General features: G+C 37.1%; 1 protein-coding gene, 1 long non-coding RNA gene and 1 other non-coding gene across 6 annotated transcripts; 2 read left to right on the forward strand and 1 right to left on the reverse strand.

Annotated features, from left to right (window-relative positions):
- The first annotated feature begins 5,203 nt into the window (after window positions 1-5,203).
- On the forward strand, window positions 5,204-9,528 carry LOC101788790 (uncharacterized). The gene is made up of 3 exons (XR_216475.4): window positions 5,204-6,132; window positions 6,942-6,989; window positions 7,261-9,528. It is a non-coding gene; the product is annotated as an uncharacterized LOC101788790 (long non-coding RNA).
- A 13,726-nt stretch (window positions 9,529-23,254) lies between these two features.
- Window positions 23,255-23,390, forward strand: LOC111754503 (small nucleolar RNA SNORA2/SNORA34 family). The gene has a single exon (XR_002789184.1). It is a non-coding gene; the product is annotated as a small nucleolar RNA SNORA2/SNORA34 family (small nucleolar RNA).
- Window positions 23,391-26,028: 2,638 nt separating this feature from the next.
- Ccnj (cyclin J) lies at window positions 26,029-47,532 on the reverse strand. 4 transcript variants are annotated; one of them, XM_063245160.1, is made up of 6 exons: window positions 47,514-47,532; window positions 46,385-46,494; window positions 35,489-35,699; window positions 29,714-30,013; window positions 29,467-29,626; window positions 26,029-28,967 (listed from the first exon to the last, which is right to left on the reverse strand). In XM_063245160.1, the coding sequence occupies exons 2-6, from the start codon at window positions 46,451-46,453 to the stop codon at window positions 28,556-28,558; spliced, it is 1,152 nt and encodes a 383-aa protein (XP_063101230.1). In that variant the 5' UTR covers window positions 46,454-46,494; window positions 47,514-47,532; the 3' UTR covers window positions 26,029-28,555. The 4 variants fall into 4 exon arrangements, with proteins under 4 accessions (XP_063101230.1, XP_063101231.1, XP_063101229.1 ...); XM_063245161.1 differs by lacking the exon at window positions 47,514-47,532 and adding an exon at window positions 47,075-47,284 and having other exon boundaries at window positions 29,467-29,590; XM_063245159.1 differs by lacking the exon at window positions 47,514-47,532 and adding an exon at window positions 47,075-47,277.
- Window positions 47,533-56,689: the final 9,157 nt, after the last annotated feature.

Raw genomic sequence — 56,689 nt, forward strand, 5'->3', positions numbered from 1 at the left:
GAGGTTGCTAAAAATATTTATAAAGATAGAAACTTCAAAACAACTTGAAAGAGATTATGAACCCTAATAACACCTGGGTGATATCAATGTGAAAGGTGTAGTAAGGACTTGAAAGCTCTTCCTCTATAAAGTGGGGGGGGGTAAAGCTGCAAAAATCCTCAGAAGTCTCTGAACTGTGGATATTAATCAAATATCTGTAAGGATTTGGAGAGAATTTGTACAGGAGAAATGGCTGAACACTGATAAGAACACTGAAATTGATTCCATTTTAACTTGCCCTACTTTCATTTCCCTCCGGTTCTGTTCTGCTTTGTACTATTCTGTTCTGTTCAGTTTGGCTTGGTTCAGTTCTGTTCTGTTTCATACTAACCATGAAAATTAACAGCCCCACAATGATGGCAAAAACCAGGAACTGAGTGTACACCTGCACTAGCACTCCAGTGTACTCCAGCACTGGTGTGGGGCTGGGGCTCCTCCAAAGATCCGTGCTAAAAAATGTTTCACATTTCGTCCATCTGACAGTTTCCTATTAAATACAACCATTTATCTTTTCTTTTGAAACTGACAAAATTATATACTTATTGCACCAAAAAAAGAGGATTGTATATTATATAACTACACTTATATGAAAAGTTCAGAATAGGCGAATCTATAGAGATGGCAAGATTGATGGCTGGCCAGCTAGGGAGGAGATAGGCGATTGGGGAGCTAACTAAACAATGTGAGGTTGAAGACAGACAACAAAAATGTTTTAGAATTGGTTGTCATGATAAAAATTCTGTGAATACTAAAAGCCACTGTACACTTTACATAGGCAGAGTGTATGCCCTGTGAATTATGTTAACAAAGTCTCTTAAAGGAACACACAGAATCAGACAACAGGTAAAACGAGCATAGCCACGTTCAAATAAAATTCTACTTATAAAACCAGGCAGGTGACCAATGAACCACAGTTTGCTGACTACTGAATAATAATAATAATAAAACCTCTCAACCTCTCTCTTTGCACCCCCATCTCTACTTCACCCTTCACTCCCTCCCTGAGCCATGCATGGGCTCACTAGAAAAAAAATAAAATATTATCTTTTCAACTTGTCTTGCAGATGTTTGTGTACAGCTTTTGGATTTTGTCTTTAAACGGAAAAGATGTGATTTTATTTGAATTCTTTAGTCCTTCCTGTTCCCTGGAAGTAGCCATTCTGGGTCATGAAGTGACTTTAGAAAACAGAAGGAACATAAAATAGGACAAGTTATCAAGAGCCTGTAATCCTCACAACACAAATCACTACATCAAACCTAAACTGACTTCATCTAGACTTCTTAAAAAAATAAATTTATGTGTGGAAAAGCACATACATGTTTAATATTTTTTGAGATTTCTGTAACTCCATGCTCACAACTGAAGCTAATTCCAACTAAGATAGGACTCAAAGAATAAAACAGGTTTGCTTTCTGGAAGAGTCAGTGGATGGTATAGAAGGTACATGTCTATGTTTTTTTTTTTAAATAGCATTTTATCCTTAAATAGCATTATGTCCTGGTTTTTTAAACTTGGTATCTTTCAACTATTTTATTTTTTAAGAATATATAGTCTATGATTCACCAACACTGTAATATCTTTAAAAATTCAGATTTCATAAATATAAGCTACAACACATTTCTTAATCAGAATAGTACTGTCCTTTGGTAAATTCCTATAACTGCAAATTTTAGGGCCTCGTTGAAGTCCTGATGACCAAATATGAAGAATCTGTGTGGTTTTCCTGCTGAACCAGTGGTATGTTGCCTTGTAACTTCACTGTGCAGGACAGAAAAAACAGGTCTTTACATTTCCAACTGGCCTTCACAATACTAAAATAGCAGGTGAAAGGCTCTAAATGATTCACAAACTATCCCCAGACATCACAATATTTACTTGCACCCACAAAATTAAGGTTTCTGTCATTACTGATGTTAACTTTTAAAAAGGAAAGGCTTATTTTGTCTCACAGTTTTGCAGGTTTCAATCCATGGCCCATTGGCCCACTGATTTTAGCTCTGTGACACAGTAGTACATTATGGCAACAGTATGTACAGAGCAAAGCTATTCACCTCATCCAAGAATTTGAAAAAGAAAGGAAGACATGAACAGGGTTCCCCAGTGCCTTTCAAGGGCATGTCCTCAAGTTACCTAACTTCCTCTCATAAGCTCCACCTCTTAAAGGTCCCTCCTTCTACCAGTGCTGCCAAAGGCTGGCAAACCAACCATTCATATATGAGCAGCCAGTGATGAACAGTTAAAGCACAAACTGTAGCAGGCTGCAAAGTCATATCTCCTCCTTAAAGGTGTTTTAGAATCACTGTCTTCTTGTGCAAAGAACTCTCCACGCATTTGTTAAAATGCCAAACCCCCAGTGTGGCTATACTTAGAGATGGGTCCTCTGCAGGAGTAATTACCATTGAGGTCATGACAGTGAGTTTCTGATTGGACAGGATTATAAGATAAAAATATCAAAAAACATTCATTCATCTTGCTCCCTCCACTCCTCCCTTCCTGTCTCTTGCCCTGTCTTTAAGCAGGTACAGAGAAATGGTCATGTGAAAAAAAAGAAAAGACAGCCATCTGCAAGACAGTAAGATGGCCTCTCATCAGAAACAAATTGGTCAGAACCTTAACCTTGGACTTTGGCCTCCAGAATTACAAGGGGAAAATTCTGTTGTGTAAGCCACCTATTCTGTGGTAATTTGGCAACCTAGCAAATCCATGCTCCAAAAGGATAGTATAAATTACCTTGCTTCATCATTTTCCAGGTACTTTCCAATAAAAATCTACTTTAACAATGGCACGGTCATAAACTGCCCCTATGTACACTGAATCTGTGTGAAACTTCGTGACTCTTACTCTTATGGGTGATTTTCTGGATTGTGGAAGGATCCCTTCAAGAGTGTCTCTTAGTGTGACAGAACTGAGGGCTTCTTGGGACTTTCAGCAGTAAAGAAGGAAAAGTCACAGGAAAATTATGACAAGTAGCTCACCTTAGATAAGAAATGAATTCTATTTCCCCAGTTACTTTTCTATCTATAGCTCTGTATTATCTAATAACTCTCTTGAAATCTCATCTTCTTTCTAGGCAGTCCTCACAAAGGTCCAGGCACCCAACTCTTTCTCTTATGAAGCCCACATCTGATTCACAAGAAATATTCGAGTATCATGTGCCCTGATAAACTATGGCAGTGACAGCTGACTCCAATGTACTCTCCCTCACTCCTCTACCAAATCTCACTAATCCATCTCCCTTTCTCTTGGAATTTCCCAGACATGAGACTGAATAATATTGCACCTTTCAAAAGAAGGGGACACTTACCAAGTTCTCTGATATGAAACCCGTCTTGTTAGACTTAAAGGAGATTTGGGAAACACAACAATGTCTCCTAAACATATTGTCTGTTTCAAACAATGTCTTTCAAGACTTGAAACTAATGAAAATTTTCAATAATTGCAAAACCAGCTCTTGGATTTTGGTTGCCAAATTCAAGAAGAAAAATTGATCAAGACCCCAGGTGTAACATTAGGAAACCCTTTGCCGCTTTTGTACCCATGTGTTTAATATAGCCACAGATGGACACAGTATTAATAATAAGGCAGGCTGACCCTTGAGAGCACTACTCTGACAGGTGACTTAAAGGATCCACAATGATCTTGCTGATATTCCTTAAGACTGTTTAGTAGCCTAAAACACCAATCTTCTTGCCCTCTCTCCACTCAGTTTCAGACTGTGTGATGACTGTTAGACCATTCTCTGGCTCTCTCTCATTCTCAACTCATAAACGTTTTTCTAATACAATTCCTTAACATTTAATTTCATTCTAACACTTTCTCAGAGGACTCAAGACTAACATAAAGATATTTCTTTTGAAAACATGCATTTTTGTCTGCACCTACTGTTGCCATGATGTACTGTGTCACAGAGCCAAAATCAGTGGGCCAATGGATTAAAACCTGCAAAACTGTAAGACAAAATAAGCCTTTTCTTTTAATAAGTTAACTATAATAATGACAGAAAGCTTACTTTTGTGGGTGCAAGTAAATGTTGTGATGTCTGGAGACAGTTTGTGAATGTTTTAGAGCCTTTCACCTGCTATTTTAGTATTGTGAAGGCCAGTTGGAAATGTAAAGACCTGTTTTTTTCTGTCCTGCACAGTGGAGAAAGTTACAAGACAACATACTACTGGTTCAAGAGTTCAATATCCAGTTACGTTAACCATGGTATGAATGACGATATAAGAGGGAATACCTGGCAGAATATGGAATTTTACTTTACACTTCTTGTTCACCTATACCAAATTTTTGTTAAAATATGAACACGAAGGTGACTTGGGGGGAAGTTATTATTGTGGGTGCAGAATCTGTGAGCAGGAAAGTTGTACAGTACTTGTGAATCTACCCTTCAGTAAGCAGCCAGGCTGTCCCAGAACTGTGATAAGGAGGCTACATAATACCTTGGAATTCCAAAGTAAACACAACCCCCAAATTAGCATCCCCCAAATTAGGTCCTTCCTTTCAGCAGGACCTTTTGCTGACCCGGTCTCGTTTTTTCTCATCTATCTTCCCACTGCATTTCTTCTGTGCCATTGTTTAAGAGGGCACTAATAAGAAATAGTGGGAAGTGGAGCATGAGAAATACAGGATGCAGCTTTGAATTTGAAACACATTGCTTAAAACCATACCCCAGCACAAGGACCTAGATTGGATTCCCAACACCAAAGAAGACCGAATAAACAGCTGTCCTTTCACAATATCACAGTAGCTGGAAGTTGGACTTGACACTTCTTGGGCAACAGGATGCTGAGCTACACTTGCAGAAGTGACATAACAGGACACTCACTCCAGGGACTCGCTCTTCTCCAAATGAAGTCGCTATAGCAGACGGTGTCTGGGTTAGACCACCTTCAAGTACTTGCCCTCTTTAAGAGTGCCTTAGTTTCTCCATATATAAAATAGATATGATAATAGCTTCTGCAGTTACTGAAGGGGTAAAATAGCACAACAACCTGCCGTTCAACACAATGCTTGAAACGCAGAAACGTACGGCTTGGCGTTAAGACTGCAATACGCCACCCGCCCTCCCCCAACGGGTTCCACCGTACCCGCTTCCGGAAGCCCCTTCACCTCTGTCTGCCCCGGCCCAGCGCGGATCCTTCCGCGCTGCGTCATTTCCGGGGAACAAAGGACGTGGAATACCCGGATGCAAGTGTCATGGCTGCCGCCAGTGAGGCCCCGCGAGGGAGTGGAGTCTAGAGTTTCCTAGATAGCGCACCGAGACTGGGCTTCAAGAAGGAATGAGACTTCCGGGCGACAGGGTTCTAGGAACTTTACCCGCTTCCTAGTAACTTGCTAAGTTTTTCTGGAGAAGACGCCTCTTGTGGCAGAATGGGACTTCCCACCCAGCCCACCTTTGTGCAAAGATTTTGTTCTCCTCACACAGCGCTGGGCTGGCAGCGCGACATTATTCTGGGAGGAAGGGGCGGGCCGGAGGCCTGAATCGGGAGAAATGAGGCCCGCTGTTGTCTCCCGGGCAGCAGACGCTAGGGTACTTCTCTAATAAAACCGGCAGCTGACTGCCCCATTGACTAACCTAGTCTTTATCATTTCAGCCGAGATATTCGGAGTTGATCGTAAGAAAGACTCTTTATAGCTGATGCAACTACATGCAATCAGCCTGACATTTTAGATAAACTTTAATCCTGGAAAATATCAAGGATGGATATAGAGCAGGGTAGTTAAATTCAAGCAAGTAATGCTGCGTTTTACGTTTCAGAATTAATAGACAAAGTTCACATGTTGAGCTATGTGATAGTTTAAGGTTTAAATTGGGATGTGTTGGTGCTTGCGAGAATTTAACAAAATCATTCTTATAAAGTAACTAATGAGAATAGATTAATATTGAAAATATTCAGAAAATTCTTGAACTTTGCTGATGTGTAGTTGTAAGAGGATGACGTCAGATTTTTTCATAATAAGACTAATTTCCAGAAGCTTCTGAAAATACATTAGTTTTGGGTATATTAGTTTGTTTCTCCAGAAGTTCACCTTCAGGTTTTATCATCAAATGAAACAAGAACAAGTGTGAGTTGATTCATTAACTCTTCCTAGTAAGTAAAATTACTTTTTTAAGCACTTAACTATGTGGGATTCAGTCTCAGTTGAAACTTCTTTATTTGCCTGCGATACATAATCAATTGATTTGAGAAATACAGTTACTATTTATAGAAACAAAATATATAAACTAATATTTAAAGCAAGTTAACTCTATATCATAGTGTTTTGTAATTTAGATTTTCACATAAGCTCCCCAAAGTGAAGAGCTGATATAGAAAGGCTTAAGGCAGGGGTAGGAGGGAGGAATGTAGACCTTTGCCTATTTTCTGAACATCTCATTATTTCGACAGAAAGTAACAGCTATTAGAAAGCACTTTGATTTTCTTTTTATAACTATATACCAAATGCAAAGCACTAAGTTGGTAATGGATGAGAAATCACCTTAATATATATAAGTACTATAAGGATGAGTTATTATCTCATCTTCTGAACAAATTGTCTTCCCATGGTACATTTTAACTTCTAGAACTTGTGTTTCTTGTACATGTGTATGTATTATACAAGGAGTGATGAAAATACATAGTAGTTAAATTTTAACACACTTATTACAGTAAAAAATGTTGCTGTTTAATCCCCCTTAAAATAACCTACCTTCCACTTCAAACACACCTATCCCTGTTTTTGCCACTTTCCAAAGCAGTTCTGGAAGTCCTTTTTCTTGAGCGTCTTTACAAGCTGTGATCAAATCTGTGGTAAATGTTGAGTTGATCCAAATTGTGCTTATAAATGTATTTATAGACATTAAAGGGTTTAATGGTCAGATGGCTTGGATTCTTAACTTTTTTTGTATGCTTTCTTGCAGGTAAGTCTAATAATTTCCGGTACACTACCAGGACAAACCACTGTTAAGGTGGAAATTTTTATTATATTAATTAGTTTAAACATTTTAGCAGTCTGTTCAATTTTCTAGTATTTCTAGATTTCCTATACCTAGATGTGGGCCTCATTTAGTTGTGGGGTAATTGAAGATAACTTTAAATTATGTTCTACTGAATATAAAATTTGATCTCAAGCAGGTGGCATTTATGGAGCACTCAGCATTTGCCAATCTCTGCAGTAAGTCCTATACATACATTTTCTTAGTACCTAGAGTAACACTGTGAGACTTACTTTTTTAACAGATGGAGTAACCAAGGCAAAGAAGGAGTGAATTCCTTGCTCATGGTCATAGAAATACAGCGATATTCTTATCTACTTATATGACATCTCTGTCTCACCGTAACACTTGGTAGAAGAATGAAAATGGAACACAGACCTGGACTCTGTCTAGCTTGCTTTGGGACATGTGACTTAAGCTCTCTGAATTTTATTTCCTCACATGTAATAAAAATACTTTGAACTATTGTATTTTATTGAATGCTGAGTCATCAAGAACTCACAGTGGTAAAAGCACCCTTCTTCCAAGCTTTTCATACTCATTTGTCACATCTCAGGAAATGACAGCTTCATCTTTGTGGTTACTGATCTGACCACATTGTAAGATATGACTGATTTTAGAGATGTCAAAATGTAAAATGATACACATCTTGGGATTGGTGCTCCTTTTCAACCCGGATTCTAGGATATCCACACCTTGAAAACGTTTTATTGCTGTTTTATGTGTTTTCTAATGTAAATAAGATAAAACATATGCTTTATGGAGGTGGAAAAGTAGGAAACATTTTTACAGTTTTCATATGTGAATCCTCAATGCCCCAAACAACACTTGGCATGTAATCAGTGCTCATTAGAGTTGCTAAAAGCAAATCTTCATACTAAAATAATAATTTTTTTAAAAAATCATTTACAGTTTGACCTGTAATATTATCAATAGTGCAAAAATATTTTGCCACCATTTTTTAAATTCAAAAGAGCAGTTATAAAATGAATAGTATCTTTTTCCCCAAATATCATTTTCTGATGCTAATAGTAATCAAGTATGGGTGCTTTTTGTTCCTTAAATGGCATTATAAAATTGAAATTTGATATATGTGGACTCTTAAACAAGGAGCCTCATTTTACTTTAAACTGGACAACATATTAACATTATTTATATAGATCTTCATTTTAAGAAAGGTTGAAAACACGATTTGATAGCTTTTAAAGTTTTTATACTATGGAAAGATGAGTTAAGAATTTTAAAAACTGTAATGGAAATATATTTTGAAATTGTTTGAATATGCAGAAAAACATTCCAGTTTTGAGGTGGGCAGGTATGAGAATGTAAAGAAATTATTCATGGGATATTTATAGTCTGTCTAATGAGGTCTGATAACTCGCAGTTAGAGCCAGGAAGGAGGCACCGGAATTACAAATTGTAGGCTGGTCTCTTTAGATAATTAGTTGAATGTGCTGTGGTGGCTAGAAAAAGTCAGCAACGCATGAAATATCATCAGGAAGGGGTTTGGGAAAAAGTTTTTTACCTTCAAATAACAGTTTATTTCAACATGAAATATAGAAAGTTACAATAGTGATGGATAGATGTAGAATGTTCAAAATGAAGTCAATTGTTAAATATAATTATAGGTATAATGTTCCTTGCAGAATTCAATAAACTATGTATGTCTGTAAAACCTTTTTTAAAAAGACTACAGGAGAAAAATCATTTGTGTAACCACCATAATTTCTGCCACTAAAATAATTACAAAATGAACATTAATCACTAATGTCTGTGGATTTCCATAATCAATTTTCTCAGAGTCTCTCTCCACAAAACATAATTCTTATTCTTTCATGAGTTGCTGCCTGTTCATAAAGGGAAGTAGCATTCATTTCTATTTGTAATTTCCTTGCAGAATGTAAAAATGTGTACTTTTTTGGATTCTCCAAACCCAGAGAAAATTAGGCCAGCAATCCATCAGAAACTATTTTTATGAGTTCAAATAAAGTAATTCAGACTATGAAGTTTCCACAAAAGTTAATGTTTATTAGTCAAAGGCCTATCAGCCTATAACATTGGAGAATTGAAGAAGTGGTATTTATCAAGAAGTTTGTAGCAAGCAATTTTAGAGAACTAGAATATGTTTTGAGTACCTAAAGATTGTTTTGTGAATATTTTTAAAAATTTGAATAATTTCACACCTTTTTTCTTCACCTTTATTTCTCTTTAAGTGAATCACTGTACCCACCACCTGTACCCCATGTGAATTCACCTGGTCTCTTGTCCTAGAATTTCTCGTAGTAGGTCTTTATGAAGGGAATAGATAAAGAGACAAGTATCAATGATTAGATAATTAATACCTCCAGCTGCTTCTGCAAATCTGTACATAGGAGGGGAAAAATGAAAACAATATGGATTGGTTTGGAGATTAAGCATAATCTGTCATCTCTGCCTAATGATTTTAGAGCCTGGACTTGGCTTAATTTGTAAGGTAATAAAGGAGAGAATGCTCTATCTGTTTTGAAAACAATCATTCTAAAGAGTTTTTCCTCTGAATTTCTCTCTTTCATGTCCCTTTTTCTGTTCTGGATTTTTTTTTTTTTTTTTTTTTTTTTTTTTTTTTTTTTGCACATTCCCCAAAGTGACGGGATAATGCACTTGGGAGCTCATGTTCCAGTTAATAGGCTACCACAAGGGGTCTGTAAGTATGGATTTTAGGTTTTGCCTTTGATAATCATTATGGTTTCCCTGTACCAAAAAGCAAGCTAGCAAACAAAAAGTTTCCCACTGCCATTCTCAGGCATTTTAAAAAAATAAACATATCTTCTGTATATTTTGAATCATACCAATAACTTCTTACCTTTAGTCTTGGATTTACTATAATTTCTACATGTAATAGTCACATAAATGATATTTCCACCACAAATTTTGAACCTGAGTTTAAGATACACATTTTCAACGGAGAAGTGAGTTAAAGGCATTTTTAGAACCACTTTTCTCTTTAAGAGTTCCTAGAGAAAACTTACTACTGGAAAAAATTAGTGCCATTACAAGTTCATGTTCCCAGCTTTGCCTGGCAGTTCCCTGCAGCCCGCCGTCTGTGGGGGGGTCGCCTTGGCCCCGCCCCGCCCGCCCCACCCTTTGCCCGCCCGCCTGACCAACTCTCCCCTCCCTCCCTTTCCTTTCTTCACTTCTTTATTTTGGTGAACCTTGGTCTTGCTACATTGGCTTAGCCTCCAATTTCTGAGTTTAGGTGATTTTCCTGCCTCGTCCTTCCAACTAGCCGTGTCACTACTCTCAGCTGCAGGAGCTCTTAAAACATCTTTCACCTGCTGACCAACTTCCCCACCTTTTCATTCTCAGCAGATAGATATTCTGTCTCCTATTTTCTCAGAGAAAAGAAACCATAAAATGGAAACTTGCTCAGATTATTTCCACCAGGTCTCCAAATTTACTTCATTTATACCCATTCATTTCCTTCACTTTTTTTTTTTTCAATAGAAAAGATGATTATCATCTTGTCCCAAGTTCTGGATATCCCATTCCTGCTGTTTAGGACTTTCACTTTTATTTGTGGCTTTTCCACGTTGACTTTTAGGCATTTTCTAGTCTTTTATATATTAAAAGAAAAGAAATAAAACTTGCAGCAAGTTGTTCCTCATTCTGTTTCTTGCTTCCCTTTAGCAGACAATGACCGATGAAAAGATTTTCTCTCAGTTTCTTTGAGTTCCTGTTTATGTTTCAAGCAACTGGAATATTTTATCATAACTAAAAATACCAGTTTTTAAAGTCATCAACCTCCAGTTATTTCTCAGTCTGCTGAGTACTTCACAGGCATTATCTGACTTGATCTTTGTTCAACAGATGGTAGTTTAATAATTCTCTTTGGGCAAATTTCTTTTCTTTGGATTTGATGGATATCACTGTTTCTTGGTGGCTCTTCTCTGACCATTCTGCCTCAGTTTCTTAGAGACTCCTTATTAATTTGAAGAAAACATACAAGTAGGCAATAAATATATGAAAAAAATGTTCAACATCGTGAACCATTAGACAAATGCAAAGTGAAACAACACTGATATTTCATTTTACTCCAGAAAGAAAATGTATCATCAAAAAATCAAATAACAAATGCTGGTGAGGCTGCAGTGGAAAAAGAAGCCTCCCACAATGTTTGTAGTACAGCCATTGCAGAAATTAGTATGCAGATTTCTCAAAAAACAAACTATAAATTCCATTTGACCCAGCTGTTCTCTTTCAAGGTACCCTCCCAAAGAAGTGAAAGACATCATATTACAGCAACACATGCATACCAATGTGTACAGTGGCACAATTCATACCTAAATCTTGGAAGCAGCCTATATGTCCAACAATAGAGAATGGATAAGGAAAATGTAGCATCTATACATAATGGAACACTTTTCTACTATACAGAAGAATAAATTTGAGTCATTTGTAGGAAAAAGGATGTACCGTGAAAACATGTTAAGTGAAAAAAAAAAGAATCTGCCATACAAGCTTAATATCATGGTTTGTCTCACAAGAAAAATCCAAAGTAAAAATACAGAGCAAAGCATAAGACTGATAAAAGGAAACAGGGAGCCAGGGGTTTAGCTCAGCGGCATTGTAAGTGCCTACTTGGCAAACGTAAAGTCTTGAGTTCCAGCCCCAGTACCAAAAAAAAAAAAAAAAAGGAAGATAGATGTTTTGCAAATGGAAAGGGGACCAAGATAGAAGGTGGAGATGGAAAAGGATTATAAAACATTTAAAATGTGTCATTTACATGTTTTAACTACCCACAATGAGTTTACATCACTGTCTCACAAACATGAACTAAAAAAAGAAGGAAAAGCAAAATGGGAGTCTGGTCCGATGGCAGTGGGTTATCAGAACTCACTAACATTAGTGTCACTAACGTTGGTTTACCACCCCCCCACACACACTGCTAAATTTGACTGGCTTAAAAAATTTTTTTTAAAAAAAGGGAGAATGGAATCTAGAGATGCAAGGAGGGAGAGGAGAGGAAGGGGAATAAAAAGAATGAAGATATGTACATGTTTCCACTCCCTAAGATAAATAAAATTTACAAATCACATTTATAAAGTATCCATGATGTACATACAAGGCAGTAAATTAGAGACTGAAGACAGTTTGATGCAACATCTTCTCCCAAATAACACACTCCCAAGCATCCACTCGATGTTTAGCATACATTATCAAGCATCACAGAATATCCAATATTTGATAACTACTCAATTAAATTTTGCTTCAAAACAGGCATGTTCACAAATACCTACAATCACAGCACTGTGAAGCAGGAAGGCTGCAAGTTTGAGCCAGACTGGGTTATGCTGAGTTCAAGGCCAGCCTCAATTGCCTAGCAAGACATTGTCTCAGAAAGCCAAAAGAAACTGCTTTAAGGCCTCCAAACTATTTTGTTAGATTTTATAGAAACACTGAAAAAAAAATAATAATACATCACCTCAAAGAGCATCAATATAAAGAAGAAAATCCATAGAAAGTGAAAATGAAGACTTTTTCCTAGAAGAGATTTGGCAAACATTGGAGATTTTTCTTCCAGAGACTAAAGACTGGGCTAGTGTGTAGCTCAGTGGAAGGGCAATTACCCAGTGTGTGTTAAGCACTGAGTTTGACCTCCAGGACCACTCACTAAATAGTAAAAAAAAATTAAAATTGAAACTACTAACCCAGTTCTCAAGGTAACTTTTCAGGAAAGAGAATTAGTCTACCACTAAAAGGCTGAACATATAATTGATGAATAAAAATAAATAAAACTCCTGCTTATAAAGCTTATGGCTCAGTGTAATTGAATCACCAGTAACCAGATAATCACAAACAATAAAAATGCAAATGTAAAGGGGATTATATATAAAAGAATTAGGTTCTATGAACATCTATAGCAAGAGAATTTTATTATGTTAGGGAGCCCAGGAAGTCTTAAAAATGATGATTTACCTCTGAACTATCTTCCTATCCCTCTGTCATATTTTGTGTTACAGTTGTGGGGCAGGTGAAGTATGTAATTATGACGTGAACATAAAGCTATAACAACATGGCTAAGGCCGATCCAGGCATCCCACCCAGAGCAGGCAACATTTGATCTATTGTTAGAAAACTCCAAGGAACCTCTTATGATCAAATTCTGATCATGTGTACATTTCCAAACAAAGGAGTGTGTAGCTTCCTCCCTTTCCGAACTTTAGATTGGCAGAAGCGGTACGTCTGGTTTGGTTCATGCAGATAAATACACTACGGTAGGACTATCCCAGGGGAGAAGGCCACGGTATCCTACTCATCCTGTTTTGTTGAGAATACTAAACTCTGTTGTAAAATATTTATTAGAATTCCTACTGAGGTAACAAATTAAAGGCATGTCATTTGAGCCTGGCTATCAGCTCTGGTTCTAAGCTAATATTGTGTGATTCATATATCTGTGAAGCTGTTCTGATGTCCTCATATTTTGGGAGAAGAATGATTTTTATTGTTCTATTAAAATGTAGACTAGAATCACAATTGAATTACTCTATGTGCTAAAGCACACATGAGATGTGAGTTGAAATGGATGAATGACTGGGAAATACAACTAAAGATGAGCAATTCTAACTTCCAACAGAAATTATGTTTTAGTAGGCACTGAAATTTGAGTGTCTTTTTGCAGGTAATCTACAAATGCTGTCTGTATCTTATTTTATAATTAGTGGGGTAAAGAACATAATTATAACATTATGAGTCTGAATTCATTTGTTGACAAAAGTAAATGTACCAGTTGTGTGATAATTTTAGAGATCTTATTAGGGGAAACGAAAAGTTGCATCCATCTAGTAGAAAGCTTTCTCCCATCCTATCTTTATTGCTTACATGGCCGTATCTGTGCCAGAATCATTTTAAGATTCTACGCAGTCATCATTCTTCAAAGCCAGCATGCACTTCTTTCAGCTTTCTTGTTATCAGAACCTTAGTTTTGTTTGCAGTGATAGTGTGTCACCCTTGAGCCATGAGTTATGATTGATGTGTGTCAAGCATGACACCTTATTTCTCTTTGTGAGACCCTCATGAGCTTCCTTGAAACCATGGATGTCACATGTCACATGTCACATTTCTAGCTAATAGGAGGAGATCTTCTGCAGACTTTTGGAAAGATGTGACCGATGTAGCGGGAGCAACACTCTCCCCTTTTTCAATATATACTTATCTTTGAGCTCCTCCTGCCTTAACATGGACGTGTTATCTTGGCTGTGGCAGCTGTCTTAGTCACTTTCTTTGCCATTAAAGGAAGAAATGTCTCATTAAGCTCATATTTTAGTTCGTGATTGACTGGCTGCAGAGAAGAAATAGCATGGGCATAGCAGGCAAAAGTACCTCTCTAATCGTCTTATTAGGGGTAAAGAAAAATTGTACCCATCTACTTGAGTGCTTTTTCCCTTCCTATCTATTGTGGTCCTTTTCCGGTCCCTGTTGTGATCCAGGAAGCTTGTATATGTAATCTCATGGAAACATTATTAGAATCCTGGTGAACTGATTTTAATTTACCACCTCCAGTGCAACTCACAGTGAAAAAAAGACACTAAGATATATTTACAGTTACAGGCAGCCTAGGCATCCTGAGTCCAGTCCAGATGAGGGTTCACGGAACGAAGGCCTTAACCCAGGGCCTAACCCAGAATTTATTAATTTGTGAAGAAGAGAGTGGCTAGAGGATGAGTGACTGTGAAAATGGCAGGAATTACCTGAGTACTGTGAACTGGGCTAGCTAGGAGGCCAAAAAGACTCCTGCAATGAAAAGGATTTGCAGAAAGACCAATCTGCCTAACACAATTGAGGTAGCATTTAATATTTAGGGGCCTGGTACATTGGTTGAGATATATAAACTTTTTCTGTCCTGGGAAGTCATAGCCTCTTATCTTGAGGCTCAAACTTAGTTGATGGTCCTGGAGCCATGGCTCTGCCATGCCATTGTACTCAACTATTTAGCAGGAGACACTGATGTGAGGAAATAGGGCTATCACTTGTCTTTGAAGATTCCACATCAATACCTCCACTACCCCTATTTACATTGCTTAGAGCTAGTTGAAAAGGAAATAGCTTAGCCAGCTCTGTACATATCAGTACATGGAGTTAGGACCAGGTTTAGCTACAGTGGAGGTAATTGTTCTGTGTTCCAGGAGAGCTGTCCATATCACTTATTTTCTAGCCACTCCCTTCTTCACAAATTAATAAATTCTGGGTTAGGCCTAGATTAAGGTCTTTGTTCTCCACCTACTTTTCATTCCTGAAGGCTAGGAAGCAGAGAATGAAAGAAGGGCCCAGGGAGGGAGACATGGCCTTTCAGGTCATACCCCCAGTGGCTCACTTCTAACCAGTCCCATCTCCTAACAGCAAGTCAGCTGTAGCTGGCCTATAATGCAATCATCTTCCAAAAGCCACAATATGAGTGCATGACACACTTAGAGGACCTCTTCATATAAACTGTCACAACAGCTATCTTACTTATATACTGTAGAGCAAAATGCATTATTCACAAAGCCTACAAAAAAACACCAAGACTCTGAACACCTTGCCACATTAATAAGTTTAACAATGACTCATATAGTTTTCACATTGCAAAAAGTAGAATTACTTTTATATTTATATTTCATTTTATATTTCATCATTTTATATTTCATTTTATATTTCAATTTATATTTCATCTGAGAAGCATCAGTTCATTTCAGTTGCCTGTTTTTTTTGGATTGGGTCTTTTATTTGGGGATCTAATTATTTTATTCTTTGTTTTTATTGTTAAGTACAAACTAAATAGTATTTAGCAATAAAAACAAATGGCATGGATAAACCTCAAAAACAGGATGACAAGAGAAGGAAATCAGATTCAAAAGGGAACATTCTGTATAATTTCATTTATTTGAAACTTTAGGAAAGAAAAGTTGAACCCATATTTCATGGATTGCTTGGGCCAAGACTTAGGTATAAGGAAAATTGGGTCTCAAAGGGCACAGAGAAACCTTTTAGCAAAATAGAAATGTGCTATATTTTAATTGTGGTAGTTGTTACATGGAGGTATAGATTTGTCAAAATTTATTGAATGTATGCATTTTATTGTATGTAAACTATACTTACTGAAGTTATCATTTAATAAACAGAATATTCATTCTTTCAGAAACCAGTAGTAGGGAGATGCATGGATGTCAGATATGCTGATAATTCAAACATCCATGAGAAGTCCACATAGGGTAGGGCACTGATGTGAGCCCTTTTGAACTTTCACTGATGCAAACGCTCACAGTGGCATGTGTGCCACAGGATCACCACTGCAAGAGTAGAACAGAAATGGAAAGATTACCTGCGGGGCAGAGTTTTCTCAGCCTGCAAGGGAGTAGCCTCAAATAGTCATCATTATGGGCTCCTTGTATGGGGTCTCTCTACTTGAGCCAAGGAAAGCCTAAGTCCTGTTTGTATCAAGAATTATAAAGTTTCTCAAAGTGAGATCTTTAATACACAGACCTATGGGCTTCTTTGAACTAAAAGAAAAAAAATCTGCACACATACCTACTAAGGCTTTTATCTAGAATCTACTTTGAGGTGTAATGCAATCAGTCTGCTTTTGATCCAATATTTTTATTTTCTCTAAAAAATATATTTTCACAATTATAAAAGTAACCATAGTTTTGGTCGGACAGGCTTAGAAAACATTTTTACCAAGGAAAAAATTAAAGTTATGCAGTCTCACTACCCAATGATAATTATGCTGACCCTTTGACAAAGAACCTTTCAGATTGCTAAATTAAATTAGTTTTGTCTGAATCAGTTAAAGGTAACTATTGGCCTGTCCCAAAGTGATTTGTGGATAAAGGAAGGTTTTGAGCCTATCTCTTATCTAAGCCAAAGATTGCCTTCACTTAGCACTCTACTAGAAAGAATATATGTAAAATGTGAGTCACCCTAAATGTATCAATTGCTAATAGTACATACCCAAACAATTCTTTCGGTATGTGTTTTCTCAGTACTTTCTGGAGATTATAGTTCTAGGATTTGAGATAAAGCATCTTATTTTTCAGTGCTTTAGTATGGGATTCATAGGGGCTATAATCTTTGAAAGACAATGCTTCTCTCGAATGTGTGAAAGAAAGGTGTGAAACTGGGTTTTGGTCCATCATCTCAGGCACTGAGATAATATCTGAAATTCATGAGGCATCTCTGCTGAAAGCAGATACAAAACATTTGCTGAGCCATTTTATTGTCTTACATGTGCTAGGATCTGAGGTAGTGGTGGCAGCTGCATGTGAAGATTCTCAGGGCAGTCATCCTTGTATTTCCTGTAATGCCCAGCACAATGCCTGAAACTACTAGTTTAGTAGTGTGGCCAATCATATTAGCCAGTGTGTTAAAAAAAAATGTAAAAAAGATCTTGAGGTCATATGTTGAGATCAGACTTCTGATGACTCTGCCCTTACCCATAGCTGTCAACCTTCCTGGGACATGATCTTCTTATTTTCCTCCAAAGCCTCATGTGCTCATAGGTAGAACTTCTGGGAGATGGCTGTCTGGGGGTGCTAGAACTCAGATTGGGGTGTGTGATACTGCGATTAAGATTACGTGATAACTAAAGAGTTCAGCATAGTTCTGGGTGTACATAATGGAAGCCCCACCCCGAGAAAGGGTGGCATCAATCAGTGGATGTGTAACCTGGATGGACTGTAAAGGTACAGAGAAAGGCATGTTTGCTTCACTATTGATGTTTGCTGCCTCCTCCCTGCCCTGCCATGGACTCTTCTGCCATGCCGCTATGCCTTGGAACCAGCTGACTATGAACTAAACCATCTACAAACTCTGAGTTCAAATAAACTTTTCCTCCTTTAATCTTGGGTGTCAGGTATTTTGTCTCAGCAATGAGAAAAGTAACTAAATTCCTAATCCAGCAATCCAAATTTGTAGGAAGGGAATGAAGTACAGGAATAATCTTCAGATCAATACAAGGATATTCTGCTGGCACATGTCATCCAGCCTTGCACATCTTTACTAGGGGCTTTTGCATGACAAACGATGTCACCTGCTGTTTTGGAAACATTTTAAAGAAAGATGCTTGTGTTCAGGAAAAGTGCTTTTTTCTACACTGACACTGTGGGACATGGTTTTTCAGTCTCCAGACTGCATCAGAATCACTTGTAATGTCTTTTAAAAACACAGGTTCTTGATTCTTACTGCAGATTTAAAAATGAGAATCTTTTGGTCCTAAGATACTGATGATTCTAATGTTTTTAAGAAACCAAGTATAAGCAGTGCTCTTCAACATTTCTGGACTTTAGCCTAGAATTAAAAATAAGTTTAATAAAACAGTATTAATAACTGACAATGCAGTGTACACATAGTTTCTATTCTGCTGGTTTTTTGTTTGTTTATTTAATTCACTGTTGTGACCTGCTAAGTTGATTTCATGAACTACTAATGCTGAATTAGGAGATTGGATTATATAACATACTTCAATATTAAGATTTTAAAAACCCTGAAAATCTGTACAATTTAAACAATTTTATCCTTCTTTCCTTTTCTTTAGAGTATAGCCAACATCAAGGCTGTCAAAATTCACAGAAGCATACAAATGATATATCTGGGATTTACCCTCATCTCTGATGCAAACTATATAACTTTGAGTAGTCAAATATTTTTAAGCATCAGTTTTCACCACCTGTACTATGGAGCTAATTTTTTATACATCAGAAAATTTATCAGATGAGATGGAAACTGTGAAAAAGTTTTATGACTCTACTTACATTAGAGTAAGATAATTTTTTTTTTTACATTAATGCTACTTGGGAAAAAATTAGACTGAGGCACTTAACTTGCTATATCTGGTGCTCTCTAATAGTAACCTTCACTCTCCTTGATCTCGATGGATAACTTTGAGAGGAAGTACTGCAGAAATCAGATTAATATTTATACAACTAATTGCCTCTTGCTATTATATCTTGGTTTCTTACATGCAGAAGAAAATGGCGTTCAAAATTATTCCTTGGAGAGTGTTCTAAGGCCTTATAACTAAACCACCCTTGCTCTGATAAAGAAATCAATAAATTCTCCAAACTCTGGTAACAAATCTTTAGATATACTACCAAATAGTCACTGTAGGTACTATGGTTCAAATGCTGAGTAGTCAGCTCTGGATCTCAGAAAGCTCTTGTCCAGCCTTCTACACAGAAATCCCATCACAATTCAAAATTATAGAGGGTCATCCAGAAAGATTTCAATACATGGAAAGATGTATCTTGATTTTGCATAAGTCCTCCTAACAATATAAGCAAGGTTGAAAGAAAAATTTAGAGTAAAAAAAATTTATAACAGGTAAAATGGCAAATTTTTGATGATATAGAATACTTTTAAAAACGAAGTTTAGAGTTAACTAAAGGAAAAATGTGACAGTGAACATGTATTTTATAGAAAAATAATTAGAAATGGTTGATAAACTCATTCAAGACATTCAAAACTTAGAAATGCAGATAAAAATAACACATGGATATTTTCATCCATTATATTTACAAAGACAAAATACTTCCATAATAGTACCGATTATTGAAGAAGTTGTGGTAAAAATACAAGTTCATTTGTTTTTTAATTATTTCAAAACAGGCACTGGGGTTTAGCTCAGTGGCATAAGTGCCTGCTTGGCAAAAGTGAGATCAAGAGTTTGATTTCTAGTACCAAAATAAATAAATAAATAAAAAGAATTATTTCTAAACAGAAAATAGTTAAAATATATTCATATAATTTATACCAACAATTTTTTTAATGTACACTTTGGATATATTTCAATTTCATGAAAAAATTGTTGCTGATAAATCATGAAATATGAAAGATAGAACACAGAATTATATATTCAGTATGTCAGACAGAAATATATATATATCTCTGTATTTCTGTATCTATATATATACATACACGCACACACACACACACACACACACGCATATATATACACACACACACACAGGAAAGACAAAAGAAATTAGTTTTGCCCATATGCTTTGTATTTTTTCATTTTCCAGATGTTCTATATCAACCAATCAAAAGCAAGCTGTGAATATTAATAAATGAAGCCCCTTACGGGATCCTATAAACATTGGTATAATGATAGCATTCTTTATACTCTTAACATTATCTTGGCAATCAGCCACAGCAATGTGTATAGAGAAACATTTTGTTCTTTTAATGGCATTGTAAACTGAAGTCCCCTATGGATGAGCACTAAATTGTTTCTGATCTTTTACTTAGTAAGTAAAATAATTTGTACCTATCCCATCTCACACATGTTTCACTACCAGTAGAATAAATTCCTAGAAGTAGAATTTCTGGGTCAAAAGATCTTGCCTTTGTAATTTTTATACATATTGCCAAAGAATTTGATGTCAGACACTCCCCAAAGTAATGTACGATATTGCCTACACCTTCAGCAACACGAAGGTGCTATCAAACATGAATATTTTTCCCACAGACATTCATATATCCTTTTCTGGATTTATGCATTTATATCTCTTCCTCTTTATATGTTAAGAAAGTCACCCCTTTATCTGGAGATTATTTGCATATACTCTACCCATGTTATTTGTCCTTTGATATGCAGAAATTTAAAATATTTTATATAGTTAAATATTATGGAAGTTAGTTTTCTTTTTCTTGCCTGCAGCATTAGGGATTAAACCTAGAGGCCTTCTATATTCCTGGCCCTTTCTCATTTTTTATTTATTTATTTTTTGGTCTTTTTCATTTTTATCAGTACCAGGGATCAAACTCACGACTGCCTGCTTGCAAGGCAGACGCTTATGCTGCTGAGCTAAATCCCCAGCCCCTCTCATTTTTTATTTTGAGACAAGGTGTTGCTAAGTTTCTCAGGCTGGACCCAATCCTGTGAACCTCCTGCCTCAGCTTTCTAGAATATTAGGATTGTGTGTTCTACAATGCCCAGGTAGAATTCTTATACACACTTGAAAAGCTTACCGTTTTTAAGATTAAAAAATAATTTTTTCATGTTTTCCTTAGGGTAAATTTTGAATGTTTTTTTGGTGTATATTCAATTTTATTTTTTCCAGGTGGCTACCCACTAAACCTAATCTATTGTATAATTCATATTGTCCAGCACCAATTTAAGATGTCACCTTTACCATACAGTAAATTTTATATATTTTCAGAATTTCTATTGTTTCACTGAACTGTGTGTAAATTCTTTTGATAGTGGTATACTACATTTTATTATGGGCCTATAAGATATTTTAATAAGTCGTAATGACTTGTCTCCATTTTTTTCTGGAATTTTCCTGGTACCTACCTTTCAGGTAATTTTTAAATATCAGCTTGTGAGATTATGTTAAACTTATAAAGAAAGCTGACTTCTTTATTGTTTACTCTTCTAATGGAAGAATGTACTATGCTTTGTTCAAGCACTCATTATTTATCTGTATTTTAAAGGTTTTAATGGAGCTCTTGCATGTTTCTTATATTTGTTAGATATTTTGTTTTCTTTTGGTAGCCATTATAACTGAGTATATCTTGCATTAAGTATAATTGTCATTATTTGTATATATAAAAGACATTTTATATAAAAAAGGCATTTTAAATACATACCCAGCCAATTTTTTGAAGTTGCTTAAGGTCTGTAATAGTTTTTCAGTTTATTATCTTGAAATTTCTGGATATACAATTATCTCTACAAATAGTAGTAATTTTACCTTCTCTTTTCCAATTTTTTAAAAAATTCAACATATTATTAATAGTAATAAATATGTTGTTAAAGGGATAAACCTAATTTTTAAGAACATAAATATAGTTGATTTAACCTTATTTTGAAATACATTTCAGTTACTTTATTATTTTAAAGGGACTAAAACAAAATCGAACAGAACAAAGCAGATCAGAGTAAAACAATGCAAATAACCCAGGATTTCAGAACAAGACAATAGGAGATCAACAGTGGCAACCATAATGTTTCTTGTTTTCTTCGAAATGGTTGTCCATATTTTCATACACAATAAGGCAATACAAAATAGTATAAAAGCAATCAAAAAAGAATGAGAGCCTTACGGGTGGGTCTTCATCCTTTCCAGTTTTTAAAAACATTTGTTTCTTTGCAGTACTGGGGACTTAACCCAGGGAGCATAGAGCTATGTCCCTACTGCTCTTATTTTGGAAGGATCCCCCCAATTTGCCTAAATTAGCCTAAAAGTTGCTATTTTTCTGCCTCAACCTCTGAAGTAATGATAAAGAGTTGTAGCCACTGTGCCCAGATCTTGGTCTGTATTTTTGTGGTTTATCTGTTCTCAGATTTTTTCAGTTGGATGTTGATTTTTCTCATGAGCACTATTTTAGTTTTATACCAGAGCTCACCATGTACAGATTTTTTTACAGTGATTTACTAGATACTCTGAAATTCCCAGTAGATTTATTTAAGTCAAACATCTTTATCCCCCTCTTTTCTTGATCCTATTATGTAATTCTTTTAGTCACATTTCATGAGATTTTCTACATTAATTCTAGTTTTCAAACTTGATTGACAATAGTTTTTCTTTGTAGATTAATGCAGTCACCTTCTGAAAATTCACATTTAAGTTTGACAGTATCAAGGAAAATTTGAAGAAATAGTTATAATTTATGCACAGTAGAAACCAGTACACATTAGTTTCATTTAAAAAAGGCAAGAGGGGGAGTGCTTTTGCAGTTTGGAAACCATGTATTTTATTTTCCTTGGTGAACTGTAGACTACCTGGCAGCAAGCAAAGAAGTCAGCTGAGGCATTCTGACTTACGCACACAGATGGGTCAACAAAGAACGCAGTTTCAAGTAGTCGAAGGCCTCTTCAGAAGACAGTTTTGCCACTGACATAGTGACAGACTGTTTCTGGATGCTGTACGTGTCAGCATACTTTGTTATCTTCCATCTTGTGCCAGGTCTGCCCTTATTTCTTCACAATTTCTTGATGTTGATTTGATCTATCAAAATAACATGTTAAGATTTTTATAGCCTTCATTTCTCAATTACTGATCTATCTATCAGAGATGAATTAATTTACTTCATTTTAATACTTCTTTTGTCTCCTATAGTTTTTGCTTAATATTCCGTCAAGTCACTTTATCTGCAGCTATTCGTAACTGTTCATCTTTATTGTGCACTATAATCTTTGGCACTATAGTGTACTTTTTGTCATTTTTAATACATATTGGCCTAAATTCAACCTTGTGTGTTATTAGGATCTTGATCCTCTGGCCCTGAATCAAGGCCGGCAGCTTTCTGATGCTGTTGGCTTCAAACAGGAGCCTAAAGAGATGTCTTTCTATGGTCTGTTGGCCATTTTAGAACTGGGTAGTGAAATGGTCAACTCATTAGAAACAGCTTGAAGCAAACCCTCCCCACTGTGAGCTCCTGTGAGCGTGGCAGGCTACAGGACAGGAGCCACCGGTGTTTACTGGGACACAAGCCATGCTGGGACCAGGAGTAACCCCTCCCCTTCTGTCTGTTTTGTTTTGTTGAACTTCAAAATACATGATAGTATGGTCAGCTATTTTGAAAAGAATGAGAGACTCTACGACAGCCATTAGTGACTTCCCTATCGTCTGGTTTTGAAGACCTAAAAATGCCTTCCTCATTATGTTCAGATCATTTTATATGAATTCTCTGTATGTGAAGACATGGACAACTATTTGGAAGAAAACAAGAGACAATATGATAAATAGTGAAGATCTCAGGTCATCTAGCTTTGAAATTTATCTCTTACATTGCTTTCTTATGTTCTATTACGTTGTATTTAATTTTACCGCCTTCAAAATAAAAAAAATCTTGATCCTTGCTTTTGAGTTGTTCTTAGCTCTTTTATCTTTAATTCTGAATAATACAATTTAAAACTGAAGTCAGACAGTATAGAGTCTCACTGTGATTCCAAATTTTTTTTCTCTTAATAGTTTAATTTGCCTATTTGTATTCATTGATGCTTGGCCTTAGTTGTCACATTCTATTAAATTTTCAGTACTGATACGTTTAAAAATGTGTTACTACATTGATAATATTTTATAGAATGGGAAAAAAATCAAAATATATCATGTACAGGTACAAATTCCCTTTAATAAATGTGATCATTATGTATACCAAAAATGTACCAATAGGCTATTTAGAAAAACTTAGGAAGATTTGTACCTTTATTTCCATATATATGCCTTTCTAATATCCTAATTGTGTAATACATGTAATTTACTTTTATAAGTAATATGCAATATATAGGTATTTCCTTTTCTGAGTCCATCACCTGATTATCAATTGTTATCTTTGTTAGTGTTTGTACTGTTAAATATCCATACACTTCCATGATTTGACTTAGTAGTGGTACAAAAACCTTCCTGAATCCCATCTCTTCTCCCTACAGTGCATACAATTAGAGCATGATTGCTAAAATCATCTGTATCACATTGCAAGTCTTAAGGAGTGTGAGGGGTATGTTTCTAACTCCTACAAAATCTGCCTTCTCTAATGGCTTTCAAAATTCTAAGTCCTTTCTAAAATTAAGTTTGCTTAAAAATGAACATATTCCACTAGTGGAACACTGCAAAACAAGACACTGAGATTTCTTTTGAGTAATTGATAAGATTCATGAGTAGAGGAAAACTTTTGCATATAGGTTGCATACCAAGGCAGGGGGTCATGGACCTTAGACTCAACTCCTTCAATTAGGGTGACAGTGTTTGCCTTACCTTGCAGGCAGGATTCTGGGAATAAAGATAAAGAGTGGGGGAGGGGACAGGAGTGCAGTATCCACAGAGATCCGTCCTTAGAGAACTTGAGTCTAGTCTTCATGCTGTCAGCTGACTGCACTTGTGTATGTGCATGCTTTTAATTCAAGGCATTTAAAAGTGGATGTTGAGCTCCAGATCATTCCATCAGGTGGAATTGCTCCCAGTGTCCTAATTACATTTATCACACAAGATATAAGTAAGGTCCTTGAGGCCAAGAGACCAAGGTTTTTACAATGCAGTGGATTAAGTTATCAGCTTACCAGGTGAGGTGTATTAGTTTTTTATTACTGCGAATACATACTCAAAACCTGCAATTTAAATGAAAAGGTCTAGTTTTTTGGACTCACAGTTTTACCCCACAGTTCGCTGACTCCAAGGCAGAAACATTATGGCAGAAGGGTGTGGCAGAGGAATAGCAGAGGCCATTTTCAAGGCATCCCAAAGGCAGACAGCAGAGGAAGAGCCAAGGAGGAAGGGGTCAGGGGCCAGATACTCTAAGATCACAACTCCTTAGCCCACTTCCTCCAAAGGACTTAGCTCTCTCTGTCCAGTCACCTCTACAGGAGTCTGTTAATCCAGTGAAACTGACAATCAAGTTTAACTGGCACACAGAGTTCAAAATCACCTCAGTTTTACTTGCCCTTTCCTAAAATTCTATTTTCTTTTCCCTAGTTGTTCTTTTACTTAAACTTGCCCTGAAGAATACTCTATATTAACTCTCTTGAGGGCACAAAGCAAGTGATAATACTTATAAGGAAAATTTTTAAAAATTTAAAATTTAAAAAAAATTTAAAAATTTTTAGATGTACACATTCATAACATACTTGTACAAACCTGCTAAATTTTATCCTTTAAAGCAGATTCCATCTAAGGTTTACATTGAATTAAATAGCAAATATTTATACTTCAGTAAACAGATTATTCTCTATTGCCTGTTCCCTCACATTCTTGATCATTTTGTATCCCTTTCTCTGAGATCAGATTTTCGCGTTTTCTCAAGTTTTTAATTATTTAACAATAGAACTTGCAATTGCTAACTTCAATGAATTTTAAGTTAGCAAGGCAACAGTACTGTCCAAAATATTTTTGTAGGTGTCAATGCTAAGATTAGAATATACAAAGGGACAAATATGTATTTCTATCTCCAATACCTCTTAGTAAATACAATTATGATCCCAAGACTGACTTATATCATGGGGCTTAACGAACCTACAGATTATAGGTCTGTATTTAAAATAAAACCACAAAGGCCATTTTAGTGAAAACTAGTTTTATTTTAAAATTGAGTGCATAGCACTCATCTAATTCCATTGGTGTAGACTTTAGCACCATACTATTTGCAATTAATGTTATCACACAGATACATTTTGGTTTGCAGTCTGTACTTGAGTAGTGTTTTTTTAAGTGGACTTTGGTTAAGCCCTTATACATATTAATCTCTTCACAGTACACATTTAGTCATGGTCCGGTAATCTCAAAAGAAAAATTGACTAATCAATAAATTAAACAAAACCCACACAGCTTCCCTCCCCAAAAGCTAACAGTTATGAATTGTATTTATATTGAAATCTATTGTTTTAAAAATGGTTCTGGTTCTACACCCACCCAACCACATCACGGGTATGCAGCAACTGTAATCAATTATTTTATTCTACCCCTCCCCAAAGATTAATCCAGTGTTCTTTAGCTTTTTTTAAAAAATATAAATTGGGAAAGCGTTAGTAGGCTTTTTAAAAGGCATTATTTTTCTACAACAAGAATGACATATAAACCAATCAATAAAAGCATTTGACAAGACATTAAATTACCACAGGCACTGGTTGTTGGTTCAAGTTAGGATCTCCATCCCAGTATCTTACATTCATAACATTACTGAGGTAGTTAAAACACTGAAAATTGGACTTCAGGTTACCGGGTTCTATATGAATGTGAAAGGTGTATTATTTTTTATAACCTACTTTCCCTCCAAATAATTCAAGTTTTCTTATGGTAAGAACTATTAAAAACCAATTAGCAGCCCTTTAAAAGAGGAAAAGAGATGATGCTTTCAGAAAACAATTTTCATGCTTGAAAACTGTCATAAGTAGGTGTTCTTACCTGAGTGGTTTTTATTTTATTTACCAGACTATTAAATACACCTCATGCCCTATGTACTCCACGTAGATATAAAGTTATTTTCCTTTTAAGAAAGGACATTTCTCTAAGAACTTATGCTGGCAGAAGCCACCCCACCCATTCATCCACTAGAGCTGTTGGCATCAGTCCATTACTGTATTGAGTCCCTTACCTTCTTAACAAAGACAACTGGCTTGATTACTGAGACTCCTGCTGCATACCCACATCTTTAAAATAAAGTCTGTGTTCAATGCATACTGTGGTGGTCACCTATCTGCCATGCAGATTCTTTTCTATTCAAGTGCTATCTTTAAAAAAACACAAACAAAATACACACCTTACTAATTTTTAAACCAGAAAGCTTCCCTCCACCAAATCTCTCCCCTCCTAGAGAAGAGCACAATGTATAACTTATCTGTTACAACCTGTTTTCCTTTGTAATTCCATAATATTTTACTGCTAACTTGCTCTTGCTGGAATGACTATTATTGCTGCTCTCTTTCAATACCAGTACAGGGAAATGGAGTCAATCTAAAGAAAGTGACTACTGAAATTTAGTAACCAGCACCCTGCCTGCTTGGACTGACTAGCTGGATTCCAAAGCTGCTTATAATACCTGTCTTCCATATACAAAGTGCTGCACTAGCACAACCTGAGTATCACCCTGGCCACCCTCCGCTCCAAAACCAACCTATGGGACTGACGCTTACAGATATGTCTTCTCTTGAAAAAAACTTTTTAAAGGGTAGTATCAAATCTGAGTATAAATCATTGATTGCACTGAGAAATGCAATACCTATTCACTTCACTTTGTGCTACAACATTATCTTCTCATTTGAAAACACATCCTTGCAGGAGTATTTAAACCTGTCCTAAAGGTAGTTCACACTGTAACATTCCCAAAGCATGTTGAATTACAGTTAAGTGTAGTTAAGTGTTTCCAAGTAGTACAAATTCCCTGAGTTAAATGCGTTTTAATTCTAAGGATTTAAGGTAATCATTTAGGGGGAAAAAAAAAAGCAAATAAAAAAACTCAAAAATTATGACCACGATTTCAAGATATGACATCTATTCCACCCCTAATTTTAGTACATAAATCCAGATACCTATTATCTATGATTGGAAATTACATAATTTGAAAAAAAAAAACTGCACAGTTGGTATAACACAATAACTTAAGTAGGAAATTCATCTGTTGCTCAAAAGTAAAACTAAAATTGAATAAAAAAAGGATCTCTTCAAAACTTAATACTGTAACTTTCCTTCATAAAAGATAGTTTGGCAAGTCCACAGATAAACATTTGTCTCTGACACATAAGCAAACACAAGGCCCAGAGCCTACCACAGGTCAAATTTCAAAGTGGCAAGTTGGAATCTGTCCCAAATTTTTTGTTGAATGAGTATTTTTGAGATATTTGGAACATCAGCCAGGCTTGAACATTTTTGTTGGACAGCAATTGGTTGCAACAGGATTTGACACACACTGTTAGTTCTCCTAGATATTCATGGACATTGAACGGATATTCAGTCTTCCTGGTGCTGGGTGCCTGAAGAGTTCTGACGGTACTTTGATCTCTTTTCTTCTGAAGACAAGATAAACTAAGAGGATGCCCCAGGCCTTCATGCCACAAAATAGTCTGGGTCAGTTTTTGGCTTCATACACAATCACCTTTCAAAGCATGGAGTAATACAAGGGTAATGTTCATTTATCTGGTAACTCCGGTTGTAAGAAACACTCAGACAGGGCTTAACTTCTACTGGTATCGCCAGGGACATCCCAACCCCAGTCTGCATGTGCCCAAGGCCCTGAACACTAGTTTGGAAGCCAGCAGGACATGTCTGTAGTGTGTAAGATGAGGTGTGTGTGGTAGACCCAATCTGCTGGCAGCTGGGTTGCTCTGTTACAGAATGGCGGTACTGCAGTGAGGTCTGCTGAGTCTGATGGAGATACTGAGGCTGCTGAAAGTGAACTGGCCGTGAGGGCTGGGAGGCTGTCTGGAACACACCTATTTGTGCTGACTGAGGGCCTGACTGTCCTCTCTGTTTGTTTGCTTCTTTTACATCATTGTCATGAGCACTGAAATATGAAAGAACAGAAACAACATTAATAGAAAAAATCTGTCAGAATATTCCAGTCCCACTTCTTTAACAACTTACTCCATAATATTCCTTAGGTGTTTCTAACCTTTTACCAGGTTCGAAGACGTGTCGTAAGTGTGGCTGCCACTTCAGAAATACCTAGGCAGTTCTTGAAATTCAAAGATACAGAAATGGGAACAGGGCAAGATTTGCCTGGACTGATCTTATTATGGACCTACAGACATACATGAACAATTCTTTTCTCTGTCAAGTACTGTACCTGGAATCATACTAGGAATGGCAACTTCTAAGTTGTTAACAGCTGAAGGGATCTTCTCTCTACAAAGTACTGCTCATACATTGGCCTGTTCATAGCAGCAAGCAGCTAACAAGCAAATATCCTAAAAGTGCTATACCTTTTATAAGTGGTTTTTGGTGTACCTTACACATGAAGAAACATGTTAATGAGAAATAAACACAAGAACAAAAGGGCTTACATCAATAGTCGTTCAATACACTGCACTAAGAAATCCCACGAATAAGCAGTAAGACGATGCAGTCTAGTAGGCCACGTTGGAGAAAGTCGAAGTATAATCCTCGAAGAAGCCACACATGCAGCTGCTACTAAAGAAGGTGCATAATTTAGAAAGGCATAATCTGTGGAGACACCAAAAGTGAACCTAAGCAACAGCTCAAACAACTCACAAGCACACAAGTCACTTACAGGTGTTCACATCAACTCACCTTGTAGAGATACTTCCAGGAAGTAATCTGCGTATTTGGCCATGTAGAGTTTAGTTTTTTCCAAACAAATCATTGGCCAGCCATCATGAAGATCTGTCTCATGTACTGCTTCAGAGAGATAATACTCAATGAAATGGGCAGCTGTTGGGAGGCAGAGGTTCCACTGAAAGGTTTCTAATAGTAATAGTTCCATATGCAGCAAATTCTGTTTTGTTAACACTAGATTCATATTAGTCATACAACCCAGGCTGTTGAGCTGCTCCAGCTTAGGCACACTATCTTCTTTTTCTTCAAATTTACCTTATAAGAAAAGGGGAAGTGATGGAAAAGATCGTGAGCCAGTGATCATTATACCTCTAGTTAAATGGGACTGTCCGTCTTACTATCAGGATTTAGATACATGAATATTCCTTTTCCTATCTTACTGAGAAAGAATTGTGCCAGAACTCACTTCTGTTATAATATCTGGATATGCTTTCTTTCCCAGTACCAACTGTCCCCTGCTTTTCCCCATCGTCTGAAAATATGCTTGGAACATGTAAGCATTTTGATTTGTGTCCTAAAGTATTAAAGTAAGTCATCTATGCCAACAATGAAATAGCTCTGTCAAATCTCACCAGTTAATTCAGAAAGTTTTGTTTGTGTGGGCAGAGTTGATGAAAGAAAAGTATTTTAGAGTAGAAGACAGATTATAGAATTTCATGTAACAATTTTACCTAAAATAAAAATAAGCTTCAAGTGTTTCATATTTTCAGCATAATTTCAGAAAAAAGAGAAATAGGGGGGGATGGGTGAATACTGTAACCACGCATTATAATTCTATACAAAACTCCATCTTTATCTTTGGAATTCAAGACAAAAATCTACTTAAATCTGAAAGAGGGAGAGAGGCTGATTTTTCTAAATCCTCTTTTAAATTCCTTTAATCAAAGCTGATTAGGAGCAAACACCACTTGATTTCATTATCTGAAAGCATTTCTTTTCAGAAAATAGTCTACAAAATTTTAGTTATACAGAGGAAGAGTAAGATTTTCTCCTCTGTCTCAGCGAAAATGTAATATACATTAACTTACACTTGAACCACCGAATAAGTATTTTATTACATATAAAACATGTGTTTTAGCTATTTGTAGAACTTATAGCTTAAGAAAACTACCAAGTTGTCAATTACTATGACATTGGATTTTCCAGATACAGCAACAGAACAGGGCTATCTTCAAGTCTTAAGTCTTAATTCACAGTGGTTCATGCAAGAACAGAAATTAGAATGGAAGCTTCTACCTGCCAGTACTATGTTCTACTTCACTATTTAAAACATTCAACACAATTACAGATTTCTCAAAGCAGATTTGACCCTTACCCTTGCTTATAACTATAGAATGTTACTTTAAAAGTACACTGGAAACCAGAAGTTTCCCGTTAAGTTTCTCTTCTAAAAGACAGGGGCTTGCACCACACTTTAAAGTTGCTACAGCAAATAAATGACACAAAGCAAGGTCACTCATTGCAGACTCTCACTGTGTTGGCAATGGTGTCACTGCCAGTGGGGCTCTGTTCCTCCCTTGATGGTGGAGAATATGTACTGTTACCTGCCTTGGTCTTTGTATAAAGAGCAGAAGAACTGGGATAGAACGCTTTGTCTTTGATGCCAGAAGGTTCTGTGTCTGTCCAAAGAAAAACCTAAATTTAAAAGATAGGGATGTCTTCCTGCTCCACAGACTCTGAATGTCTTCAGATTTAAGCAACTCTTGCAATAAATAATATTGAAAATAGGAGATGGTCCAAAATTTACATATTAAGATGTTAGACTTCAGATATTGGATTTTAAATCTAGATTGTCCTGCCCAGTTCAGACCACCTAAACATTAATTCACAAGTTTGACCAATAGCATATAGTAAGTATAGCTGAAAATATTAAAGCAGTGTTTATGACATAGATAGCTAGCATCATCAATGAATAGAGGAAAACCATTATTCTCAGTAAAATAGTCAAATTTTTAGAAGAATGATCTAGGAAATAGTTTAGGCCCTCTGGACGAATCATCATGACTTTGAAGGCACCCTGGTATTTGTGTAGCAGCAACAATACTGGCAGTGAACTTCAAAAGAATACTGTAAAAATTATTGAGTTTATTTATGTCACTTTTGAAGTTTCTTTGAAGAAACTAACATCACAATTCACCATAATTCAAGGATGATTCATATTATCTTCTTGTGACTTTCAACATTAAAAATAAAATTGTACATGACTAATTTCACAGCTCAAAAAACCAATGTAGTGAGCCTGGCCAATTTATTTAAGGTCATATAAGTTCAATCAAACCAAAAATGAAAGCCAAAAGGAAGACATATGTTTGAATTCCTAAATCTGTCTTTCTAAACCAAAGTACTACACCAGATTATATGGGAACAACTATAAGAATGAGAGACTTCTGTATCTTCATCTATGTCATAAGTATCCAACTAGTATAATAAATGTGAGACTTTGCATACTGATTTGCAAAGTTAAAATTAACCTACACACTGCATAAATAACCATACAAGACTCTAACACAGGTTTAAATTTTTAATATTCTTTCATGATGTATAGTGATATATTCAGCTATGTGGATATTAAAGAATATCAAAAAGTTTGTGTGCTTCCACAGCTATAGTTTTTGTTATGCTACATGCTGTATGTGATTTTTAACTTACTTATTCATAAAGCTACCCACAGGTCATTAAATCAGTTTCTTCAATTGAAAGGAAATTCTGAAAGCCATGTGATTATATTGATAAAGTCCCAGACAGGAAATAAGGGCACAGGAAATTCCTATTAGCTTCCCAGAAAATAAAGAATTAGAGGCCACAGAAACAAAAACCCATGTTGTCTTTCCTTTAGAGGAAATGTTCAGATTAGCAATGGAAATCAGGACATGTTCAAACCCAGCAGTGAACAGCAGATATGTGGTAGGGAAAATCTGAATACTGAGTAGGTCATGGATCTGATGTCACATCGTGAATGCTGCCAACCCACATTCAATTTTTTCATAACTAAGAGGGAAAGAAATCCTTAACACTAAGAATCCTCACAAATTTGTAAGACCACAGTCTAATTGCAATATACATAGAGAACACGAAAAGGTAACTCAGAAAAAAAATTCTGTACTCATTAAAAATTAAGATGTGATTCAAACTTAATTGCGAGTTACAATTGTTCACATAACAGTATAGTAAAAAACTCTGTTAACAAGGTAGGAGGATTGGTGAACAAGGAGATACAGGCATTTGTTACCACTGAAAGTACGTGAGTTTTCACTTTTGGCTTTACTCAATTGTAAGACCATTCATCAGTTAGTTAAGACCCTGAACAAATTATCAGAAGTTCCATCTCCAAGACTGGTCCTAAACTCAAATTTAATGCTGGGCATGAAGTCAAGGAAGGCCAGATCACATATGAATGAGTCAAAATATACGAGTTTTCCTGGACAAGCCTGGGCGCATTTTAGAATAAGCCAGAACCTATGGGATAGGGAGCATGGCAGTGGAGTTAATCCTTACAATGAGTTTTCAGTGTTTTAATCTCTAAATAACTTTAAACACATCATCCCATTTGATCCTTGCAACTTCATGTGGCAAGGCTCTTTATTTCCACTTCACAGACAAATAACCTGAGACTCAAGGGTTGCTGAAATTTGCATTGTTGATGATTCAAAGCCCAGAAAAATCTATCACTATAGTTCCTGCTCTAAAACACTACATACAGCTCTCTAATCAGAGATGGTATAGGCCCTTTCTTCATACCTCTAATAGTGTAGGTAACAGGCAGCTGGGTAATAATTCTTGGAAATTACAAGTTGTGCCATGTCTTTAGCCAAAGTACTAGGCGCTTTAAGCTGCTCTTCACTTTCACACTCTACCATATCTATCCCAAAGCAGGGAGGAGCAGGCTGAGGGTCAAAACAGAGTTCAATCCTTCTGTGAGGCGAGCAATAGGATCTGAGTGTTTATGATACCTAATTGGAAAGCTGCCCTTGGTATCTAAACATGAGATGATAAAAACGTAAGAAACATTAAGAATGAATTCCACAAATTTAAAACAAATATCAGACACTGAAAACAAGCTAACAGTTTATACAGCTTTTTGCTGTCACTATAGATTCAGGGAAGGAGAGACTGCTGTAGGCTAAAGACAGCGTGTTAGATTCTCAACTCTACTGTCACACTGTAGACTCCAACTCTTTTGACCATTGCTTATTTGGGAGGTGTTGGGTCTCTGAAGGGTATCTCACACACATTCCAACTGTCCCACAGAAAAGAATAACGTAAAAGCAAATCTTTTCTTTCAGGAAAAAGTGTGTCAAGAGTGTCAATAGAGAGCCAGGGATTTAGCTCAGCAGCACAAGTGCCTGACTGGCAAGTGCAAAGTTGTGAGTTCGATCCCTGGTACAAAAAAAACAAAGTGTGTCAGTAGAACAAAGAGAGGAGGTGTTCAGCTCTTTCAGTAATAAGTGGTAACACATGTATGAATTGCAGCAAATAGGTCTAAAGCCTCATTGCTAGAAAACAAGCTTTAACATCTATATATTACTATACAGATTTAACTAAACAATCTTCAATAAAATAAATGGATCATGACCATAAGTGGTAACATATAAGTTAAAGAGAAGAACAATCGAGCACATCCATTCCAGGCAATCGATGGTAGTGTAAAAGATAAAAGTATACTTGGTCCAACCTGTGGAGACTCTAGAATTTAACTCCAATGTCAAACAGTACACAGTGGCCAACAGTCTTAATAACCAATCATAGTCTTTAGCAAACTTTAATAGTGACATGTCATTTGTGAGTATCTATGTTTAGTAGTCCCTAACTCATTTGGTATGTACTAGTAAACTTGGGTCACAAATACAAATCAGGATATGAACTGACTATGCACCCCTGCATTATTTTACAGTCCAACAAAATGGGTCTCCCCCTTGGCCACACATTTTAAGAACCACAAGCAGAATGGGTGGGACTTGGTAGTGATAAAATGACAAGGACAGTCACAGCAGGCAAAAAAATTACTTGCCAATAATGATCTCAAATTTCAAAAATAACATAACTTATACCTCCGTTTTTCAGTGTGTATTTGTGGGTTCTCATACATATGACCTATCAAGTAGTACAGTCTTTGTAATCTTACAAAAACTAGTAAACCTTGAAAAGCTTCAAGGCAAGAATGACTTACGAACATGAAAGTTATTAGATATAAGTAGCATCACGCCCTCAGGATGTGAGAACCAAAAATATTGACAAATGTGAAATTATTAACAAATTATTGGCAAAATACTGATGTACTGACAAGTGTCCCCTGTGGCACAAAGCTGATCCTGGTTTTAAAACATTAATTTAAAATGAAGATTCCAATTCGAAAGATACATCAGAATAACTGGTGGGTCTTTTAAAAAGTTAGATAATACCCAAGTTCCAAATGTAGATTCTGAATCAGTATACCTGTGATGACCTACATTATGTATTTCTATTAGAATTTTTAGCACTATGACTTACATACAAGTTTTTAAAAAACTCCTGAGTCACTTCTTAATGCTCGGTTAACAGCATGCTTAATTAACAAGCAACGCCTGATTAATGCTTGATTACTGCGCCAAGAAGCACTTTGAAAATACTCTTCCCAATACTGATAAACTGGAATGAATGGGATTTGGTAATAATTCACTGAGTTACATGTAAATCTATTGTATTATATGAACAATGAAAATTTCTAGCCTTAGAGATCAGATTCATACTTACTTGCTAAAAGCAGACAGGAAAGTGCAACTAAATGCAGTTGCTGGATAGAGATGTCATAGCGATCCATAAACAAGTCCAGTAAATAGACAGCAAGATGTCTGGCAGAAGGGCAGAGTGTGAAGCGATTGCTCACAATGGCAATCAAGTCAGCAAAATACCTTCTGAGACTTAGTTGAGGGGACTGGCCTTTGTAGGAGGGCAACTTCAGCTCCTAAAGCAAGAGGAACAACATTTAATCTGATAATTTGATATAATCTGGTAAAATATCCCCATAATACTTAACACTGTCTTTACAAGTGCTCAAAACAGACTTGAATGACACAGAATTGAAAAAGCCAAGTGGGAAGATAAAACCAAGTAGATATTTTAAAATTAATGTAAAACAAAAATGCTCTTTTTTTTTTTTTTTTTTTTTATCGGTACCAGGGATCGAACTCACGACCACCTGCTTGCAAGGCAGGTACTTATGCCGCTGAGCTAAATCCCCAGCCCCAAAAATGCTCTTTTTCTTTACCACCTCTGATGGGACCAATTATAAAGTTCTGGCTTCATGCAATGGATATATTCTATAAAGATTTATAATAAGAGAATTCTGTTCTCCCCACTATGCATTTTCAGAAAAATGCCCCTATCAAAACCCAACAAATACATACACACACACACACACAGACATACACCCCTCTAGCAAGCTCAAAGCTTTTGGTTAGATGGTAATAAGATTAAATACATATGGTCAGGGTATGTTGCCTCCTATATTTATACCTGCAGGGATATGGAGATCAGCATTCATCTATTAGTATCTTCTAATCTTATTTCCCTTTTAGCAATTTTATGATCTTTCCTTAGTCATCATCTTCCATATACCTAAATATTTCCCCATGATCTTAAAATCTGTATTATATGAACTCATTTTTTTAAAAAAATATTTAAGAACAATGCTAACCTTGGAGAGGGCTGGGGATTTAGCTCAGTGGCATAAGCGCCTGCTTTGCAAGTGTGTAGTCATGAGTTCGATCCTCAGTGCCAAAAAATAAATAAATGAATAAAATAAAATTTGAGTTTATTACCAGAAGACTTCAGAACATAAAGATGGAAAGCTTCCACTTTACCTTCCAAGATAAGAGTGGCATAATACTGAAATTAACCCTAACAATACCAAGAAACAGCATGGATAAACTAGCAAAAGCACAGGGGAAAAAAAAAGGATAAATTGTGTTTTTTCACACTTCTGTGTTTCAAAGGACTCTACCAACAGAGCAAAAAGGCAGCATACAGAATGGGAGAAAATATGTGCAAATAACATATTTGATAAGTTAATATCTAAATTATATAAAGAATTACAACTCAGTAATAATAAAGTAAACTGACTTACAAATGGGCAAAGGACTTAACAGATATTTTTCCAAAGAAAATATACATTGACCAACGAGCACATAAAGATGCTCAAACTATTAATTATTCAGGAAATGCAAATCAAAATCACTATGATATAGCTTCAGACTCATTCAGATTGCTACTATTGAAAAAACAAAACGAAACAAAACCAATACAAATGTTGGCAAGGATGTAAGAAACTGGACCCTTATACATTACTAGTGGGAATATAAAATCATGTAGTGGTTGAACATAATCGTATGAGTATTTCAAAAAATTAAACATAGGCCAGAGATTTAGCTCAGTGGTATAAGTGCCTGCTTGACAAACGTGAGGTTATGAGTTCGATCCCTGACACCCCCCCCCCAAAAAAAACAAATTAAATATAGAATTACCAAGTGATCCATCAATTCAAAAGAACTGTAAGAAACCAAATAGATATCTGTACAACCATGTTCATAACATCATTCATTACTCACAATAACCGAAAAGTGAAAGGCCAAATGCCTATCAATAGACTGAGTAAACAAAATACAGCATATGTATACAATGAAATACTGTTCAGCCTTAGAAAGAAAACTATAATGATATGTACCGCATGGATAAATCTGAAAGAGTGTGTGTGGAGTAAACTGCATACAAAATTACTGTATGACTCCTTACATGAAGTACTTTTAACAGTCACATTGACAGGGACAGTGAATAGAACAGTGGTTACTAGAAGAAGGAGTGAGAGACTGGAAAGTTACTCTTTAGTGGGCACTGTTTCAGTTTGGGAAGATGAAGTTATCCCAAACAGCATGTAAAATAAAGGTGACCCTGAGAGAAATAAGAAAAAGTATACATATCTCTTTGATGAAAGAATGGTGGAAGGAGGTAAAAAGTCCTTAAACGTAACAGCCAGCATCTCACTTGGAGGTGAAATAGCAGGATGACTATTCCAGTGCCCACTGAACAGGTCTAATAATTATTCTGTAATTACTCAGTAAATACTAATCAATTCAAATAGGAAAAAAGTGAAAGGATAGTTACTGGAAAGAAAAACAATCAAAAGTCATGTTCGGGAGCAACATATTTTTTTATATGATAAAATTTATATCCAGAAAAATCCATAAAAACTAACAGAATAAAAAGAAACAGTAAAAGTTTTGGAGAATGGTTGGGTATAAAGTAAGTATTTCAAAATAGCTTTTTGGCATAGTAATAACCAATCAGAAAATAGAATATTTCATATTCTATAATAACTATAAAAATGAAAACACTGAGAAATAATTTATATATACAACAGCATCACATGAAAATAAATCTCATGTTCTGTGAAAGACTTATATACATAGAAGTTCTATTTTAAAAAAAAAGTAGTTCTATTTTCTTGGATGAATAATGATGACAATGGCATTTAGGAAATGGGGAATATAGAAACATTTAATAAATATTTTTGTCACATATGACTGAAGTTCATAGGAAAAACAACAGTTCACAGGAAATACACAAATGGGCCAAAAACAAAAACATGCCTCATCTCATTCAAATTTAAAACATTGTTCATTTCACCAACACTCACATTCTACTGATAAGATAAACAACTGATAAAATCTTTCAGAGGTTAATAGGGTAACAGATATATTTGTTTAAAGGCCCATATCTTTGAACTTAGCAACCTTAGGAACAAGAATCTGCCTTACATTGAAGGGATCCTTTGTAGCTGTAAGTACAATAGTAGAATGAATATAATTTTATGAATCTCTGAAGAAATATATGGAGTTAAAAAGAATAAATTTCAAAAGATCACATACTATATAACTTGATTTTACTGAAATAAAATTATAGAAGGGGGAACACATGAGTAGTTGCCAGGGTTAAGGAGCAACATAAGAGTGGGAGGGAAGACAGTGCAGCTTTTTGTAACAGGACATGAGATGCTTGTGATGACAGGGAATGATCTATACACTGTATAAATGCACAACGCGTGATCTAAAAATACAGTAACCATTTAAATTCAAAAGCTTATCACAGTAAAGACATTACCACCATCCCCCTCAAAATACTCTGTATCATTTTGAACACATTTTTCTCATCACTGTTTCTGAAGCAGTTTTGGAAATTCTCTTTTGTGGTCCTGTTATGGTTACATCAATGTTTTGAATTGATTCAAATGTTTACCTTTCATGGCCATTTTGACTTTGGGGAAGATCCAAGAAGTTTCATGGTACTGGATCCAGAGTAAGGTAGGTGAGGAGTGTGCACTGCCCTTTTTTTGTAATCCCACCTTTCTGCTGAGTGGCACGACAGCAGCATTCACTATTATTTTTAATTACACTTTGCAAAGACATGAAAGAACTGCTTCAGGAAATGGCAAGGATGGGCCAAGTGTCCTCAAATGGAAGGGAGAGTTGTTTTGGGGGGGATTAATGGCAGTGTGTCATTAACTATGATTTTTTAAACATTCGCTGTATATTTTGATCACGAGAATATCCTGGTTGTAACAGTAAAGTGCTTACCTCAGAGAAAAGTGAGTAAAAGGTTTCATGAGATTGCTCTGTATCATTTCTCACAAGTGCATGTGAATTCACAATGATTTTTAAAAGTTTTAATTTTTAAAGAAAGATCTGTGCCGAGAGAACATGGCGGACAGATAGCAGCAGCTGTGGAGGCTCTCTGAAAGAACCAGCTTGGAATTCAGGAATGGTGCGGAGTAAGGAGTCGTGAGCAGGTGGAGACATGCCCTGCTGACCCAAGAACGAACTGGGCTGAGAGAAACCAACTTGGAGTGCAATCCTGGTGCTATAACAGGAACAGAAAAGCCTCAGTGTGGAAGCTGGAGCCCGCGGCATTGGAAGCCATGATTTGGGTTTGACGCCGCGCGCGGCGGCTGCGTCTACATCTGCTCGGCAGGGAGAGAGACGCGTGGAAGCTCTGAGAACGGGAATCGGTGAACGGAGTTGAAAACAGGATGGGCGGGGAGCTGTGCATTGACTTGCAGTGAGGTGAGTGAGAGAAACTGACACTCTTCCCACGGTTTGGGAGACTCCAACAGAGGACATTCTGGGACTGGGCAGACTTGCGGGAGCAGGGTGCTGCAGCGACTTCAGCCACGTATCCCCCTCTCAAGTGGGATTGGTGAGAAGTACCTAGCCTACGTGACGCTGCTGGCTGAGACCCAGTAGGCTAGCATAACCCAGATCCCAGAGCCTGAGGGTGATCTGGAGGGGCGGGCCCTGCATAGGCTGCCTGATCTGCAACTTCCTGGTGTGCTGCGGTGGGCGGGAACACCTAGCCAGCGCAATTCAATCAGACTGTGGCTGACAGGAAAGGAAGCTGGGCCTCCTATATACACTTGCATATATAAGGAACAAAGAATATGGGAAGAGGGAGCAACAAGTAAGGCCCTTCGGCCCCCAATCCTGAGAAACAGGCAATAGCGGACACCGCACCAATAGACATAAAGCGCCATCTAGAGAGCCTCTAAATCAGTTCAGGAATGAAGTTATTAATGACCTGAAGCTAGAAATAAGCAGAATAGTTAGAGAAATGCTAAGCACCACCCAAGAAAAAACAGATGGTGGAATGGAAGATCAGAAAAAGAGGGGAGAATTGTTTGATGGAGAAAATAGAGAAAGCATAGAATATGTGAAGCAGGTTCAAAGAGACTACCAGGAAACTAAAAATTATCGAAAACTGGCATAACAGCCTGAAAGAAACTAAGGACAGACTATCTGAACTGGAGGGCAGATTTGTAATATGGGAAAATGAAATGAAAAACTTCTTAAAAGTAACAAAGAAACAAACAGCAATAATACAAAGACTACAAGATGATCTAAGAGGATCCATAACTTAAGAATTAAGAACATAAAAGAAGAAGTAGGGACACAAACAAATGAACTACAAAAGCTACTCACAGAAATAATCCAGGAAAATTTTCCTAATTTAGCAAAAGGTAAAGATACTCAGTTGTATGAAGCATACAGGACCCCAGCCACCTACAACCCAAACAGAGCAACACCCAGGCATATAATAATAAAAATTCCAGAAATTCAATACAAGAACAGAATATTAAAAGCTGTCAGAGACAAGAAACAGACCACTTACAAGGGAACACCCATCAGAATTACAGCAGATTTCTCTGCACAAACCATCAAATCACGAAGAGCGTGGGGGGAAATAATTCAAGCTTTGAAAGATAATAATCTCCAGCCAAGGTTGAGATATCCTGCACAACTATCCCTGGAAATTGATGGAAAAACAAGGTGCTTCCAGGATAAAGAGGAACTAGGCGAATATGCAACCACCAATTCAACTCTACAGAGAATACTACAGGATATTCTAAAAAAGAAAAATACAAAGAATCCAGAAATAGTGGCAGAGAGGCCACAATGAATGGAGCAGAAAACAAAATGAAGAAGACAAACTGACAACTAATGACAGAAAAAAAATGAGGCAGAGAAGATTGGATGATAGAAACAGCTATTTTGGAGAATGACGTCTTACTAGGTAATAATGATTTAGTATCATCTTGTTTTGAAGTCTCATCAAGCTTTTGTTCTTCTGTCTCCATTGGTCTAAACAGGTTGTATCTTATTGGATTTTATTATGTATGATAGTATAAGCAAAAACTTTTAAAGACAAGGAGATTATACAGAAACCATTGTTCGTTTTCTGTTGGTTGATTCTAAATACCCTGTAATGCTGTCATTCTCTTAAATGGTTTTACATTGTTTTGATATATTTGATGCTACAGTATACGAAGTTATACTCAAAGATTTCAAGGAAAGAGACAATATGGTAACTACTTTTATGTCAGGATTATCTTGTGGTGAAACACTATTCTGCTTAAATGGTTATGTTTTGTTGTTATGCCCTCTTTTATCTCAATCTCCACTTCATTATTTACTTTTTTTACTATAACCCACTTTGACTTTCCATTATCTTGATTTAAAGCCCTGTATTACTCTCACCATCTTGTTTTTGACTGATGTTCCCCTATTCTGCTTTGCTTGATAGTACCAGGTTCGAAAGTTTAAGTAACAGCTGTGAAGATAGTGAGATTCATTATAACGCCCATTCTCATTGACTATTATCTACTTTTGAAGACCTATAATGTCTCCAATGTTTTGGTTTTGTCGGTTTGTTCTTTACTGTTTTGTTCAATTTTATTATAACTGATGATATAGGCAATTCTATTAGAGATAGCGGAAGGCATTATGGTAACTATTGTTGATCACCTTGTATTATGCTTTTACATTATCTATTATGTCCACCCTTTTGATTTGATTGACTCTGTTCTGTTATGTCACATTTGGTTCTACTCCCTTCCAAAAAAGTAATAAGAACTGTGGGAGCAACAAAACCTAAAATGGGTAATTGTCATTGTACAAAAGAGAGGAAAAGAAAGTGCTCTAAACGATATAACTGCATTGTATATATAAGTGTATAAGATAGATAATGATATCACTGAGTTTTGTTGGATCATTGAACAGAACTGTTTGCAGTCTCACTGTTGGAATGTCCACTTTACAAGCTTTAATTTTTGTGACTTGAACAATTATTTCTAAGATGACAATATGCAATCCATTAACTAGTGATTTCCTACTGTTTATTTTTTTCTGTAAATCTGTATAACTTGTACCCTTTCTCTGCTTTTTTTTTCCTCCTTAAATAAAATTAAAAAAAAAAATAAAGATCTGCATGATGTCTCCAGGAATTGAATACATATGCTATGGGATATCAATTCAATGGGGTATTTTACTTTATTATTTATTATTATTTTTGTACCAGGATTGAAATGACAACCTTGGGCCAGGGATTTAGGTCAGTGGCATAAGCGCCTGCCTTGCAAGCACATGGTCGTGAGTTCGATCCCCAGTATCAAAAAAAAGAAAAAAAAGAAAGAACAACCAACCTTGTGCTTGCCAGGCAGGCACTTGTGCAGCTGAGCTACATCCCCAGCCCACAATGGGGCATTTTAAGAGGGCAGTAGACCTAGATGCATTGACATGGACAAAAATCTAATAAATTAAGAGTGGGCTAGCAGAAAGGTGTGAACAAAAAATACAGTTGGTAATCTCTGTATCAATAATGAAATACTGTATTTGCAGATATACTGATTTTCAGGGACTAGTGGTGGGAAGAGCCTCATTAATCTTTTTCCTTTTTACCAGTACCGGGGATTGAACTTACGACTGCCTGCTTGCAAGGCAGGTGCTTATGCCACTGAGCTAAATCCCCAGCCCCTAAAGTGTTTTTTTTTAAACCATGTCCATGTATCATGTAAAGTTTAAAAAATACTAACAGGGATTACCTGAGTAATAAGTTAACAGGCTATTTTGCTTTTAATGTTTATATAAGAAAAGCATAAATACTGGAAAATTTTTCTGCAATAAAAGTACATCCTAGTTTCTTGTGTAGCTCCTAGGATCCGCCTTTTCTTCTTCACTGTTTCTACAGATCTTTACAATAGTGTAAAAATTGGATATAACTTTCTTTCTTGCCATCATGAGTCACTGAATAATCATTTCCCATGTAGCAGCCACTGTGCTAATCCCAGAAAATACTGTGGCTGGAAAAAAATCAAGTCTCTCTTTAAGTAGGAGAATAAAAATATACAGATGATTAAAATACAATATTATAATCACAGGATATTATAAAAATGCTGAAGAAGATGATATAAGTCAGTTCAGGGGATGGAGAGTTGGAAAAAAAACAAAGGCTGGGTAGGTTTTCTGGAAAAACAGGCCTGAACTTGACAGATTCATTAGGTTACAAACTGGGAAAATACTGGTGGGCTTTATCTGTAATGATGTTAACCCTAACAACTTTACTGAAAACAAAGGCAACAGAGACTAGGAAATAGAGTTGAAGGGTAGAATGCCTAGCACAGGTAAGGCCCTGGTCTAATCCCTAATACTGCATAAGAAAAAAGGGGGAAAAAAAGTAGCAGGAACCTCTAGGGCCATCAGTGGATTTTAAATAACATCCAGGAATTATGGTTACACACACATGACAATGACTACGCCACTGTACTACTCTCAACCTACAGGTTTGTTATTTATTTCAAATCCCCAGAATGGAAGCCTTATTCCTATTACTTCCCCATTAGCAACCCATATAAAGAAAAGCGTGAACACATTATCTTCATCTCCAGCCTCAAGCCCTCATCAGTTCACACCCCAAATGCCATAGGTATCCTTCCTAGAGAGGGGAACACTGACCAGCTAGGATGGAAATAACTGCCTAAAGAAATACTCAAAAGTTTACACACAACTCTGTGGAGTAAGTATTTTAATGCTTCTCACAAAGCTAGAATTGTTCTCAATTCTCATGAAGATTCTCAAAAATACTCACCCAGACAATGACACTAGTGAATGTAGCAAAATGATAATATGAGAGATAGAGAAGACACTCTTGCTTTGTAGGTTTTTTTGAATGGTAAATTACTTTACAAAAACAGTATATTTAGCATTTGGGGTCAAGGAGTATCCTTTTATTTTTATTCTCCCCTAGCAGGAACAATGCTACTCATTAATGATTATTTTCTCCACAAACCTTGAGTCTAAACATAGAATATCTTACATAGCAACACAACTGCAACTGCTCAGAGACCTAAATTCAGATACTTTTAAACTGTCACTGTTCTAACACCTGGCAGATTACCTTGCACACAGTGATTATTTATGACTATCCAATTAAATTACTAATTAGAGTGGAAGTAATGTCTTTTTATGAAAAAAGTTTACTCTAACTTCCTTGATTTCAATGTACTACAAACAGTGGTCTCTCCAGTTCTGCAAGTTCAAGTTCTACCAACCAACATTAATTCTTTATAAAGTGAGGCCACTCTGTCAAGTCATGAGTGCGGTCCACACAACGCTTAAAGATAACACAAAGACAACTCAGAGCAGTGTCACAGGTGGCCTACAACAACCATCAGTGTCATTTATTTAGAATCTGTGCTTCCTGTCCTCTGACAGTTTACAAGCAACTTAAATGCAGAGCTGTTTTATTCCTTGGATCCTCTGAAGACTGATGCACCAAAATACCCAACTAATCTTAACCTTGAAAAAAAAAAATCTACACTGCACTAACAAAATTAACTCAATTATTTAAGATTAAAATTATCTACATATAAAATAACTGAAAACCATGAGATCACTAAAAAAAATTTAAGTTTTATTCAATTTAAAAAAATATATAAATATATGCATCATTAACAATTTCATCACATACTAGAGGGAAAAAGAGACAGACAACATTTCAAACTGAAAGATAGCATCTAGGGCTGGAGATTTAGCTCAGCATAAGACGCCTGCCTTCTTGTAGGCAGTGCAGTTGTGAGTTCAATCCCCAGTATCCAAAAAAAAAAAAAAAAAAAGACATCTGTTGAAAAGAAAACAATCAAAAGTGTCTGGACAATTTTCAAAGTGGAAAACCTACAGCTTTTATTAACTCTCTAGAAAACCATCCCATGGTTCAAACTTTTATGTAGTACAAACAGTGCTCCTAGGGCCAGAGGTGTATAAGGTGTAAGACTACAAATTGTAAACAGCATGTGGAAACCTGAAACTTTAGAAAATGGTACAATTTTAACAATGTGAATCAGAATTAGATCTTTTAATCTACTTAACCTGGACAGAAACTCAACATATAAGTTTATTATCGTTCCAGGATCTCTCAACAAGGGCCAGAATTCCTTTTACTAAAGAGTCACCTGTTTTTCTTCTTAATCTTGTAGTCCACACTTAACAAATGGCTCTCTCTATCCAAGGTGAAACTGAGTTAAGTTAGTGATCATTTTGGATCTGGTCTGTCTTCTGGTTTTCAAAAGGTCCCATTATAATATATAATGGGAGCAGTCCCAGTATTCTGACTTGTGACATGCAGTGTAAAATGTAAAGCAACAATATGCAGATTTTATGCCAAAAAGAATATTTTTTTCAATATCCATTAAATGCAGAAACTTTTACTGATAACATTAGCAGGAAGAAATAGCTAACTTCTTCCACCTTAAGCTAATTTTTGAACAGCCCCAAATTTTAAAGGGAAAGTAACAACAGTTATTATTTAGGCTGAGTATATGCCAGAACACTATTCTACAATGCTGTACAGTACTGACATATAAATTTCGCCATCGTTCAGTTAAGTACATTCTATCATTCCTCATTTACTGATGAAGAAACTGAGAAACAGCAACTAAGTGGAAAGCCTGGGGAATTGAGTGATGTACAAATGCGATTTACAACAGCTGCGTAATTTAAATACAAGATGAAAGCTATAGTCCACTTGAAAACAAAAACGTTGGAATGTCCATTTTCCCTCTCTCAACTAAATGCCCAACACATCGCCTCATTTAAGCTGCAGGTTTTTCTGATATGCCTAGGGAACGAACTAATAATTAATTAGCCAAATAAGCAAACCTCGAGTCTTCTGGTCTAGAAGATAGTAAAGAACCTGAAGAGACTTTCCAAGGAACTGAGATTCCTAACTGGCGCCAAGACCTAGAATGGGAAGGTCGGGCATCAGGGTTACCTTGTACCGAAGCGCTTGGTGGATGTCGGCAGCCAGCTGTCCTCGCCACCACTGCCCCTCCAGCTCCATGAGACCCGTAGGCGCGCCTGGCTAGACGCTGTAACTTCAGTCTGAAAGACACGCCCAGCCCAGCAACTTCGCTCACGACCCTCAGCACCCCCTCCCGGAGAGGTGTGACCTCGACCGGCTTCTGTGGCCGCTCATCTTCACCTGACTCGTCGTAAGCCCGACACAGATCCAAAATAATTCCCAGATGCCACACGTAAGACCCGATCTACCCGCTTCAGAGGCGGGTTTATCTGGGGAGCTGCCCCACTAGACGCTTAGCAAGAGGGGCGCAACTCGGGCCTCGCGTGCTAAGGTGAGGATGTGCTGCAAGTTGTGGAAAAGTCAGAACGGGCGGCCGGCCCGCCTTCGGCTTGAGGCGTCCTGAGTTCGAACCCTCCCGCCGGCCCTGAAGAGCGGGGAGACCTGACACCAGTTCCAGCTAGACGGGGAGGAGAAGCCCACACCAAAAGGCTAGGAGGCCACAGACCTAGCGCTCGCTCCTTCCCGGGACTAAGGGACGCACCCTGCCTCGCCGCACCACAGAGGGAACAAAAGGCCAAGCCAGCCGGGCTCCGCGCTCGCCCTGGCGGCCCACTGCTCGTGCCCAGTCTAGGCCTGCCCGGTCCACGGAAGCTCCCTTACCCGGAACCGCGGCCGTCACAGCCACAGCCCCGCCGGCGTGCAGGGTATGCCGGCCCCACTCATGCTGCGGACAGTGAGCTGCAAAGCACCGGCCTCAGCTGCAGCGCAGCACTCAGGCACCCGCGCCGCCCATTGTTAAAGAACCTGCAGGCTGTTCGGCGTACAAAGCCAGCGCGGGGGCACTTGCGGCGCCGCGCTGCCAATCTCGTCTCGCGATACAGCGGGGTCGTCCCGAGCCGTCCAATCGGCGGCCTGGTTGCGCCCAGGTTCGGGCTCTGAGCAGTGTCCCAGGCGGTGCGGTGGGACCTCGCGCTGCAGCCCGGGGGACCCCGTCACCACCCACCGCTAAGTGTGCCGGTGGGTGGGCGCAGGTTGGAAGCGCGGGGTAAAGAAACTTTAAAATGGGTCGCTAAATTGCCAATCTGGTTGGTCCGCTCACCTGCTGAGAACATTGGAAAGCTCGGTGGTGCTGGCAGGGAAAGGTCCTGACGCCTTGGGTTGGCAAATAAAACCCTCACAGCACGGATGATGTCTGCCTCCTGGCACACTACAGCAACCCCATCAGTTCTAGGCGTTATTCCTTACAATCATTAAGACCGCCAGCTGTGCTTTAGCTGTTTCTGCAAGCCCTAAGGCTCAGAAATCTGTGAAATTCTGTTCTAAATTTCTCCTCAAAAGCCATTCCTCTTACAGAAACCTAATTCTCCTAGTGATTCCCAAGAGCCCTGACTGAAGGGAATTAGTAACCTAGCTTGTCACATCCATAGTGGATGTTAATTAACAATATGTGGCAGAAAATCAGAAAACTACAGAACTGTGGAAATGCTTACAGCATCAATTATGGTGGTGTTAAAGCTAAAATGTGACAGCAGAAAGCTAGTCAATTGTTTTTTTTTTAATCGGTACAGGGGATCAAACTCAGGACCGCCTGCTTGCAAGCCAGGTGCTTATGCCGCTGAGGTAAATCCCCAGCCCCTAGTCAATTGTATTTTAACATGTATGGTGGACTATCACAAAAGAAGTGGATGGTCAGCCTAGGACATTGGTTCCCACTTTCTGAGGCCAAAGATCAACTTCTTTATTAAAAAAAAAAATTATGAGATCCCACTTGCTTTACTTTGAGTTCTTTGTTCAGAAAGACACAGATGATAAAAGGCTACCACAAAGTGATGAAATCATGTTATGTGAATCTTAATGCCAACATACATGTGCATGAGCCATGGCCCATCTATAGATAATACATATGCTCAAGAGATCCAGTCTATAGGAACCAATGACAAGAAAAGGAAAATAAGGAAGCAAAAGTTGGCAGAACCCCAATACCCAGGGAGAAGCTGCTTGGCATACCTCAGATACAGGGGTTCCTTGGAGGATGAACCTATCAGGCTAAGAGCTCTATGCATTTAAATAGTATCTGCTCTTCAATTTTCAATTCATGATTATTAAGCAACTTTATGACAATAATTAGGTTTCCAAATAATTTAGTATCTCCTAAAGAAAACTTTCAGAAAAATGGGTCACAGATAATAATCATCAATGTAATAATTAGGTTGTCCTAATGGTTTCTACTTTGAAGATGTTCACTGGGAGATATTTGCTCAGAAATTACTCTTATAGTACATGCTTAATTTGTCTCACATGAAAACTTTAGCCAGGTATGGTGACACATGCCTATAATTCCAGAGCTTGAAGACTAAGGCAAGAGGATCACGTGTTTGAGCCTAGGCTGGACAATTTAACAAATCTGTGAGACTCTATCTCGAAATTTAAAAATTTAAAAAGGGCTGGAGATAATAGTTCAGTATGAAGGCCCTGAGTTCAATTCCCATCCCAGTATGCACCTAAAACAACAAAATCCTTCAGTGTTCATTTCTTTTATAGATTAATGTTTGTGTGTCCTGATACGTCTTATATTACACATTTGCACATAATGTGCAAATTTCAGTTGTGATTTGTTAGTGCATTTAGCACAAACTGGACACAAGGCATTGATTTTTTTTTTTTTTTTTTTTTTTTGGTACCGGGGAGTGAACTTATGACCTTGCACTTGCCAGGCAGGCACTGTGCCACTGAGCTATATCGCCACATTAACTTAATTTCTAAATAAAATAAAGTCTGTCTTTTAAAGAATTTGTATTAGGAAGACAAACATAAATGAGCAACAAAAAACATGTGGACATGATGAGTGAAGAAAAACAGAAAAAGGCTAGAAAGTGATTTGGTATTGACATAGCTTTATAATGTAAGACATGCAAAGAACTGAGGGAAGTGAGAGAACATGCAGAAATCTGGTTGAGCATCTCAGGCAGAGGAAACTGTAATTGCATAGATTCTAAGCAGACAGCATATTTAGAATGAAAATGGAGGTTATTATATATTATTGAAGAAATAGAAAAGACATCCCAAGTTTGGGAAGCAGTGATCAGCAGAATTATAAATGGACAAAAGTGAAAAAGGTAGAAATCTGCATAAAGAGCAGAGAATGAAAAACCCAGAGCCTAGGGTGCTACACGACTAAAGTTACAAGTGGGTCTGACAAGAGACAAGGATGGGACTATATTCTCTGTAAGCTCTGTGACTCACTGAACTTAATTTAGGCAGTGGAAAGCCACTGATCTTAAATTATTTAAAAAATTTAAGTGAATGCATTGAAAATGTAAAACATTCAAACAATAGAGGACTCTGTACTATGACTAGTTTTTCTCATAGACACTGCTATGTTTTCTGTTGTACCCTTTCATAGATATCCACGTCTTTATAATCAAGCATGTATGTAAAACCTCTTTCCCCATGTTGTGCACAAACGGTAGTGTTACATACTCCATCGTGTACCTTGTTTGCCATACAAAGTATTCTGATGACCATTCCATAATAGCAACCCACTATTCCTTCCAATGGCTATGATATTCTACAAGAGGCAAAGCACTGGAATTCAGTCCCCTGGGCCCTGATTCTTGATTTGTAGTAATCTGTACTACTCAACTCAATGCAACTATTCATGTCTATCACCATAACAGATTGCTTAAAGTATATCATCTTTCACATGGACTTGTGCAGTAGCTTCTTAACTAGTTTTATTGCCAATCTTACAGTACTTTCTAAAAATACTACATGCCTAGAAGCTAGAGTGGTCATAAAAGGATAAATCACATCTGATATGAGCTTGATATGAAGAGTTCATAAATCACATTCTAAAACCATTTTAGAATGATGTAGAATGTTAAGGATATTTCTAAGGCATTTTCAAAATTAGGTGCCACAATATGTAGATATTTGAGGCCGGGGGTTTAGCTCAGCAGTATAAGTGCCTGTTTGGCAAAAGTGAGGTCGTGAGTTCCATCCTTGGCACCAAAAAAAAAAAAGGAAGATATTTATAATCTGTAATTTACCACAAGATATTCCAAAACTGAAAACAGAACATAAAATTCTTTCTCTGTATAAAAAAGATATATTTTTATGTGTTTACTTCACTCGCCCACTAAATGGCTGAATATTCAGTCAAATACTCTTCTGGTTATATCTGTGAGGATGATTTTAGATAAGATTAACATATGAATTGGTAGACTAAGTAAAGGGGTTTGTTATTTTTGGCGTGGGTGGTCCTGATCAGTTAAAAGCTCAATAGAATTAAAAAATTGAATATTCCTGAAGAGGAAATTCTTTTTTTTCTAAGTGATTTGCACTGTGATATGACTTTTCTGGCCTTCAGACTGAAACTGAAACATAGGTTTTTGTTTTGTTTTTAAATCGGTACTGGGGCTCAAACTCATGACTGTGCACACACTTGCAAGGCAGGTGCTTATGCTGCTGACCTAAATCGCCAATATAAGTGTTTTTGCCCTTGAGTCTGCTGGCTTTCAGATCAGAACACCATGTGGCCACTCATACTCTCTAGCAGATCTTGATACTTCTCAGCTTCCCTGATCATGTAAGCTAATTTTTATCTTAAATCTGCATCTCTATACTTGTATATACATGCATGCAGATACACACATGCTATTGATTCTGTATCTCTGAAGAAAACTTGCAGTTGATTAAGCAAATCTTACCCTGTCTCTCCCACTAAATGTAGTTACAAAACTATAAAACGGTCTTGGAAAGGCTGCATGGAGTTTCTATTTGAAGACAATGAAACGTAAGTAGTAGCAGGTGATTAGGGAAAATTATGATTCAAAATATTTACTAAATTTAGATTTACTTATTCTTCTACCACCCCTAGCTTGCTTGGACTCAGGCACTCCAAAATTCAGAAATGTCCACCAGGATGACAGCAGATTGCATGTGGGAACTTACTTCCATGTTAATAGAAATTAAAACTGAGGCAAAAACCTAAGTTTACAGGAAAAAGCTTTGAGAAGGAGAAAAGTGTGGGACTTCAGCATGAGGAAAAGAAAAGTTGAAGATGGCACAGCTCCAATGAAGGAGCTTAGCCTGGCCTGTTACAGAGGAAAGGGGCAAGTTTTCACAGAGTCTATGGAGTGGGCTAGAGTCTGATTGACCATTTTCTTGGCTCTGGTTTTACAAGACGTCTCTGGAGAAGTCTTTATCACTTGAGGGGACAATTTGATTCCTATGAGATGATTGCTCGTCTTTGGTGGGAGTAGCTTCAGTTCTGTGAAGAATGTGCTAGAATCCAAGGCAACTGCAAGTTGAGGGCAATGACTAGAGTCTTTGAGGTGTCCATTCCACATGGCCTGGAGCAGATATTACAAAAACTGCCCTTTAAATATCCATGCAAATCTCTTTTCTTGGTGTCCTCAGGTTTTTGCGTTTTATTTTTATTTAAGGAGAAAAAAAGACAAACAATGAAACCGAGTTTCAAAACAGATTAGTAGTGATATAAGGGAACAAAATTCCCTAACTTATATCTGGCATGAATTAGTATCCTCCAAAATCAAAGAATTAATTTTAGGAACGACAGAGGTTAACAGCAGAATATATTTATTGAGAGAAAGCTTCTGTCTCAGAGAGAGACAGAAGGGGCCCCGAGTGGGTTGCCAAAGACTGTCTTTTCTAAGGACTTTTGTAGAGCAAAATGATGAAGTGAGATGGGTCCAAAATGGGAACTCACAAGGTAGATACAAGGTGGGACAGAACTATGGTCAACCAAAAAGATTAATTGCTCAGGTAAAATTGATTAAATCAGCAACAAATGGAGAAGCAAGTCACCTAACAACCAGGCATGCTTAAACAACAGTGACTCTTCCTGTAAGGGGTTGTTATGGTGACCCCTGGCTTCCTTAGGGTAATACAGACCTATTTAGACTATCAGTCCTTAGGATGTGGGTATATTTGCTTGGTCTTTTGTTTTGAGATCTGACCTACAGCAGGAAGTGTCTGTCTCCTCCAAGGTTGCAAGGTATCTGGCCTTCTGTACTGGCTCCTTCGGGGACCTAGCCCTGTATGACTTCCTGTAATATTTCTATCTAACTCGGTTGCCTGTAACAGTATGACTGTTACAATAGTTGATACATTGCATTTTGTTGTCTTCCTAGTAGTACAAGATATAGGCATGATATCTTGTCTAGACAATGTTAGCACAGTTTTGAAGGTGAATGAAATAGGTTAGGTGATCTTGGGGTATGGATTACCAGGTTTGAGACTGACACTCCTTAAGTGATCCCTTTCTGTTTCTCTACTTCATCCTTTTGGAATGGGCATGTTTATTCTTATTGTATATTAGAAGTATTTGATTTTGTTTTTGATTTCTACAGAAACTTATTATAGCCAAGTGTTTGACTTGCATGTCAGAAAAAGACTTTAGACTTGGAATTTCAAGACCTTGGTAACTCTCAGAGATAGAACAAATGCATTTTCCATAATGAGATGAACATGGGCCTTTAAGGTGGCAGGAGGAAATGTTATTATTTAGATCTAAAATGGTCCCACAAAGTCTTATATGTTTGAAGGTGATTGAATCAGGGGGACACTGTACTCATCAGTGTCATAACTGAATTATTGTTAGGAGGTGCAGCACGTTTGAAAGGGTGTTACTGGGCATGATCTTAAAAAGTGTATCCTTGCTCCCTTTTCTCTCTGCTTTCTGGCTGCCATAGAATGAGCAGTTTTTTGCTCCTCCCATACCCTCCCATCATGCATTTCTGCCTTGCAGCCAGTTGACTTTGGATTGAACTCACTGGAAATTGCAAGCTAAATGAACCTTCCCTTTTTGGAGTTAAAGATGTTGTGTATTTTGTCCTAGCAATGGGAAATAACCAATACAAATACAAAACTTAGTTCTGTTTTTAGTTACCCATTGGACAGCTGCAGACCCAAAGAGTGATTTATTTAAAGCAAGGGAAGCTTTTAATTCCTTGTCTCAGAAGAAAACATAAATCATGTGCTTTTAATGAGTTACAGCCTAAAGGCCCAGGAGGAATTTTCCCCTCTCTGTTTCTCCATGACAATCTCCAAGTTTTATTTTCTCATCTAGTTTATTCTTGGACATGCTGTGGCAAAGATATCCTGGCTTTAATGATGCACCTGGTTGTTGAAGTTGATCAGATTGTGAGAGTTGAGAGGGTAGGAAATAACACATATCATATTTTAAGAGATATTAGGCCTTTAATTAAAGCTCAAGAGTAAACCTGTCCTTTGTACCCATGATGGTTTCTCACTTATTCAAGGAAAATAAGAGGACTGCAGGAAAATTTATTTGATCATGAGAATCTGGAAAGCAGTCCCCTGATGCTCAGGAAATGTGAAGAAATACCAGTTGGACTGATTTTCTTGTGCCTGTGTCCTCTCCCTTTTCTCTCTTTCTATTCCCTCCCCTTCCCTATTCTCTCTTGTTCTTTCCCTGTTCTCTAGCTCCTAGCCAATCCTGTAGTAGGAATAATGGTATTAGCACAAAAGTGATAATAGGGGTATACTGGGCTTGAAAGACCAAAGGATGGAGCTTCCTATATGCTCAGACCAACTATAGGTGCTTTTTTTTTCTTTTTCAATCTTGATAAAGAAGTAGAATAAAGTTTTCAGTATTGAAAGAAAAGAACTGCCAATTAATATCCTGCAAAAATATTATTCAGAAGTGAAATAGGAGTAGACATTTACAGATGAACACTGGAAAAGAATTTGGTGCCAGCAAACTGCTCTGGAAGAACTGTTAAAGGATACTTTTTGAATAGAAAGATAATTATACTTGAAGGAAAGTAGGCATAACAGGAATGAAAGAACAAAATGGTAAGTATCTCAGTAAATCTTCCTCTCGAGTTCTTTGAAAATTGGTGGCTAAAAGCAAATATATTAATACTGTCTTCTTATGTTTTCAATGTATATTTCAGCAGATACAATATATAACAACTACATAATAAAAAGAAGAAAGGCAAAGAAGTCCATATGTGGTAATATTTCTACATTTTCACTTGAAGTGGCAAAAGTTGGATCCTAACATACACACATTGATTGTATGTGTGTGCCTAGCTTCTCAGGCCTTTGACTTCAGTTCAAGTTCAATCTGGGCAACAAAGCAAGACCTGTCTCCAAAAAACAAATTTTATGTAGACTGTGAAGTTAGGTATGTATAACATAATCTTTCAAGAAACTTTAAAATATATATACAAGCTGAGGTGTGGTGGCACATGCCTGTAATCCCAGCTCTCAGGAGGATGAGGCAGGATTGTTGCAAGTTTGAGACATATCTGGGCTACAAAGTGAGCTCAAGGCCAGCCTGAATTGCATAGCAAGACCCTGGCTCATAAAATTATATATTCAAATACAATTGGTATATTAAAATAAAATTTTAATTCCACTACTTAGCCATAGTCCACCTGTCTACTTCATCTCGGGGGCCCCAGCCACTGTACATTCACAAAAGTCCTTAGCTCCCCAACCAGTCAATTTTTCCACCAATCCTTTGGTTGCTTAGTTTGCATTTATAAGAAAATATGTAATAGTGGCCATATGCTAGTAACAAACATTGTTATATAAGTAATTTATACCAACCAGCATTGCCCTTGGCTACAAAAGTTATTTACATTGGATTATCAGGAGATGGTCTTCTATAGAGTTTTGTTGATACAGAACCCACTTCCTCCCTGAAACCCTTCCCTGTACAGCCTGAATCAAAGTACTATCTTCTTATGTTCTTATGGTTTCCTACAGTAGAGAACCAGTAAGAAATAAATTAGTTCCCTTGGGTGAGTTTTACTTTTGAAGGAGAAAATCAATATATAGAACATGATCTCATGCATATATGTGTGGGAGACAACTCCAGTGACTCCCCTTGAATGCAAAACAATTGTTGCAACTTTATTTGGAGACTCATTTTCTTATACTGATATGTAGAGAGCTGGCTATGCTATTTCCTTCTTTCTTCAATTGGCTCTAAGCATTGCAAATAAGGCTAGCCGAGGTACTGGTATGTAACCTCTAAAGCCACCAGACAGTCCTATCTCCTTGCATAGTGTTCGAGGTGTAAAGGATATGAGCATAGCAGGATGAGCTAATAGACCCAATAGCTCCAGGAATGTCAACTGGGTATGAACCTCAAGGTAAAGAGGCTATTACTCGCCAGGGCACAACAGTTTACATATCAGAAATTGAAGCAAGGTCTCCTAAAACAATTCAGTTACTACCTTAATTGAATATGCAAATTGGCCCTTCTGTATATCTTTATCTCTGCATTTTGCAGAGATGATTTTCTCCCTACTTGGCTAGGCAGCTCAAGTTACTCAGGTAATTCCCGCTGTCCTCTCTGTCACTCATCCCTGAGCCACTCTTCTTCACAAGATAATAAATGCTGGGAGAGGCCTAGGACCAGGGCCTTTGTCTGCGCATCCTCACAGGGATTGGATTTAGGATTCCTTGGTTGCCCTTCACTTGGAATGTGTCATGGTATATTTATTCTTGCCATGGGTTGTACTGGAGGTGGTAGATTGGAATTAACTTGCTGGGATTCTAGTAATGTCTCAATGGGATTACAATTATAACTTTTTGGGTTGTGAGGAAAACTGGAAAGATATTATGATATGTGGATAACTAATCAATATTTGGGATTTCAATATATATGTGCATATATATGTATGCATTTTCATATGAGCATTTGAAAATGCTGGTTAAATGAAGGAATATATACTTGGTTAGTGAAGGTATGAAAGAAGTGCATAAATGTGGGTAAAAAAAGGGAGAACAGTGGAAAAAGGAAATAAGTAAAAAAGAAAAAATAAATATGCTCTTAAAAATACAATCACAAAGCCATTTGCAGCCTGGGGGTAGAGAGAAGGCCACACCAAGAAGCAAGCCCAGTCTGGGAACCAGCTTCATGTGTGGGCTCCTGCTGAACTGGAACAGCCAGACCTCAGCCTCTTCTGGTGTGAGGGCTGGCAAACAAGTACCAATCCTCCTCCACCATCTGTAAGCAATTTGATCTGGAGAAACACAGGCTGTGGAGATAGCTATGGAGGTGAAATGCAATTGGATACTGTGGTGCTTTGGTGTTTCACTAACATTGCAGATCTAGGGTCAGTGGTCTGATCATGGGTTCAGAGGATAGTGGTACACAGTGTGGAATCTAGGGGAGATCTCCTGCTGAGGGTTGCAGCCATTGCTGATTCCCTATAGTCTTGTTTTGGAAGTCCTATATAGTTTCCACTGTTTTGTTGGGTTGGAGTTTAT

The sequence above is a fragment of the Cavia porcellus genome, unplaced genomic scaffold (assembly GCF_034190915.1).
Source record: "Cavia porcellus strain 051 isolate PalLab524CR breed Dunkin Hartley unplaced genomic scaffold, mCavPor4.1 scaffold_2, whole genome shotgun sequence".
In the NCBI taxonomy this organism is placed as follows: Eukaryota; Metazoa; Chordata; class Mammalia; order Rodentia; family Caviidae; genus Cavia; species Cavia porcellus.

Bases quoted from the DNA above. Each gene is read 5' to 3' on its own strand.
- Ccnj (XM_063245160.1), bottom strand. From the start codon at position 46,453: ATGGAGCTGGAGGGGCAGTGGTGGCGAGGACAGCTGGCTGCCGACATC. The intron at 35,700-46,384 runs GTAACCCTGATG...CTCTTGCTTTAG, and splicing joins ACCAAGCGCTTCGGTACAAG to GAGCTGAAGTTGCCCTCCTA. The intron at 30,014-35,488 runs GTAAGTATGAAT...TTTTCTTATAAG, and splicing joins TTCCTGTCTGCTTTTAGCAA to GTAAATTTGAAGAAAAAGAA.